The 72,089-nt window shown below is 41.3% G+C and overlaps 1 protein-coding gene across 10 annotated transcripts; it reads right to left on the reverse strand.

Annotated features, from left to right (window-relative positions):
• Nucleotides 1-2,829: 2,829 nt before the first annotated feature.
• AHNAK (AHNAK nucleoprotein) lies at nt 2,830-45,700 on the reverse strand. Of its 10 annotated transcripts, none has more exons than XM_072118464.1 (8): nt 45,557-45,700; nt 24,920-24,997; nt 22,251-22,401; nt 21,204-21,391; nt 16,212-20,462; nt 9,383-16,049; nt 8,316-8,848; nt 2,830-7,781 (listed from the first exon to the last, which is right to left on the reverse strand). In XM_072118464.1, the coding sequence occupies exons 3-8, from the start codon at nt 22,399-22,401 to the stop codon at nt 3,651-3,653; spliced, it is 15,921 nt and encodes a 5,306-aa protein (XP_071974565.1). In that variant the 5' UTR covers nt 24,920-24,997; nt 45,557-45,700; the 3' UTR covers nt 2,830-3,650. The 10 variants fall into 10 exon arrangements, with proteins under 10 accessions (XP_071974565.1, XP_071974566.1, XP_071974563.1 ...); XM_072118465.1 differs by having other exon boundaries at nt 9,383-16,009; nt 16,172-20,462; XM_072118462.1 differs by having other exon boundaries at nt 9,383-15,757; nt 15,920-20,462.
• Between the last annotated feature and the right edge of the window lie 26,389 nt (nt 45,701-72,089).

A 72,089-nucleotide genomic window follows, 5' to 3' on the forward strand; every position in this document is an offset into this window, starting at 1 on the left:
GTACAGGCGGTCCCCTACTTAAGGACACCCGACTTACAGACAACCCATAGTTACAGACGGACCCCTCTGCCCCCTGTGACCTTTGGTGAAGTCTCTGGATACATTACTATAGTCCCAGGCTGCAATGATCAGCTGTAAAGTGTCTGTAATGAAGCTTTATTGATAATCCTTGGTCCCATTACAGCAAAAAATGTTTAAACTCCAATTGTCACTGGGGCCAAAACATTTTTTGTCTGGATCTACAATTATAAAATATACAGTTTCGCCTTACAAACAATTTTAACTTAAGAACAAACCTACGGAACCTATCGTGTACGTAACCCGGGGACTACCTGTATTTGGAACTATACTAAGATGGAAATTTCCTTATAGGAATTGTCATTCTTTTGGGGATCCTTAGCAGATAGATCTTATATTTCTGATCTTATATTTCTGCTTCCCCAGGCACCAGACTTATAACGTCACATAATGTAGTAGGTTCTGTTTTTTTAATCTTTTTTATTTTATCAAAATGTTTATATTTGCATTGTATATATACCGGCAGTCCCCGGGTTACGTACAAGATAGGTTCTGTAGGTTTGTTCTTAAGTTGAATTTGTATTTAAGTCGAAACTGTATATATTATAATTGTAACCCCAGACAAGTTTTTTTTGGTCTTTGTGACAATTGGATTTTAAAAATGTTGGATTGTCATAAGAACCAGGATTAACAATAAATCTGAATTGTAGACACATTACATAACTGTTATAACTGATTATTGTAGCCTAGGGCTAAAGTACAGTAAATTACCAACATCCAGAGATCCGTTTGTAACTAGGGGTCGTTTGTAAGTTGAGTGTTCTTAAGAAGAGGACCACCTGTATATCTGTTTATTTCAGGTTACCCTCTTGTATGATAACCCCATTGTTTATAAGCACTGTCTTTTTTTTTATACTAAAACTTCACTTTAATGAGAGCTTTCTTGTGTTCTAACAATTCCATAAACTCAGAAGAGACGTTACTTAAACTGATTGCTTAATTTGTGACTTTAATATTGTAATGGGGGACATGTATCTTTATTTTGATTTATTTTCTTTTTAAAGTTTTTTTTAATTTTTGGGGACTTTTTAGGGGCATTTTTGCGACTAATTTAAAGTCTTAACAAGTGGTTGTTCCTGTTGCAGTATTCCTAATTCTTTTTTGAGGTGCAAAACGAAGTACAACTGACTTTAAAAAGTCGCAAAGGAAAACAGATGATACATGTGGCCTCAGTGGGAAATGTTTAAAAATGATTGCATTGTAGTATCATAGAATATTTCTATGGAAAAGTTATATACAAATTTTGAAAGCTAAGATTCTCTTTGTAAGATTAGACCAGAAGCATGGTTCTAGGTGATATTCTGGCCAATATAGGTACAACTTAATTGATACTCCTTCTCCAGTCTCTAAGGAAGACTCATCTCAGGTAAAAAGTGACTCTTCTCAGCCTACACCCATGTAATATACACAGTAATACTGTTCTGTACAGTCAGAGAGGTCAAGAGTTAATTATACGGAGAACATATTGTGCCGGTTTCTTTAACAAGGTGTGGAAAAAAAAAAAACAAGTGTCTGCAAGATGAGAATGGAATTTGGATAATAAAACCCTGTACAGAATGATGTATTCTGACAAGCAGTGACTATGCAAGTCCTGTCCCTGGTTTAAACTGGTTACTGATCTATCTGGCCAAGGTGAGCAATGACTCACATGCTTCGGGGTGGGATTAGTCATGCAGTCTTTTGAGCCAAGCACTGGGTGGATAGTCGAGAGACGAAGTACCAGTTTTTTTCTTCAACTTTTACTTCCTTTTGAATCCACCCCCGGCTTCTGTGAATCCACAGAATTAGCTGACTTAGCTTTCAATAATAAAGCTTCTCATTTTAAGTGGATTTTATAGAGAAACTTTTACACCTCACACATGTGGTGAATGAAATTCCATCAGAGAGGAGGTGTGTGTTATGTGAATCTTCTCTGATGCTGTCCAATCAGAAGACAGTGTCATAGAAGCTCCTTTGACACTGTCTTCTGGTTCTGACACCGATACTGACACTGTCTTCTGCTGTCCAATCAGAAGACAGTGTCAGAAAAACTGTAAAGTACACAGTGTGATCCCTCTATTCTCATCTAGTGTTCACAAGTTTTGTTTAAATGCCATTAACAAAGTGTATGTAAACTTTAAGTAAATACAATGCTAACAAAATGTTAACACAAAATAAACACAGTGTTAATGCAATGTAAGCCCAATGTGTGAACAAAGGCAGAGAGATCATACTACTTGCTGTACACTTTCCTCTATTTTTTTCTGGCTGTGCTCACGTGTTGCATTTATAATATATCAACATTGTGTTTACTTTGCTTTGACATTGATTTTGTGTAAACGCTCTGTAAATGTTAATGGAATGTAAATGCAACGTGTGACCAAAGCTTCTAGATGACCATAGAGAGATCACACTGTGCCCTTGGCTCTGACACTGTCTCCTGAATGGACAGATGATCACCTTAACAGTTGCCCCCTCCTCTGCTCCAGCACCTACTCTATGTCAGTGAAGAGGATTATAATACACAGATACTGGGACTGATATCTCAGCAACCATGGTGGCTAGAAAGAAGATTCTAAGTGCCATTAGCAGCCCCTACAGAATGATATGTTAATTACGTGTGAGGTGGTAAATGATCCTCTTTAGGCCCTTCCCCTTTCTGCTAAGCCACACCCCTCATATGATATGAAAATGATATAATACATGTATACCTCCTCCAATGTGTAGATGTGTGTAGATCAAAAAAATGACACAACAAAGCGAGGAAGCAGATTATTTTTATAAAGGTTAGAAGCTTTATTTTGACTTGAACAATCCACCGTAACACATTTCTTAATGAAGTGCTTACAGATTTCTGAAGTTAAACTGTTTACTTGAAATCATATATTTGCTAGAAATAAAAGCAAATCTTTGTTTATGTCCAACAAAATACAAGCGGCAGTTTAGGTATGACAATAAAAGAAAAAATTCTTATAGTACAGATGGAGAAAAAAAAAAAAAAGCATTGAACCATTGGCTACTAAAGACAGGGATGACCCGACGCAGAAGATCAATGTCATCTTTAAATAATGTTTCTAAAAAATTGCTTATTTATGAATATTTATTCGTTTTGTGTCATTTTTAATACTACAAAATCTCTGTGAAATCCATCATTTTGAAAATAAAAAAAATTCTTATGGGCTACTTTATTGTCAAGATATCCCCGAATTTTAGTCGTCCATCTGGTTCAATGCAAATTTACAGTGTTTTTTTTTTTTTTCCTTTCTTAATAAATCTGTTTGCATCTATCTGTAAAGCCCCACAAAAGAAAACATAGACTGTAAAAGCAAGTTAAAAAAATAATATGGAAAAAATATATTTCCATGTACAAATTCTTATACTCCAAAAAAATCCATTAAACCATTCACTGCCGGGTCATGTTTCCATGTAAAATTAGTTAGGAAGGGAAAGGCTTAATGTCTGTATGGAATTTATTAGACAAAATCTACTGAATCTACTGATCACTTAAAGAATTATCATTATATAAAGGCTGCAAAATGTATGTACAAACACACAGATATATATATTTATGTACATGCTAGGTTGAGAGAGTTTCATTCTTTCTTTTTAGCAACAGTAAGTTCCACTTTGGGAAGGCGGACACCTGCTTTTGTGGCACTATCGTTGCTCGAAGATGAAGACACTCTGGACTTACGGGAAGAGAGAGAAGCTCCACTTCCTTGGACGTTTTCATCATCACTTAATGTCACCTCATAAGAACCTTTTGATTTGGATCCTAAGCCACCAAATGTGCCAAATTTGATCTTAGAATGTTTTCCCTTCTTTTTACCCCCCTCTGCAGACAATGAAGCGCCTGCATCTAATGTGCCGCTCGGTGAAGAGTGAGTCGATTCATCCTTCTCTTCACTTAAAGAGGAAGACCTGTGTCTTGTCTTTTTGCTAGTAAACAAGGAAAACTCATACTTGGCAGGCTTATCTACCTCAAGAGTGGCAGATCCTACTCCTCCCTCAACGGACCCTAAACTGGCTTTCGAACTCTGAAGTTCACCCTTTGCCCCAGACACTGAGACATCCGGGAGATTAGCATCAACTTTTCCTTTGGATTTAAAATTCAATTTGGGCATTTTTATTTTAGACTTTTTAATTTTGATGTCGCTTTCTAGATCCACATCTGCTTGTCCAGGCTTTGCAAGCTGCACATTTGCTGAAGGAAAGTCTACATCAACTCCTACCTCTCTTCCTGAGGGTTCAGGCTCAGAAGTTGTAAATTTTGGCATCAAAAGTCTGGGAAAGGTAATTTTACCAGAAGAACCTTCTAGATTCAGATCTATGGGCTTCACATTCCACCCTCCTTCAACTTTAGGACCAGTCAAATCCCCTTCTACTTTTGTTCCTTGTATTCTTAGACCACTTGGGCCTTGTAAGTATCCTGCTCCACCTGACAAGTCTCCCTTCAAATTAATATCTTGCCCACTAACATTCAACAAAGGTCCTTTTAGATTTAAGCCTGAGACTCCAGTTGAACCAGAAATCTCAGCTTCTGGTCTAGATAGAGAAAATTCCCCTTTGGGTAACTTCACTTGTGGACCAGACAGTTCTACCCGAGAGCTAGCACCCTTCACATTGATACCCGGCAAGTCAATTCCAGAGGAACTTCCAAAATCTCCTTCAATCTTTGGTCCTTTAAAACTTGTGTCAATTTCTGGCCCAGTCACTTTAGGCAAAGTGATGTCAACTGCAGGTGTTTTAATAGAAGGCCCTTCAATACTGCCATCCAGATTTGGTGTTTTTAATTTTGTGTCAAAATTTATTTCAGATCTACCAGTAGAGGAACCAGTAATACCAACTTCTGGCAAACTAATTTTGCCAGTTGACCCAGAAATGCCTAAGTTGGGAGAATTGAGATCAACATTTATCGAGCCTACTTTTTCAGCCTTAAATTTTGGTCCTTGCAAATTCACATCAATATCTGGAACAGAAATTTGGGGTGCAGATGTGTCAATGGAAAGATTGGGCAAGTCATTTTTAATACTCATTGTACCAGAGGTGCCTATATCAATTTTTGGCCCAGACAAGTCAATATTACCTTTAGAAAGAGACAGATCTGCCTCTGGCACTTCTACCTTGGGGCCTGACATACTAAAACCTGGAAGTTTAAATTTCGTCTTTTTCATCTTTATATCAGGACCTTCAATGCTACCTGCTGATGTTGTCAAGTCAACATCTGGAACCTTTACTCCACCACCAATTTCTAAGTCTGGAGTCTTGATGTCAGCTTTAGGGCTTTGAAGAGAAGCATCTCCTTTTAATTTTGGGGACTTTATATCAAACTCCACATCAGGAAAATGAATTTTCCCAAACAATGGTTTCCGCGTTTTAGGTGCTTTTAAGCCAATATCTGTTTTTATTCCTGCATCTCCACCTGAAACATTTAAATCAACGTCAGGCGCATTAAGATTTATGTCATTATCCATGTCAGGTGCATTTACATCGAAACCAGCCTTTTTACCTTTTACTTTTGGACCACTCATGTGAATTTTTGGCATTTTAAATTTCCCCTTTTTCCCCTTACCGCTGACACTTACTTCAGGTATTTCTGCATCAAAATCTACCTCAGGAACATTAACATCTACTGAAGAAGCTTTGACTTCTGCTTTAGGTGACTTTATGCCAAAACCAAACTTTGGTTTCTTAACTTTTGGCAATTTCAAACTACCCTCAGGGATGTCAACATCTACATCAACTGCTGGGATTTTTAGATCACCTTCTAGTTTTGGTCCAGTGACATCAAGATCTCCCTTCAGATTTGGAGATTTCACATTTATATCTCCTTCTAGTGTTGGACCAGAAAGATCCATATCACCTTTAAATTTGGGTCCTTTCAAACTTACTTCTGGTAAAGATACATCTGGTAGGTTCAGCGATGGCATCTTAAATTTGGAACCTTTAACTTTTCCATCAACATCTAATTCTGGAGTTTTAATGCCAACATTCGCGCCTCCATCTACTTTAGGACCCTTGAGATTTAAGTCTAAATCTGGCATGGAAACTTTTGGTAAATGGATGTCCATTGAAGGCAGCTTAAAATTTGGACCTTTTAGCTTTCCTTCTGGGCCCTCAATATCCACCTCAGGTGCCTTAATATCAACATTAGGACATGATATATCAATTTCTCCTTTAGGTAAGCTGGCATCGATATCCAGTCCATCACCTTTCCCTGACATTCCAAATGTGGGCATTTTAAATTTGGGCATTTTGAATTTTCCCTCAGGGCCTTTTAGATTGACATCTGGTGCCTCTAGTTCAAAATCTGGACCCTGTACATCACACTCAGGACCTTTTATGTCAACATTGGGACCTTTCAAGCCACCTTCAACGTTAGGACCTTTCAGATTGAGGTCAACATCAGGCATAGAGATCTTTGGCACATGCATTGTAGGCAGCTTGAACTTGGGACCTTTGACTTTTCCATCAACATCAAGATCAAGATCAGCTTCTGGGCCTTTGATATCAACTTTGGGACCTTTCACACCTCCCTCTACTTTTGGACCTTTGAAATTGAAATCAATATCTGGCATAGATACTTTAGGTAAATGCATATCCATTGATGGCAACTTAAAGTTGGGACCTTTCAACTTTCCTTCTGGGCCTTCAATATCAACCTCAGGTGCCTTCATATCGACATTAGGACATGATATATCAATTTTTCCTTTAGGTAAGCTGGCATCGATATCTAGTCCATCACCTTTCCCTGACATTCCAAATTTGGGCATTTTAAATTTGGGCATTTTGAATTTTCCCTCAGGGCCTTTAAGATTGAGGTCTGGTGCCTCTAATTCAAAATCTGGACCCTGAACGTCACACTCAGGACCTTTTATGTCAACATTGGGACCTTTCAAGCCACCTTCAACGTTAGGACCTTTCAGATTGAGGTCAACATCAGGCATAGAGATCTTTGGCACATGCATTGTAGGCAACTTGAACTTGGGGCCTTTGACTTTTCCATCAACATCAAGATCAAGATCAGCTTCTGGGCCTTTGATATCAACTTTGGGACCTTTCACACCTCCCTCTAATTTTGGACCTTTCAAATTGAAATCAATATCTGGCATAGATACTTTAGGTAAATGCATATCCATTGATGGCAACTTAAAGTTAGGGCCTTTTAACTTTCCTTCTGGGCCTTCAATATCAACCTCAGGTGCCTTAATATCAACATTAGGACATGATATATCAATTTCTCCTTTAGGTAAGCTGGCATCGATATCTAGTCCATCACCTTTCCCTGACATACCAAATTTGGGCATTTTAAATTTGGGCATTTTGAATTTTCCCTCAGGGCCTTTTAGATTGACATCTGGTGCCTCTAGTTCAAAATCTGGACCCTGTACATCACACTCAGGACCTTCTATATCAACATTGGGACCTTTCAAGCCACCTTCAACGTTAGGACCTTTCAGATTGAGGTCAACATCAGGCATAGAGATCTTTGGCACATGCATTGTAGGCAACTTGAACTTGGGGCCTTTGACTTTTCCATCAAGATCAAGATCAGCTTCTGGGCCTTTGATATCAACTTTGGGACCTTTCACACCTCCCTCTACTTTTGGACCTTTGAAATTGAAATCAATATCTGGCATAGATACTTTAGGTAAATGCATATCCATTGATGGCAACTTAAAGTTGGGACCTTTCAACTTTCCTTCTGGGCCTTCAATATCAACCTCAGGTGCCTTCATATCGACATTAGGACATGATATATCAATTTCTCCTTTAGGTAAGCTGGCATCGATATCTAGTCCATCACCTTTCCCTGACATTCCAAATTTGGGCATTTTAAATTTGGGCATTTTGAATTTTCCCTCAGGGCCTTTTAGATTGACATCTGGTGCCTCTAGTTCAAAATCTGGACCCTGTACATCACACTCAGGACCTTTTATGTCAACATTGGGACCTTTCAAGCCACCTTCAACGTTAGGACCTTTCAGATTGAGGTCAACATCAGGCATTGAGATTTTTGGCACATGCATTGTAGGCAACTTGAACTTGGGGCCTTTGACTTTTCCATCAACATCAAGATCAAGATCAGCTTCTGGGCCTTTGATATCAACTTTGGGACTTTTCACACCTCCCTCTAATTTTGGACCTTTCAAATTGAAATCAATATCTGGCATAGATACTTTAGGTAAATGCATATCCATTGATGGCAACTTAAAGTTAGGGCCTTTTAACTTTCCTTCTGGGCCTTTAATATCAACCTCAGGTGCCTTAATATCAACATTAGGACATGATATATCAATTTCTCCTTTAGGTAAGCTGGCATCGATATCTAGTCCATCACCTTTCCCTGACATACCAAATTTGGGCATTTTAAATTTGGGCATTTTGAATTTTCCCTCAGGGCCTTTTAGATTGACATCTGGTGCCTCTAGTTCAAAATCTGGACCCTGTACATCACACTCAGGACCTTTTATATCAACATTGGGACCTTTCAAGCCACCTTCAACGTTAGGACCTTTCAGATTGAGGTCAACATCAGGCATAGAGATTTTTGGCACATGCATTGTAGGCAACTTGAACTTGGGGCCTTTGACTTTTCCATCAACATCAAGATCAGCTTCTGGGCCTTTGATATCAACTTTGGGACCTTTCACACCTCCCTCTACTTTTGGACTTTTCAAATTGAAATCAATATCTGGCATAGATACTTTAGGTAAATGCATATCCATTGATGGCAACTTAAAGTTGGGACCTTTCAACTTTCCTTCTGGGCCTTCAATATCAACCTCAGGTGCCTTCATATCGACATTAGGACATGATATATCAATTTCTCCTTTAGGTAAGCTGGCATCGATATCTAGTCCATCACCTTTCCCTGACATACCAAATTTGGGCATTTTAAATTTGGGCATTTTGAATTTTCCCTCAGGGCCTTTAAGATTGACGTCTGGTGCCTCTAATTCAAAATCTGGACCCTGAACGTCACACTCAGGACCTTTTATGTCAACATTGGGACCTTTCAAGCCACCTTCAACGTTAGGACCTTTCAGATTGAGGTCAACATCAGGCATTGAGATTTTTGGCACATGCATTGTAGGCAACTTGAACTTGGGGCCTTTGACTTTTCCATCAACATCAAGATCAAGATCAGCTTCTGGGCCTTTGATATCAACTTTGGGACCTTTCACACCTCCCTCTAATTTTGGACCTTTCAAATTGAAATCAATATCTGGCATGGATACTTTAGGTAAATGCATATCCATTGATGGCAACTTAAAGTTAGGGCCTTTTAACTTTCCTTCTGGGCCTTCAATAGCAACATCAGGTGCCTTAATATCAACATTAGGACATGATATATCAATTTCTCCTTTAGGTAAGCTGGCATCGATATCTAGTCCATCACCTTTCCCTGACATACCAAATTTGGGCATTTTAAATTTGGGCATTTTGAATTTTCCCTCAGGGCCTTTTAGATTGACATCTGGTGCCTCTAGTTCAAAATCTGGACCCTGTACATCACACTCAGGACCTTTTATATCAACATTGGGACCTTTCAAGCCACCTTCAACGTTAGGACCTTTCAGATTGAGGTCAACATCAGGCATAGAGATCTTTGGCACATGCATTGTAGGCAACTTGAACTTGGGGCCTTTGACTTTTCCATCAAGATCAAGATCAGCTTCTGGGCCTTTGATATCAACTTTGGGACCTTTCACACCTCCCTCTAATTTTGGACCTTTCAAATTGAAATCAATATCTGGCATAGATACTTTAGGTAAATGCATATCCATTGATGGCAACTTAAAGTTGGGACCTTTCAACTTTCCTTCTGGGCCTTCAATATCAACCTCAGGTGCCTTCATATCGACATTAGGACATGATATATCAATTTCTCCTTTAGGTAAGCTGGCATCGATATCTAGTCCATCACCTTTCCCTGACATTCCAAATTTGGGCATTTTAAATTTGGGCATTTTGAATTTTCCCTCAGGGCCTTTTAGATTGACGTCTGGTGCCTCTAATTCAAAATCTGGACCCTGAACGTCACACTCAGGACCTTTTATGTCAACATTGGGACCTTTCAAGCCACCTTCAACGTTAGGACCTTTCAGATTGAGGTCAACATCAGGCATAGAGATCTTTGGCACATGCATTGTAGGCAACTTGAACTTGGGGCCTTTGACTTTTCCATCAAGATCAAGATCAAGATCAGCTTCTGGGCCTTTGATATCAACTTTGGGACCTTTCACACCTCCCTCTAATTTTGGACCTTTCAAATTGAAATCAATATCTGGCATAGATACTTTAGGTAAATGCATATCCATTGATGGCAACTTAAAGTTGGGACCTTTCAACTTTCCTTCTGGGCCTTCAATATCAACCTCAGGTGCCTTCATATCGACATTAGGACATGATATATCAATTTCTCCTTTAGGTAAGCTGGCATCGATATCTAGTCCATCACCTTTCCCTGACATTCCAAATTTGGGCATTTTAAATTTGGGCATTTTGAATTTTCCCTCAGGGCCTTTAAGATTGACGTCTGGTGCCTCTAATTCAAAATCTGGACCCTGAACGTCACACTCAGGACCTTTTATGTCAACATTGGGACCTTTCAAGCCACCTTCAACGCTAGGACCTTTCAGATTAAGGTCAACATCAGGCATTGAGATTTTTGGCACATGCATTGTAGGCAACTTGAACTTGGGGCCTTTGACTTTTCCATCAACATCAAGATCAAGATCAGCTTCTGGGCCTTTGATATCAACTTTGGGACCTTTCACACCTCCCTCTAATTTTGGACCTTTCAAATTGAAATCAATATCTGGCATAGATACTTTAGGTAAATGCATATCCATTGATGGCAACTTAAAGTTAGGGCCTTTTAACTTTCCTTCTGGGCCTTCAATATCAACCTCAGGTGCCTTAATATCAACATTAGGACATGATATATCAATTTCTCCTTTAGGTAAGCTGGCATCGATATCTAGTCCATCACCTTTCCCTGACATACCAAATTTGGGCATTTTAAATTTGGGCATTTTGAATTTTCCCTCAGGGCCTTTAAGATTGACGTCTGGTGCCTCTAATTCAAAATCTGGACCCTGAACGTCACACTCAGGACCTTTTATGTCAACATTGGGACCTTTCAAGCCACCATCAACGTTAGGACCTTTCAGATTGAGGTCAACATCAGGCATAGAGATATTTGGCATATGCATTGTAGGCAACTTGAACTTGGGGCCTTTGACTTTTCCATCAACATCAAGATCAAGATCAGCTTCTGGGCCTTTGATATCAACTTTGGGACCTTTCACACCTCCCTCTAATTTTGGACCTTTCAAATTGAAATCAATATCTGGCATGGATACTTTAGGTAAATGCATATCCATTGATGGCAACTTAAAGTTGGGACCTTTCAACTTTCCTTCTGGGCCTTCAATATCAACCTCAGGTGCCTTAATATCAACATTAGGACATGATATATCAATTTCTCCTTTAGGTAAGCTGGCATCGATATCTAGTCCATCACCTTTCCCTGACATTCCAAATTTGGGCATTTTAAATTTGGGCATTTTGAATTTTCCCTCAGGGCCTTTAAGATTGACGTCTGGTGCCTCTAATTCAAAATCTGGACCCTGTACATCACACTCAGGACCTTTTATGTCAACATTGGGACCTTTCAAGCCACCTTCAAAGTTAGGAGCTTTCAGACTGAGGTCAACATCAGGCATAGAGATATTGGGAGCGTGCATGGAAGGCAACTTGAACTTAGGACCCTTGACTTTCCCGTCAATTTCTACTTCTGGTGCCTCTATTTTAGGGCTATTGATGTCAACTTTGGGCCCTTTAAAATCTCCTTCTAATTGAGGTCCTTTCACATTAAGTTCTACATCTGGTACAGACACTTTAGGGCTTGTTATGTTTAATGATGGCATTTTAAATTTTGGTGATTTACCTTTTGCTGTTAAGTTAGGAACTTCCATATCAGGTCCACTAATATCAATGTCAGTTTTTGGAACCTTGATGTCAACACTGGCTGACTTACTACCTGAAAAATTAAATTTTGGGAGCCTGAATTTAGATTTCTTTACTTTAGCCTCTGGTAAATCAATGTCTATATCAGGCACACCAACTCCTAATTCTGGTCCTTTGAGACTTCCTCCCTTTGCTGTTACATCTAGGTCACCTTTAACCTTTGGCCCTTTCAGACTTAGGTCTACATCAGGCATGGATACACTTGGTTTTGAAAATCCCCAAGACGGTAACTTAAATTTAGATCCTTTAACTTTACCCTCTGGTAGTTCAACAGATAATGATGGGCTTGGCATGTTCAGCTCTGGTCCTTTAATATCAATATTTGGATTTTTAATATCTGCTTGAAGCTTAGCATCTACCCCTCCTTTTAAGTTAGGTCCTTTCACACTGAGATCCACATCAGGAATTTTAATTTTGGGACTTTTAACTTTTCCTTCTGGAATTTCAACCCCTAACTCTGGTGTTTTTATATCAAGTTTAGGTCCAGACATACCAACATCTACACCAGACATCTCTGCAGAGGGACCTGAAAATCCAAACTTTGGCATTTTGAATTTTGGCATTTTCAATTTACCATCAGATGTTTCTAGATTACCACTGGGTACTTCAAGGTCCAAACCGGCACCTTCCAAATCTCCCTCCAGTTTAGGGAGTTTAATATCAGCAGTCCCACCTTCAATATCAGCTCCTGCTTTCAATTTGGGTCCTTTCAAATTAAGATCAATATCTGGCATAGAAATCTTTGGCATATTCATATCCAATGAAGGCACCTTCATTTTAGGACCTTTAAGATCTATGTCTGGTACATTAATATTCATTGACGGCATCTTAAATTTTGGGCCTTTAACTTTACCATCAGCATCCATCTCTATATCTGGTCCAGATACTTCAATGTCAGCTTTTGGAAGATTAGCATCCCCTTCAATATTTCCCCCGGAGATGCCAAACTTAGGCATTTTAAATTTAGGCATTTTTAGTTTTCCTTCAGGCGATTCAATATCAACATCTGCCATTCCTAAATTAATTTCTGGACTTTTTAGCTCTCCTTCTACTTTGGGTAATTCATATTCAGCTTTTCCTTTCCAGTTTGGACCTTTTAAGTCAACATCAGGAAGCGATACTTTTGGAAGATTTACTGAAGGCATCTTGAATTTTGGACTTTTACCTTTTACATTAAGGTCTACATCAGGGCCTTCTAGGTCAACCTTTGGCCCCTCAATATCAACATCAGGGCATTTAACATCTCCTTCTAACTTGGGACCTTTCAAATGCAAATCTGGCATTTTTGGAAGATTTATGGATGGCATCTTGAATTTTGGACCTTTTACTTTTCCATCAAGGTCTACATCCGGTCCTTCTAGGTCTACCTCTGGCCCCTTTATGTCAACTTTAGGTCCTTTTACATCTCCTTCTAACTTGGGTCCTTTCAAATGAAAATCTGGCATGCTTGGAAGATTTACAGATGGCATCTTGAATTTTGGACCTTTTACTTTTCCATCAAGGTCTACATCAGGGCCTTCTAGGTCTACCTCTGGCCCCTTTATGTCAACTTTAGGTCCTTTTACATCTCCTTCTAACTTGGGTCCTTTCAAATGAAAATCTGGCATGCTTGGAAGATTTACAGATGGCATCTTGAATTTTGGACCTTTTACTTTTCCATCAAGGTCTACATCAGGGCCTTCTAGGTCTACCTCTGGCCCCTTTATGTCAACTTTAGGTCCTTTTACATCTCCTTCTAACTTGGGTCCTTTCAAATGAAAATCTGGCATGCTTGGAAGATTTACAGATGGCATCTTGAATTTTGGACCTTTTACTTTTCCATCAAGGTCTACATCAGGGCCTTCTAGGTCTACCTCTGGCCCCTTTATGTCAACTTTAGGTCCTTTTACATCTCCTTCTAACTTGGGACCTTTCAAATGAAAATCTGGCATGCTTGGAAGATTTACAGAGGGCATCTTGAATTTTGGACCTTTTACTTTTCCATCAAGGTCTACATCAGGGCATTCTAGGTCTACCTCTGGCCCCTTTATGTCAACTTTAGGTCCTTTTACATCTCCTTCTAACTTGGGACCTTTCAAATGCAAATCTGGCATTTTTGGAAGATTTACAGATGGCATCTTGAATTTTGGACCTTTTACTTTTCCATCAAGGTCTACATCAGGGCCTTCTAGGTCTACCTCTGGCCCCTTTATGTCAACTTTAGGTCCTCTTACATCTCCTTCTAACTTGGGGCCTTTCAAATGAAAATCTGGCATGCTTGGAAGATTTACAGATGGCATCTTGAATTTTGGACCTTTTATTTTTCCATCAAGGTCTACATCAGGGCCTTCTAGGTCTACCTCTGGACCTTTTATGTCAACTTTAGGTCCTTTTACATCTCCTTCTAACTTGGGACCTTTCAAATGAAAATCTGGCATGCTTGGAAGATTTACAGAGGGCATCTTGAATTTTGGACCTTTTACTTTTCCATCAAGGTCTACATCAGGGCATTCTAGGTCTACCTCTGGCCCCTTTATGTCAACTTTAGGTCCTTTTACATCTCCTTCTAACTTGGGACCTTTCAAATGAAAATCTGGCATGCTTGGAAGATTTACAGATGGCATCTTCAATTTTGGACCTTTTACTTTTCCATCAAGGTCTACATCAGGGCCTTCTAGGTCTACCTCTGGCCCCTTTATGTCAATTTTAGGTCCTTTTACATCTCCTTCTAACTTGGGACCTTTCAAATGAAAATCTGGCATGCTTGGAAGATTTACAGATGGCATCTTGAATTTTGGACCTTTTACTTTTCCATCAAGGTCTACATCAGGGCCTTCTAGGTCTACCTCTGGCCCCTTTATGTCAACTTTAGGTCCTTTTACATCTCCTTCTAACTTGGGTCCTTTCAAATGAAAATCTGGCATGCTTGGAAGATTTACAGAGGGCATCTTGAATTTTGGACCTTTTACTTTTCCATCAAGGTCTACATCAGGGCATTCTAGGTCTACCTCTGGCCCCTTTATGTCAACTTTAGGTCCTTTTACATCTCCTTCTAACTTGGGACCTTTCAAATGAAAATCTGGCATGCTTGGAAGATTTACAGATGGCATCTTCAATTTTGGACCTTTTACTTTTCCATCAAGGTCTACATCAGGGCCTTCTAGGTCTACCTCTGGCCCCTTTATGTCAATTTTAGGTCCTTTTACATCTCCTTCTAACTTGGGACCTTTCAAATGAAAATCTGGCATGCTTGGAAGATTTACAGAGGGCATCTTGAATTTTGGACCTTTTACTTTTCCATCAAGGTCTACATCAGGGCATTCTAGGTCTACCTCTGGCCCCTTTATGTCAACTTTAGGTCCTTTTACATCTCCTTCTAACTTGGGACCTTTCAAATGAAAATCTGGCATGCTTGGAAGATTTATGGATGGCATCTTGAATTTTGGACCTTTTACTTTTCCATCAAGGTCTACATCAGGGCCTTCTAGGTCTACCTCTGGCCCCTTTATGTCAATATTAGGTCCTTTTACATCTCCTTCTAACTTGGGACCTTTTAAATGAAAATCTGGCATGCTTGGAAGATTTACAGATGGCATCTTGAATTTTGGACCTTTTACTTTTCCATCAAGGTCTACATCAGGGCATTCTAGGTCTACCTCTGGCCCCTTTATGTCAACTTTAGGTCCTTTTACATCTCCTTCTAACTTGGGACCTTTTAAATGAAAATCTGGCATGCTTGGAAGATTTATGGATGGCATCTTGAATTTTGGACCTTTTACTTTTCCATCAAGGTCTACATCAGGGCCTTCTAGATCTACCGCTGGCCCCTTTATGTCAATTTTAGGTCCTTTTACATCTCCTTCTAACTTGGGACCTTTCAAATGAAAATCTGGCATGCTTGGAAGATTTACAGATGGCATCTTGAATTTTGGACCTTTTACTTTTCCATCAAGGTCTACATCAGGGCCTTCTAGGTCTACGTCTGGCCCCTTTATGTCAATTTTAGGTCCTTTTACATCTCCTTCTAACTTGGGACCTTTCAAATTAAAATCTGGCATGCTTGGAAGATTTACTGATGGCATCTTCAATTTTGGACCTTTTACTTTTCCATCAAGGTCTACATCAGGGCATTCTAGGTCTACCTCTGGCCCCTTTATGTCAACTTTAGGTCCTTTTACATCTCCTTCTAACTTGGGACCTTTCAAATGAAAATCTGGCATGCTTGGAAGATTTACGGATGGCATCTTGAATTTTGGACCTTTTACTTTTCCATCAAGGTCTACATCAGGGCCTTCTAGATCTACCGCTGGCCCCTTTATGTCAATTTTAGGTCCTTTAACATCTCCTTCTAACTTGGGACCTTTCAAATGAAAATCTGGCATGCTTGGAAGATTTACGGATGGCATCTTGAATTTTGAACCTTTTACTTTTCCATCAAGGTCTACATCAGGGCCTTCTAGGTCTATCTTTGGCCCCTCTATGTCGACATCAGGGCATTTAACATCTCCTTCTAACTTGGGACCCTTCAAATGCAAATCTGGCATTTTGGGAATATTTACTGAAGGCATCTTAAATTTTGGACCTTTTACTTTTCCATCAAAGTCAGGTGCTTCAATATCTACTTCTGGTGCCTTAATGTCTACATCCCCTTCAATCTTGGGACCTTTGATACCAAGATCAGGTTTAGATATCTTAGGAAGATTAAAATTCATTGAAGGCATTTTAAATTTGGAACCTTTGACTTTAGCATCAGGGGCTGCAATGTCAAATTCAGGCCCCGACACCTCCATATCAGCTTTAGGAATATTAACATCCATTTCAGTAGATTTAACACCATGTCCTGATATACCAAATTTTGGCATTTTAAATTTGGGAATTTTTATTTTTCCCTCTGGACCTTCTATATCAACGCCTGTAATTTCTGCATCAAGTTCGGGGCCCTTTAAATCAACACCAAGACCCTTTATATCACCTTCTGCTTTGGGTAAAGAAACCTCTGCCCCTCCTTTCCAATTTGGGCCTTTCAAGTTCAAATCAACTTCAGGCATAGAAACTTTTTGAAAATTAACTGAAGGCATCTTAAATTTTGGACCTTTTACTTTACCCTCAAGGTCAAAATCTAGGGCTTCTGGCTCAACCACAGGTGCCTTTACCTCCACCTTAGGGACTTTTAAATCTCCTTCAATGCTAGGACCTTTAATATTCAGATCAACATCATGTTTGGATTTTTTTGGCAGATTAAAATTCATTGAGGGCATTTTAAACTTAGAACCCTTCACCTTAATTTCTGGTGCTTCGATATCTACATCTGGCACAGACAGATCAAGTTCAGCCTTTGGAAGACTGATATCACCTTCAGGGCCTTCAACATTTTGTCCTGAAAAACCAAAGCTTGGCATTTTAAATTTAGGCATTTTGATCTTTCCTTCTGGACCTTCAATCTTTAAACCAGTATCAATGTCTGGTATGTTTATGTCAGCATTTGGACCCTCTACTTCTCCTTCAACCTTAGGAAGAGAACCTTTAGCTCCTCCTTTCCAATTTGGGCCTTTCAAATCCATGGACACATCTGGAAAATTCATTGAAGGAATCTTGAATTTTGAATCTCTAACTTTCCCTTCAGTATCTATATCAGGCAAGTCTATGTCTAACTCAGGTGCTTTAACTTGTACTTTTGGGCCTTTTATATCTCCTTTAACCTTAGGACTTTTCAGGTTTAAGTCAACATCTACATTTGGAGAGCCTAGTTCAACTTCTGGTGCTTTGATGTCAAATTCCGGACCTTTTAAATTCACTTCAGCTTTGGAACCAAACTTGGGCATTTTAAACTTTGGCATCTTAATCTTTCCTTCTGGATCTTTTATGTTAATATCAGGGGCTTCTAAATTAACTTCTGGAGCCTTAATTTCTACATCTGGACACTTAATTTCACCTTTCAAATCACTTTCTAGTTTTGGACCCTGCAAGTGTAGGTCAACATTCGGCATAGGCATTTTTGGACCTTTTATTTCAACATTGGGACCTTTAACCCCTCCTCCTAGTTTAGACCCTGTCAAATTCAGATCAACACTAGGCACTGATATCTTAGGACCTTTTAGACTAAGATCACTATCAGGCATATTTAGTGAAGGCAGTTGGAAGTTTGGACCTTTCATTTTCCCCTCAAGGCCTACCTCTGGTACCTTAATGTCAACTTTAGGGGCTTTCAGATCTTTTTCAAAGGTAGGACCTTTTACGTTCAAGTCTAAATCAGACATGGACACTTTTGGCAGACTTACACCTTGCATTTGTAATATTGGACCTTTCACTTTACCACCAAGGTTTAAATCTGGAGCCTGAAGATCAGCCTCAGTACTTTTGATGCCAAATGTAGGAGATTTTAACTTTCCATCCAATTTAGGGCCTTTAAAGCCAAGATCAACCTCAGGCACTTTTGGTAAGCTGACATTTACAGAGTGGGTAGAACCATCAACATCCATCTTGGCATCAATGGTATTCACATCTACTTTGGGTAGATTTACATCAACTTGTGGTCTTTCAAAGTTTGAATCAGAAATTCCAAACTTTGGCATTTTAAATTTGGGCATACTAATTTTACCTTCTGATGCCCCTAAATCAACCTTTGGAACTGCAATGTCAACATTTGGTACTTTAATACTGCCGGTAAGAGCTTCCAAATTTCCTTCTATTGTAGGCCCTTTCAGATCAACTTTAGCTTTTGGAAGTTGAACTGGTGGCACTTCAAACTTTACATTTTCAACCCTCCCACCAATGCTTATATCTTTAACCTCGGTCTCAACTGTGGGACCCGTAATGTTCACTTTAGGCTTTGATATATCTATTCCTTTAGGGCCTTTCAGAGTAACGTCCATATCAGGCTTAGGTATTTTTGGTAAAGACACACTTACAGATGGCTTAGTTAGATGACCTCCATCAACACTCCCCACCTGACTTGTTATATCTAGAGATGGAGTTTTCACATCAACACTTGGACCTTTCAGGTCGATGGCTCCTCCACTCACAAGATCAGCTTGTGGGCCAGATAAATTTATCCCACCTTCTAGTTTTGATTCTGGCACACCAAATCTAGGCAGATTAAATTTTGGCATTTTGATATTTCCTTCTACAGCTCCCACTTCTGTAGTTTCTACATGTCCCTGTCCAACTTCAGTAGCAATTTTAATCTGTGGACCTTTGACACCAAAATTTAAATCACGTTGAAGTCCAATGTCTGAAACTTCAGTCTCCATTCTCCCGCTAGAACCTTTAGTGTCTATACTTACTTTAGGCATGTCAATTTTCGGTACTTTAACCGCCCATTTCTCACTTTTACCATCAAGGCTTAAGTCAGGTTGTGAGAACTCTTTGCTTGTTTCTGAGAAACCAAACTTTGGCACTTTGAAGGAGGGTATATTTATTTTACCCCCAGAGTTTTCAAGCTCGATATCAGTTCCTTTGAAATCCACAGTCGGTCCTGCTAAGTTGACATTTGAAGTAATCGCCTTTCCTTCAAATCCTGGAGTGATGTCCATGTGAGCACCAGTAGCTGCTAATCCATCTCGACTAGAGTGACTGAGCTTGAATTGTTCATCTAATTTTGGTCCCACAGACTGTGTAGAAGAAATGTTTATATCGGTTTCAGGTATTCTAACCTCAGGCGACTTTATATCAAACTTGGCACCTTTAATCGTTGTACTGGAAGTCTGGAAGCCAATTCTAGATGTAACTGAGCCAGTGCCCTGACTTTCTTTGATATTCCCAGCTGCTGTTGAGGCATTATAATCTGGCGTTTTTACCTCAAGTCCAATGTCTTCTGATGCACCCCTAAAATTAGGGTCTCTTAAACCGAAATCATGTTCTGCTCCAAATCTTGACATTTTCACATCAATTTTCTTTTCGTAACTCTGGAACTTTGGTCCAGAAACACTTATATCCGGCAAATGGATGCCTGCAGAGGTTTGCCTACTAAGTTCACCTTCAGGATATTCAAATTGCGCCCCACTCTGTCCTTGATATCGCACAGTGGTGGTGTGAACATTCATAGTATCTCCTGGTAGGGAAACGCTGTACTCCCCACTTGTCTGTCTGCTTTTCCCTGACACATCAATACCAGGAATTCTGATCATGGTTTTACCTTCTTCTGTCTCCACACTAGTTTTTGAAATCTCAGTTATTTCATGACGAGGGATCTTGATTTTGTATTCAGGGCTACTTATATCAATCTCCTTTGTGTCTTTTGATCCTGTCACATCCACAGTATATGCAGTAACTTTTCTAGTAACGGTGATGGTCCTTGTCTGGGTCTCTGGTTCTAGACCATCCTCAGACTTCAGTCGTGGCTTAATCTTTTTGGTGTAAATCCGTCTGTATTCTTCGTCATCTCCACTCTAAAAGACAAATACACAGGGGTATTTTGTTGAATGCACATATAGCTACGTCCTCATCTGTAACTGTAGTTCATAGCAAGTAAAATTGGACACATCAAGTTCATCCATAGTAAATGGATAGAAACTCAGGGTGATACGGCTGCAAAAGTATGTCTTTCAGGAAGATAAGGGACTGGTGCTTAAAAAGGTTGTTGAATTGGCTTAAAAGGGTTGTCCAGTCACAACAAGTTAGACCCTATCCACAGGATAGGGCTAACCTGCTCATCCGTGGGGATGTACTTTGTTGTACCCTTTTTGTACTCCAAAAGGATAAGCAGCAGGGTTGGGTTATCTCCTTCAGCACCATAGAGATGAATAGAACAGCATAGTGCATGTGCGACCAGCTGCTCTGTTCATTGGGGTACAACTGACCCCCGTTCTCGTGATCCATAGGGGTCCCACCACTTAGATCTCCACCAAACAGCCTACATGGGTAAGGGCTAACTTCATGTGACTGTACAGCCCCTTTAAACTTCTTCAACAGGGTTTGGAAACTCACAGCTTAATACACTAGATAGTAGCTACAAATAGTTCTGCACCTATTCAACCTCATTGAGCAAGAAAGAAGAATCAGACTCTCATCCCGTTCTCTCTACTTTTTTCATATGCCCTATTCTTCATTATATGCATACAAAATAATTTCAAATAGTAAAATGAATAAAATTTTATATGTAAGACAATTTTCTCTTTGGGATCACTCACCAGAACAACATCTGGACTTTTCAGGCTGAAGACGTCATGTGAATAGGTGACACCAGGCTGAGGGGATCGATCCCCTTTTCTGTGTAGTTTGAGGCCCACGGTGTGTTGCCCTACGTTTGCCAGTAGCTTTTCAATATCCTCTGATGACATGTTGTCAAAGTAGACTGTGGCGCCAACAACCTGGTCACCTAAACATAGGTATAGCAAATCAGTTATAAAGAAGGTTTTTGGTAACCAGGTAATCTTCACTTAAGACACAAATTCACAACCTTACTGATCAGTAATCAGTTGGCTTAGTAAACAATGCAGGATTAGAGATGTGCTCAAGACTTAAAGGGGGCCATGGAATACTTACCTCATACTTACCATGTTACAGTTCCGTGTCTCTCTCCCGTAATTCCTGCTTTCAGTACTGTGCCCAGCTGAAAGTTCTGAGGGGATGGCTGGAACCGCTTCAGCCAATGAGTGGACTTATCTGACTTCGGATGTCACTTCCAGTGACCATGAGAAGTCACTTACTTTGTATACCCCAGGAATGAGGATGCTACTCATTGGCTGAATTGGATCCCATGAACTTCTAGCCAGGTGCCGTAATGAAAACTGGAATTTGAGTTGGAGTATAATTTCTTTCTTTTTCACCCCTTACCCAACCCCCTATATATTATCCACTTATCATCAGTGGGGTCCAACAGCTGGACATCCTATGAAGGTGGGTCCAAATTAATAAAACAGCAAGTCCAACTTGCCTGTCTATGGGACTTGTGGAGATGGCTTCAATTCTAAAGAGAATAATTGGAGCAGTTAAGCACATGATCGATCGGCTGCACCACTTCTTTAGGGGAATGAGACCCATTTTTGTGTGATCATCTGTCAAAACCCACTAATGGGGAGGACTTCAGTGCATAGTTTTCTGTTTTATTCTGTATAAAACATGGGTTATCTATAAGTTCCAATATTAGATTATGCATTTCATCAGAATTTGGTTGTATAGTCACCTTCCTACCCTAATGGAATAGGGGAGGCTGTTCTTTAGAATGAAGCACTTACCTTCACGAACAACTCCTGTCTTGGCAGCTGGCGAGTTCTGTACGAGCTGCTTAACGTAAACTCCTTCTGCATTTTGGTCAAGGGTGAGACCCATTGTCCCGCTCCCTTTCCAGTTGGGAAGCAAAAGCTCCCTGGTATCTTCCTCCTCCATCTGTAAAAAAAAAAATATTCATATACATTAGGGTCACCAACAAGCCATGTGTTCTGGTAAGTCGAAAAACTAAGATTTCCATAAATGCAAAATCAACCAAATTTTTAAATCTGCAACAAAGTCAGATGCTGCGTTCCCATTGCTCCCTATGATTCAACACTGCTCTAGCCAAGGGTCATCCTCAGTGATGGCAAAGATTTGGCTGCTGTTGGGTTGCTGTATTCCCATAGCATTGGGGGACATTACGTCAATAATACAAAAGTCCCGAAAACCCAATTTTGACTATAATTATTATTGGCACACACGTAAATGTAATTAATGTAAACTAGAGGCAAATTAGAATAATTCCATCAGTTTCAGCTCAGCAGTTTCCATGTGCAAGAGACGACAAAAATAGGTGTACTGTACCTTTAAATAAACCAATACCCAAATCTACCAGCAGAGGGGGTGCTAGGAGCAGATTAATAGTATGCTGAAGATGAACACATTTCATGACTTGTATTCAAACTATTGCAGATCTAAAATGGAGGTTAGGAGTCCGAGTCATACACAGTAACTTTATCTAGAACTAGCGATATATGCTTCTCAAATACTGCAATTAGTACATCCGAATTTTTCTTTTTCCTGAAGATGCTATAAGGTTGGTGAAGAGGCATTGTACATACAGAAGTGTGGTAGAGAAAGATGGTGTATGAACATCACTTTACAGAACAGGGTATGCACAGGGTACGCCACAGTGATTTCAATGCTAGAGGAAATTAGGGGCATGAGGGATTCACCTTCCTCTGATTAACCTCTCACATGCAACAGCTGCTATTGACCACAGCACGTGAGAGGTTAAGGGGTTGTCCACTTAATTGATCAGTGATAGTTTGTGTAAGGAAAAGTTATACACTTTTCCAATACACTTTCTGTATCAATTCCTCACGGTTTTCTAAATCTCTGCTTGCTGTCATTCGACATGTTTACTTCCAACGTATAGTAATCTGTCCATGGGTATGTGATGGACACGCAGTTGCATGAGCCCTTTGTATCAACACTCTCTGTGATAATAATGGCTTGTGCACTTGCTTGTCCATCACATAACCCTGGACAGGTTACTATACGCTGGAAGTGAACATAGACGCTTTCCATAGAATGACAGCAAAGAGAGATCCAAAAACCATGAGGAATTGTACAGAAAGTATTTAGGAAAATTATATAACTTTTCATTACACAAACAATATTAATTATTTGGCAAATGTGGACGACCCCTTTAGTGTATGTGATTGGACACTAACATTTATTAAGGCTGGCGGCACACGTGGCTGTTTGAACCCGTTTCTGGGCCGTTTTTAAGCAGTACATAAAAAAACGCATGCATATGTTTTTGACCAGTTTTACCAATCATCTTAATTAAAACGGGTTAAAAGCTGATTCGTTTTTTAAGTGACTTCTTAAAAACGGTCCAAAAACTGGTTCAAAACGCCACGTGTGCCGCTGGCCTAAAAGTGTCTGAGACCAAAACTGTTCTAGTTGCTGATGGGAACCAATTAGAGCTCAGCTTTCATTTTATAAACTGCTGTGGAAATATGAAAGCCGAGGTCTGATAGGTTGCCACAAGCTACTAGAACAGTCTTGCTCTCAGTAACAGAATAAATATCTCTCTCTCTACTATTTATCAGAAGTCTCTTTGAGCAGAACTGTTCTAGTTGTCCCTGGCAACCAATCAGAGTTCAGCTTTCATGTTCCCACAGCTGTTTATAAAATAAAAGCTCAGACCTGATTGGTTTCCATGGGCAACTAAAACAATTTTACCTCAGAGACGTATGATTTATGTTACACACACACACACACACACATATATATATATGTGTATATATATATATATATATATATATATATATATACACAGGCAGTCCCCGGGTTACATACAAGATAGGGTCTGTAGGTTTGTTCTTAAGTTGAATTTGTATGTAAGTCGGAACTGTATATTTTATCATTGTAATCCCAGCCAGAACCTTTTTGGTCTCTGTGACAATTGGAATTTAAAAATGTTGGGTTGTCATAAGAATCAGGATTAACACTAAAGCTTAATTACAGACACCTGTGATAGCTGATTATTGTAGCCTAGGACTAAAGTACAATAAATTACCAATATCCAGTGGTTCGTTTGTAACTAGGGGTCGTATGTAAGTCGAGTGTTCTTAAGTAGGGGACCACCTGTATATATATATATATATATATATATACAAATGTGATATTGCTTAAAATGCATCCCACCTTTAATTTCAAGTTCTTAAAGTGACCACCCACCTCGAAAACTAAATTTGATCATACATACGGCTTGAACAGTCAATATAGCTGGTCCCCTAAAGACAGGTGGCCATTTTAGGAGAGACGCATTGTGGAGGTGAATAAAGCAATCGATGCACCTGGAGCAGACCCAGTGGCATCCGGTATGTTGCCTGTTCACGCCCAATGTATAGTAAATAATATTTTTTTTTCGGATGAAGGGCTAACTGAATGCACTTTTTACCTTGATATCGTGAGTCGGTTACCTTCTACAAGACCTTGCTGGCTCTGTCTGCACGGTTGTTTGCATGAGGACTTCAGGCTGTTGAGACAGAAAGAAAAAAAAAGATGAGAGGCGCCGTCAGATATTCATCCCCCCCCCCCAACAACGATAAAAACGAGATTCTGTGTGTACATGTATATAGACAGACGGAGCAGGGTGTGGGCCTTTATAAAAACGTGGATATCCATAAAAGCCATGTGACATTAAACAAACCTCCCTGTGTAAATATTATACAAAGAATTGAAGATAGTTCCCGCTCCCATGACTCTGGCCGCACATCAACAGACCATACGCCCCAAATTATCCAGACACTGGATCTCTGTATGGAGCGAGGCTGGGTCTACCCCTTATCATCCCCCCAGTACTAATGGATTAAAATGCCTGATGCGCACAAGCTTGTCGCCAAGCCAAAGCCTAAGCAAACGAATATTTAACAATTATTAAAGGAGCACTGGATCATTGAAGGCCCAATGTAGCCCACACAGAGAGAATTTTTGCTGGATCCCTGGCATTAGGAAACTACAGGTGTAGCTTATCTCCCTTATATTGCTTGGCCAATTTACTTTTTGCAGGATATTAGGTAATTTACCAATATACGTCTATTAAAAGTTCTACACCGCTCTCATGATATGCAAAGCCAAGCCCCCTAGTTTCGAAATTACTTTTACCTCAGTGACATGTCATTCCTGTCTATGAAATGGCCATAAATGGACGATCATGTGACTAATTGTCCAAAATTTACCTTCCAGGACCATAAATTGGTATTCATGAACACAAGATTAAGATCCTGAAAGGTAGAATGGTTGTGGGCAGTCCTATATACTTTAGATGGTTGGCCAATTTCACAGAAAGCAGCAGGTCCAGTTAACATCTAATCTGTATGGACATTTTAGGCACCTCTGGTTGCAGCTTATTTCTAGCGGGAATAAAGCTAGACCTACGTACACACGAACGTATGGGGGATGTTTATACGGCCAATATACGTCCCCCATTCAGCGCTATGGACTCACGGTGCCCAATGGGTGCAGTACACGAGCGGCACCGCACGGTTCCGTACCCCGTAGAAATATAGGACATGTCCTATCTTTCTATGGAATACGGCGCATGCGCCATATATTCCTATGGAGAGGGGCGGGGTGGGCGGTGCTATCCCCCTCCGCCTCTCACCCATCACTGCCATGTGCCCACCGTGCTACGATACGGCGGGCAACGGTAGTGTGAATGTAGTCTTAGAGTAGAATATATTTATACAAGGATAGATACAGTTTGCAAAGATAGTTTTCTTTTATATAGAATAAAGACAATAAGGGCTTCAATAGAGCTCAATTTAGTTATCTGACAGTCCGATACTGTCCATTTATAGCAGTAAGTGTCGCATCAAATTTGGACCCTGCTGAATGTGGAAACACTAAGTTGACAATTTGTTCAAACATTTCCAAGAATGTTCTAAGAATTCCTTGGTGCCACTAATACTTAAACTGATAAATTGGTATATATAGAGAAACGGGGAGACGTGCCATTTCAGATAAATGACCCAACCATTACCGAAGCATGTTCCGTAACACAAGGTCCCAATAACTATCCACAATTAATTTTTAACCAAAAAGTGATCATCTTGAAGAAAAATAATAAAAAGATTATTGATGGGGCATTACTAAAGAGGGACTGTCGGGTTCCGGTACATGCAAGGACAGCAGATGTGAGAGGGGCCAAGGGAAACTACACAGCAACTTAAAAAAAATATAGGGGGTTATTTAAAAAAAGGAAGAAGACTTGGGTTTAGAAACAAAGCAAGATTGTTGTTTTCGGAGAACAGAGAGGCTTTGAGGTAGAGGAATGCAGGGAGGCCATGCAGAGACATGCAGGGGAGGTTGTGTGATCTAGCAGAGCTGGTTTATCCATGTCTAATACCACATATACCTCTCCGATTACAGAGAGGGAGAGGAGGGAATCTGCCCCCGAGTACATGTCTACAACATCTGCAGCTGATAAATCCCCCCACCTCAAAAAGAAGGAAAATATTTCTCAGATTAGAAATCCCCTCTATATCCCAGATTCTTGGAATTATTAATTGCCAACCGTCTTACAAACCACAGTTCCATCCATGGTAGTTACCATGACATTATTTATGGATTTTTTCCTTTCTAAAGTGAGATTGAGCAATATTGAGATTATGTTTATAGCCTAAGCTGCAGGGTAGATTATCTTTCAGGTTTATTCAGACAAGTATATTTTAGGTCTATTTCATATCAAAGAACCGTTGCTAGGAGATCCTGGAGAAGAGGAGAACAATTAATCAAGGAATCACGCCGTTTTTACGGACCTGAGAAGTATACATACGTTATGTAGACCATTACAAGGCTGAAAAGTTTCCTGAATAAGGCCTTACCAATATAACAATTCTTCATTTTAACCAAACTCTCCTAACCCAAATTCCAGCCTGAAATCTTTGTAGACATTCTAGTTGGTCCCTACTGGGTGGTTTCACAAAACTAATTTACAGCGGAGACAAGTGTTCATAAAACTTTGTCTTGCTATTAAAGTGCTGCACTTATGACTTTGCAATTTTTTTCCGGTCCGGGTGGTTTATTCAACAATTGCGAGCCAATAGGACAACCATAAAGAACCAGCTAAAGAACAAACCGTTCCAAAACAAGCAGAATCCTAATGACACGGATAGTGTAAATACATCCCATCACGCCAAATGCCCCAAGGCTGGCACATTAAGGATTTTTTTTTTTATTATAATACTTTTTATTTAGTTTTTTCCTTAAAATTTTACAATCTTACAAAACGGGAGAGAGAGAAATTCATCATAGTCTGTACAAATCAATTTCATATAGGTACATATCATCACCTGTATATACATCAATAAATAAGATTAAAGTTAATCATCCCCTACCCTCCTACCCTCCCCTACCCTCCCGCCTACTGACAGGAACACAAAAAAAAAAAAAAAAACACATTAAGGATTTTAGTAATGGTTGTGTAGTGGTCATACACATGGACAAACGTCAATAGGCAAGTACAAAAAGGAAAATTATGACACTCAGAGCCCTCTCTATGGGCACCTGCACCATCACCCCAACGCAGAGTTCGCCTCTTGCAGTCCCAGGCAGCCCAGGACACTAGAAGGAAGCTACAATGATAATCCAAACTTCTTCTCCTTCTTTCTACTGTATTGGTCTCCTCAGGTGCCTATACAATTTAAACATGTGACACAGCACGGAGTAATAAGTTACTGCTTAAATTGTCGCATCGGCACTTTGCGAAAAATATGTGGGTTTTGGTTGTAGTTTGGGCACTTGGCGTCTAAAAGGTTTGCCATCACTGCTCTAGACCTAATCATAGTTCCAGCTAGCGCTCTACTACACTCCATGCCAAAGAGGAGTCCATGTTTCAGGTATTTAGTATTTGGTTTACGGCTCCCACCTACAAGTTTTTCTCAGACATGGACACTTGTATATCATGTTTCAATAGTAAAAGATAAAAAAGACACATGCTATATTTAGCCCATCAAGCCCATCAGAGTTTGAAATATGATTGTCTAACCTGTCACATATGAGTGAAAGTCTTATGATAAAGTGTCACCTCAAAGTTGAATGGACTAAGATGCACAACACTATACAGAAAGGTCAAGAGTAGAATCTTTTGAGAACAAAAATCTAAGAGTATCCAAGTACAGACAATTGACACAACCATATAACAGCACTGGGCATAATACTTTAGAATCTAGAAGCCATAATGACCATATCAGGATCACGAAAAAGAAGTTCAAAATGGTACAGTTCAACCAAATGTTTGGTGAAATGTAATAACGCATTGTGATGGCCACTTGTCTGCATGCAAAGATGTCGGAACCATTTACAGTTTTACTAGTCTGGTTAAGAACGTTCCCAGAGAAATGGTTTATCCTTTGCCCCACGTTATAAAACATGTACGACTAGTCTGTAATCATCGATAAAACATTGGTAATGGCCAATATGGCCTAAAACATATGAGAGGAATGATAGCTTACTAGATGATTGTTTCTTCAATCATCAACCTAACTCTGTCTAATGTCCATGGTGACCTTTAATCTACACTCTACAAATATGGCAGCCAGATTACCATCTAAATTGCAATTAGGAATGTATTGTGACCATGGGGTTTATTTATATTGGGCAGGGGGGGATGAAAGGGTTGTTTAAGTGGAGTGGATTGTGTAAGAGCCTCACTCTGTCAATGCTGGATTCCAGGTAATGTGAGAGGCGGAATGCTCCATGGAATGTTTTGACGCTATTTTCATCTTAGTCACATGTTTTAGGGCACAGGGGGCAACAGGATTGTATGTCCACGAGACATTCAAGGGACATTAAGTGTCACACACAAGATGCCTCCTTCGGTCAGTCAGCATTGCAGTTACTAGAAAGGGGCTTCAGGACAGTATTTCCCAGAAATTTGCCAGAAACCAATCTGTTCCTAATTCCCGCTAATAACCTGAACGCTCTTCCTGATCTATCTTGGAATATACCATTATAAATGATCACAGCTTGCTGTATGTAAGTCACCTGCATAAGTGCACAAATAAAGCCTTCTGACTATGTGCTACTCATTTCCGCTTTGCTACCTCATTATCTTGAAACTTCCTGAGCTGTATGTCCAAAACCACCTGGGAGAAAATAGAACAATCTGCTACCTGACTAGGAAGTTACATCTAGTGATTATATCTTATTATCTGATAATCATTTTAGTTGCTGGGTATTAGTGTAGCAAAACGACTAGAAAAACCTGCTTTCTTATGGTCATACCAGAAGGTAAACTAAACCCAAACTACTTTGGGTTGTAGATGGAATCTAAGCAAAGGGTCCTGTAATAAAAAAAAAGCTCTCTTACACTAGGTATCCATCCACCCCTCCACACACTTGACCATTTTGCCAATTTCCCCCCTGCTAACAAAGAATAAGATTTACCATAATAATTGACACCATCGTTTTGCACATCAATATTAAGTCTCAGACAATTGTACCTAGAGATTACTCCACAACGCAATTTTTACAACTTTTTTTTAATAGATCCCGACCGATAAATCTAACATAACTCCGATCCCTACTTTGTACCAACTTTTAAAAAGTTGAGTTGGTGGTGCAAAAAAGTCTCAAATCTTTCTGCAAGCCTGACCGAAAAGTTGCACTGTATTTTTTACTTATCCCTTTTCCCTCTATCCCTTATTTAAGAACACCCAAGTTACAGACGACCCCTAGTTACAAACGGACCCCTGGATGTTGGTCATTTACTGTACTTTAGCCTCAGGCTACAATAAACAGCTATAACAGTTATCACAGGTGTCTGCAATTAAAGAGAACCTACCACCACGAATCTACCTATAAAGGTAGATCGGGTGGTAGGTGGTTGTAAGGGACGTGAGGATAGCTCTTTTTAGAGCTAATCCTCACATCCCCGCTAACTTTAGGTACACTTTATTAACCTAATATGTAAATTTCGTTATGCGGCTAATGGGGCGTGAAGTAGCCGGCACGAGGCTACACAGCGCGGCTACTCCACGCCCCAGTAGCCACATTACTCCTCCTACCCTGTTGCCTGCGGCCCTCGTCCGACAAGCCGGCTACTGCGCATGCGCAGTAGCTCCGGCCTCGGAGCTGGGACTACTCAGCCGTCGGCCTGCATTCTGCGCATGCGCAGAACGCCATCATGACGGACGAGGGCGCGCAGCTACGTCTCTGCTCCCCTTTTTTCTCTGTAGGAGCCTCCCTTAGGGTGCATCCACATGTTTAGTTTTTCAGATGCAGTTTTTGGGTGAGAACATATCACGGAGAGAAGATTCTCCTAATCTTTTTTTCATTCCAATCCTGATTTGGACATCAAAATCTGCATCTGAAAAACTGAACGTGTGGACGCACCCATAGCTTTTCCTTGGTGTGAATCATAGTGTTATATTTCTCTTGCAGCTGCTTTTTAACTACTAGGTAGTATGTACACATGTGTGTGTCTGCTACCAAACCCGCCTGCCTAAATGACTATCCTAAACCCGTAGTAGCCATAAAAATAATCCACTAGAGATGACCTACAAAGGTCATAAGCAGAAACAGGATGAGTTTCTCCCTACAATATACTTTTCACATTCGTGGCTAATAGTATCGTTGTCAAAAATATCTCCAGTACAAAAGTTCTGCTAAAATCTAACTTCTGCGACAGAAAAATTCTGTGGTTGCAGGTAATATTACTTGGCCTGAAGGAAACTCTCCCTCCAGACCCGGTAAAATCACATTCCTAAACTTGTGCAAATGGAGGACCAGCTCTAGGGCAGAAAAGGACATCATCTTCTGACACCACCCCTTTAACCATGGCATACTAAGGGCAAGCCGGGGCCTGTAGCTAACTCAAACAAAGCGCTTCATGCAGTGAACCAGCTAAATAAACATGAATATACAGAAGCCTAAATGATACCAGTAATTAACACTTAATATTACATAACGAACAACAGTGCCAATGTAATGATAGTATCTAGGGAGCGTCTATTCCAATTTCAGAAAACCAGTTACAGGAGTAAAGAAGCAAATCTAAAAAGTCTATTTCTAACTCATATGAACTAGGTAGCTAGGGAGGGGGAGCGAAGAGATAAAATTTGTCGGATACATCAAGAGCTCTAAGCCTGTGTGGGGCATTTACCAAATGTCGGACAGGGTCCGTGTTTATGGCGCACGTCTATAATTTTCACTGGTATGTTAGATTGTGGCGCATGGGGTTAATGAGGTGACGCACGAACAAAAATGGTGTAACCTAATTCCACATTCTTGAAGGTGAAATAGAACTTTTTGTAGCTATAAGTGTGCACCCAAAAAAACTTGTCGGAAAACTAGAAGCACAGGAAAAGTTTCCCAAGAGACACAAAAAAAATAAAATTGATGGGTGTCAGAAAAGCACCAATATTGTGGCGCCTTCAATACTGTGACACTTCATAAGTAAGATGGGACTGGCACAGCAACGCAATAATAGATAAATGGGCTTGGATTTCAGTAGCTAAATTACACCATACCCTGAACTAGTGATCTACGTTTTCTTCATTAGGAACATAGAAGGTAAATTTTGTCCAATTTGGCCAATTTTAGCAGAATCAACAACTATGTAATGTGTATGGAAGCATGTGCAGGCGTGATCTAGTTAAAGGAAATCTACCTAGAGAATGCTGTAGCTACATTGATGCAGATACATATCTTGTTTAATCCCCGATCCGAGTGGTTTTGTTTTAAAAAAAACAATTATAAAATTCAGGACCTTGGTTTGCATGCTGGCTGCCATTGATAAACACATTACACTGAGCTTCCTGAACTGTCCAGAAAGGACTAATCAACCTGAGCTTGATAACTCATATACAGCACCTGGGGGGGGGGGGGGGGGGGGGTGATGGCCGCGATTGATTACTTCTGCCTGTCAGGGTCAACTAAGTTAGTACAGCGTTCTCAGGAGCAGTGCCTGCTCGATCTGAATGAATAACTGGAAGCACATGCATACTCGATCTGAATGAATAACTGGAAGCACATGCATACTCGATCTGAATGTATAAGTGTAAGCACATGCATACTCGATCTGAATGTATTACTGGAAGCACATGCATACTCGATCTGAATGTATAACTGGAAGCACAGGCATACTCGATCTGAATGTATTACTGGAAGCACATGCATACTCGATCTGAATGTATTACTGGAAGCACATGCATACTCGATCTGAATGTATTACTGGAAGCACATGCATACTCGATCTGAATGTATTACTGGAAGCACATGCATACTCGATCTGAATGTATTACTGGAAGCACATGCATACTCGATCTGAATGTATCACTGGAAGCAGATGCATACTCGATCTGAACGTATTACTGGAAGCACATGCATACTCGATCTGAATGTATCACAGGAAGCACATGCATACTCGATCTGAAAGTATTACTGGAAGCACATGCATACTCAGTCTGAATGTATTACTGGAAGCACATGCACACTTGATTAAGATTAAGGTGATTGTATGGGGAACGTGGATGTATAACTGATGCTTGGTGCAGCTCGCCTGTATGGACGGCTTGTTACAATGTATACTTTCTCATTCTCTGGCTCCTTTACTGCACACAATTTGTTTACAATAGATTTGGTGTCACTTCCGCCCTCTACAAGGTCACACATGGTGGCAACAAAAGGTGTACTGCCTAAGGGGGACACGCCTAGAGACACACACACCAAGATAGATGCTCTAATACATAGATACACAACTCTGCACAATATAATATACACATACAATTCTACAAATACACAACCAGATACACCCATATATTTCCAAAGAGCGACACACCCAAAGACAAAAGCACATAGCCAAGCATATTGGTGCACACAGCTTAGACCTGATCTCAGATACTAACATAAAACTTCTGGTAGTGTATACATGGCCACAAGTATCATAGCAGCTCTCAGCAAGGGAGGGTTTCCTGGCCCCTGCTGTGTAAGACTTGGAAGGGGGGGGGGGGGGTTGCTTGTGACCTGGGCCCGAATTATTTCCAGATGTTATTGGAAGAAGCACAATATCCTGATAACACTGTGCATATAAAGAGCACACAATACAAGGAGTATATAGAACGTAATCTTGCACTGCATAGTACTAGCAAAAAAAGACAATAAAAAATACTCTGCATCTGTGTTGAGGGAGAAGGAATGAAGACTCAAGACTGTGAAAACAGAAAGAAACACATAAGTCTGTTTCTTTTAGAGACCGCACCCATGCACAAGGCTTGTCTGCAGAGCATCGCAGCTGAGGGACACATGTTGTGCAGCCTCTGCCAGATCTTTATACAAGTCCACAGATAAACCATTATTGATTCCATTTCAGGGCACCCCAGAGACTCCCCACAGCTCCTACAACACGTCTACATTCAAGTCAACTCTGTTCTGCTGACTTTCTCCGTCTGTCTTTTCCACTGACTTCATCGATTTAAGAGATTTACTGTAGAACTCAGTGTTAAAGGCCAGACTGTATTGTGCGGCATTCTTGTAAGATTACAGGCAGATCGAAGATTATAATACTATCTACTACATATACAGGGATCATATGATAGATGGAAAAAAATGATACAAGTAATGATTCCACTATGGAGGGAATAGAAGCGGCGGAGTACAAAATATTTGGGATATTGGGGCCTATTTACTAACGTTTCCGGTGGACTTTCCGTATTTAGAAGGGGATTGTGTAACATGCGATCGGATTTTGGCGCAGCTGCACTGGCTATCATGGGACAGAAATCGGGGGGTGGGCCATCGGGGGATCCGACTGATTCGGACTGAACGCAGGATTTAACATTCAAATTGTGTCGCAAGACATGCACTTACATGCACCGGGAAGAAGAAGGTGAACTCCGGCGGACCTGAGCAGGGAAGCAACACATGCAGAAAATCGGGCGCACAATCTTAGTGAATCGCGGCACAGTGCATTCCAGTCGGACAATGCACTTCGGGTGAACTCCTTCGGCTGGATAAGTAAATGTGCCCCATTATTTTTACCAATAAACTATATGACCGAAACTTTAAAACTTGAATAATACAAAAAAGTAAAAGTAAAATAGCTGAATAGCCAAAAAGTAAAGATGACATGGATAGTATATACAGGGTTAGGCACAACCAGAATTCCTAAACCCCCAAAATCAGCTGGGTAAAGAAAAAAGGAAAAAAAAGAGGAAAAACAATGACGTTCCTTCCCCTCCCTGCCTTACCCCATACAGCTCACCTTCCTGAGCGAAGGCTATACACATTGTTGGAATTGCAATGGAGGGTGTGTACCATAAAAGCGAGAGCAGCATGCAAGGGTCAGGCCTGTTTACCTAAGACTATGGACAGTGAAATGTTGCACTATGAATGGTTTTTCGGGCAGAATTGTTTACATTACAATGTTTTTAATGACTTATTATGAGAGATAATAGAACTCTGATGATACTATCCAAAAAAAATAATTTTGTGGGTCCAGCAAGAGGCTCAGGGGCTTTCAAGTGGTTGTTTAAGATTATTAGTTTCTAGTTTCTTAGATAAAAGTACAAATATTGTTTTAATTTTTTAATTTATTAGTAGGGTTTGGGCCTGAAATAACAAAATAATAATCTTATGCCTCTCACCTTTGTTCCAGTGCAGCGCCTCCTGTTACCTCCAGTAACAGTTTGACTACAGTAAAAAGTCAAAACCACTGCAGCCACTCACTGGCCTCATTGTTGCTCTGCTCAGGTCACTATTACGTTGGGTTCACACTTTGTTTCCTTCCATTTTCAAGGGCTTGTGCGGTGATAGCCAGTTAGGGATTATTGACAGGATAGGGTCTTACTAGCTGATCTTGGGGGTCTCAGTGATGGGACCCCAATGGATCACGAAAACGAGGGGTCTGCTGTACCCATGTTGCACCTGAGATGACCAGAGAAGTCAGTCGCGCATGTGTCGGCTGCTCCGTTCAGCTCAATGTAGCTGATGCAGATAGACGAGCGCCATCACTGAGACCCCCCAACTTGTTATCACTGGACAACCCCTTTAAAGTATTCCTGACCTATTTTCTTGCCCATGACTGAGACTCCCACCAATCAGCAAGTTAATCCCTATACTTTGGAAAGGGCCTAACTTGCTATCTCCGGACAACCCCTTTAAGTATATGAAGGGAGAATTCTTGACCTATACTTTTGTGATATACAATCACAAAGCTGAAAAGTATCAGTATATATATATATATCAATATATTGAATCAACTGTAGTGATGGTAGTAGGAAGTACTGCACTGGTCCGGAGGGGAGGAGGAAGGTAAGTAAACGTTTGTTTGTTATATTATACCAACCAATACTAATAGATTAAAATATTCATTAATTCCAGGCATCCCATTTAATGCTCATCCAAGGAGGAGGTTGTGATCCTAATTGGATGCAGCGCATACACTCCACAGCCAAGGCTCTGCGCATGCAGTAATCAGCGGTTTGTCTAAATACCCCCATATTGAAAAGATTTGGCAGGTTTGGGGACTGCCACTAACAATTTCCATAGTTTACAACCCCAAACAGGCTCCTATGAATTCATACACCGACAAGCTAACACTAGAGGGGAAACAAAGGCCACAAAAGGTAACGTAATACTTGGCAGGTATGTAAATGTGTTCTGTACTATTGTTGCTTTACCATCTCTAGTAAAATTTGGTGTTACACAAACTTCTCCAGTAATTGGCGGAATGACGAAAAGTCATAAAAATGGAGACGGCTGTCAATATAGGTTTATCAAAAAAACCTAAAAATATCTGCCCTGAAAAATCAAAGAAACAAGTGCTTCCAGTATAAACAAACACGAGAGAGCAGTTCCTGCGTCCCCACGTTACAGCCTACACGTCTGTGTTTATTTTCCTCCTACAAGCAGCACACGCTGCTCCTCATACCACATACTACTAAATACTGGTATCCCGGAAAGGGACAATGACAAACACAATACTGGAGTTTTATCATTAGTGTCTGAGGTAAAACTGTTCTAGTTGCCTATGGAAACCAATCAGAGATCAGCTTTCATTTTATAAACAGCTGTGGAAAAATGTAAGCTGAGACCTGATTGGTTGCCATGGGAAACTAGAACAGTCCTGCTCTAAGACACTTCTGATAAATCTCCCCCAATATGTTGGTAGAGTCGTAGTAATGGGGTCCTAGAGAGTGGGAAAACATATACACAAAGCTGTGTATATAATGGGGAGGTTAGATGATACTATGCAAATCTATTGTATTCAAAAAGACCATTGTGTTAGGGCAACATAAGCCAATAAAGTGTTCTGTGAAACGATCTGACCTCATATATTAGAGATACAGGGATAGGTGTACAGAGCACACACACTGAAGGGTGCGTATAAACCGGGTGCCAGAAGGGTGTGCTATTATTTGCATAAGACTGTAATGCACACAATCGCAGAGATAGGTTATCAAACACATTTATCAGCACTCCTGCTGTATACACAACTCTCACCCAAGATCTTTCACACTTCTAATAACTTCACTCTCAGCCAAACATCTAAATAGCACTTTATCTACTTCATCCAATATACAATATACCTGTCGTATCAGTGGACAATAGGATTTATATTACATTTATATTCCATCAGAGGATCCTGCCTATAATAAGGACGGACACACACAATAGGATAACTGAGGGTCTAATGCTCATTCAATCTGACAGCTATCACTCTGGACTCCCCCATATACACGCACGCTCGGATGAGTGTGACTATCTATCTACCTTGACATCTATTGGGACACCCACTACAAAGTAAATGGCATATTCCACAAAGTCATAAATAAAACAAATCAGCCATGGAAAACCAATAACTATAATAACTTTAGAACACTTTTGGCCACTTTCATGAATACATTATGTAATAATAATCTACTTAATTATTAGGTCACATGTCTGATAGCAAGAAGTAGTCAAGTAATTGTTAATTTTAAAAAAACCATAACAATCAAATTAAAGTAAGTCTCAGAACTCAAAATCGAGAAGATATACACAGATCTTCAACAGCTTTGATTTATGGAGGAATAGACTCATGGAGGTCTTGGAAGACTTTAGCAGCAAATCCTCATGGTTGTAAAGTGAGGCCTTATTTCTTATCACCATATTACAAAGAGTATGAACCCGATTGAGAGATTTGGGGAATTTGAAAACCAAGTCACCAATCCATGGTTCTGAAAAGAGTTCAGAAATTTGTAGTAGAAAATTTGTCTGTAGGATCAGACTAGACAAGCTTAATCTTCAAAATCCCTCTACATCTCTGTAGGACCTGGCCACTGGTTACCTGGCTGTCCTTCCACAGATCATGTCTGGTATCAATGTCTAAGTGTACTTCAAGATAGCACTTCTAGATAACTAGACACAAAGAGATCCTAAAAATGGTTCCTGGAATTGCCACCAAGGGCATTGTCTGTTTTCAATGTTCTTTACACGACCTTAGGGACAATCTCCCCTCTGTTTTCTAAAAATACAGTTGTTCTGGAGAGGGTAGTTTTGCAAGGGTTCTCCACACCCATAGAGGATGGACCATCATTCCCAAGAGCTTTATGGACAATATCTTTGCCTACATCCAATCCTATATAATGGAGTCAGTTCTCTTCATGATCCATCTACTTAACTCCTGACACTTTGTAACCTTCCCAACTCCAGTGACTTCAATGGCTATAGACAGACATTTTGGTATTTGCCCTAATTAGGGTTTTTAGCTGGTGAGAAACATCACCACTATAGGACTAGGAAGATATTAGTGATTGATGGCCCTAAACAAATGGCACAGTCTCTGTTTTTAGAAGCTACCCCATAGTAATAGATAGATGTGAAGTAACTCAGTAGGCTTTATAGTTAAACATCTTAAACCCTTGAGGGGCCTCAGGGTATCGCTGAGCTGCACCCAGTCGGTGGAATTCACTGCTCCATAGTGACTTTCTAACATTCCCTATAAACTTTTCTATTCCAAGAAATAGATCCTACGCCAAGACCCAGCCCCATCTCAATGTGACAAAGACAGATTTGCGTAAAAGTTTTTTAACCACTCGCTTGCAGATCCTTAATGCAAAGCTAGAAGTTCTGGGATTGAATTTCTGAAATCTTACATTGCAAGGTGTCCACCAATTCATGAAATGATCCAATAGAGAACTTAACTGCGTCTTCACACAAAGCAGTTCTCAATGACGGTTGTTTTTCATGTGAATTTCTGCAGCCTTCCAATAGAGTTGGTATTAAGTTGCAGAAACAAAACAAAACCTGCTGCACGTGAAGGCAACCTAAGGAGGCCATCACAAATCTGGACATGTCTGAATTAGTAAATACTTGCAACTTCCATTAAATAACTATCCTTATGCACTGTTCATTGCTTTATGCATTGTGGTCAGACTTAAAGTAGTTTTTTAGTGGATTTAGAATTAACATGAGATTTAATTTGGTGTGCCTACCGATCCTGGCACATCGAGAATAGAAGAGGAAGCAGAACTCTCGGCCATGATCATCTGATCAACAGAAAGCCCTTTGGGACCTTTTATCTCATATTGATCATCAATATTACCACCCAACAAAATCCCTTTATGGGGTTAAACCCTTAAAAGGCAAGTCACTTTCTTTGTATGTACTGTGGTGAACCACTCTCCAGCCTTTGTAACATGATAACAAACATAAAAAGCAACAAACAATTACTAATAGATCAGAGGGAAAAGGAGAGTAAAACATGGGGACATTGTAAAGCCAAAAGAATGGCCTGAAACCAGAAGCTACAGAAGTTTCTCCTGAACTACCATTAGTCAATTATTCTGCATCACTGCATAAGTAATTCCCATAAACATCAATAGAAAGTGTTGCTGGAATTCTTGTAGAATGGTATGAGATGTACAACACATACAGATTGTACCGCCATCGGCAAAAAATTCACTTTTACATTGAAATGTTTTTGAGACACAAAATGCAAAAATAAAAGAATGGAAATTGGAAAGATCAGGAATAAGATGTAAAGATATATTCGTAGAATCACAAGCATTCCTTGCCAAAGAGAATCCTATAGGCCCCGAAAGAAAACTAGACATAGAGGAGAGACACCATTCATAAATCTTAAGTCCTCTGGTCTTTCATCCCATTTAGAAACCTGCAGCCTCCCTCCAGCCTAAAATGATGCCTTGGTCACATATTTCTGATAACTATCTAGTGTGTATTGGGGTGAGGGGGGTTGTTGGCTTCCTAAATCTCCTCCAAAAGGGATCAAGGTATATAACATAATGAACAACCTCAGCTGCCCGATCCTTTTGGTCCTGGAGAGATAAGAAGCTTTCTTACCTGTCCTTAAGTTGGCCGAGAGCCATCTGGTTAAAAGGGGGTGTCCACTTTCCAAAAACAAATCAATAACCATGTAATGGTGCCATCTTAGAAACTGATGGAGCACTGAAGAAATTGACATGTTCCTATGCCATTTGTGACATTTTTTGGAAAAGCAAACAGCTTCCTTAGTTAGGTTAAGGACGATCCTCAGCAAGGTTTAGGGTGATCCTCACCAAGGTTTAGGGTGATCCTGGTCAAGGTTTAGGGTGATCCTGGTCAAGGTTTAGGGTGATCCTCAGCAAGGTTTAGAGTGATCCTTTACCGAGATTTAGGGTGATCCTCACCGAGGTTTAGGATGTTCATCACTAAGATTTAGGATGATCCTCACCAAGATTCAGGGTGATCCTCACCGAGGTTCAGGGTGATCCTTACCAAGTTTTATGGTGGTCCTCACCAAGGTTTAGGATGATCCTCATCAAGGTTTAGGGTGATCCTTATCAAGATGATCCTCACCAAGGTGTAGGGTGATCCTCACCTAGTTTTAGGGTCATCCTCACCAAGGTTTAGGGTCATCCTCACCTAGTTTTAGGGTCATCCTCACCTAGTTTTAGGGTCATCCTCACCTAGTTTTAGGGTCATCCTCACAAAGGTAGTGGCTCTTTTAAGGCATGAGTATTATTTATTGAATATTGAAAAATCTATGGCAAGAACACAACACCTTTCTTTACATTCATATTTTCGTATTCTCTGCCTAAGAAAAATTAAGTAGCTTAAGGCTGAAGTAAAAGGAGGCGTTTGATTCCAGAATTGTGCAATTATTTTTTTTCATCTCCAAGTCAGGACATCTTATTTTGCAACAAGCATTCAGCATTGACTCACTTTATCATCATGTGACAGAATGTGCCCTATGTGTCCTTTGCCAGTCGTTCTTACAGACTTTACTAGGAGTCTTATGATGTGTCTTGTGTATTCTTGGGTGTGGCCATAATAATACATCAACATTATGTCCCAGAAGCTGCACCACAGTATTAGGTGAATGAAATGCTTCTGCCTACATGATTTTGGTTCAGGAGTAGAGGATATGAAGGGATTAACCAGTTGTAGTACGGTTTACCATGTCAGTTGCAGACCGGAGTAATTGGAAAGCAAAAAGTCAACCTTGGTTAAATAAGCCACGAATGTCAGATGACAATATGGTAGTCATATATATTGGGGCACATTTACTTACCCATCCCATCGCGATCCCCGCTGTGCGTGACGAGGATTCGGATCTTCCACGATTTACATAGCTTGTGCGCCCGATTTCCTGCATCCGTCACTTCCCCGCTGAGGTCTGCCGGAGTTCACCTTCTTCTTCCCGGTGCATGTGAGTGCTGATCTTGCGACACAATTTTGTTTTTAAATTTCGTGGTTTGTCCGGCGTCCATGCCCCCCGATGTGTGTCGCATGCAAGCCGGTGCCAATGTGCCACAATCCGATCGCGTGCACCAAAAACCCAGGGCAAAACTGTAAAAAGTCGTGAAACCCGACCAAAATGCGGTGTTTGGACCCTTAGTAAATGTGCCCCATTACTGTTGGTGGGTCAGCCATTAGTTGAATCAGAGTAATGAAACTATGATGTGCAGAAGTTGAAGTTGGCAGTGAATTTCCGTAAAAATTAGCAAGGATTTCTTGAGTCACGGAAAACCGTCCAAATACTCTAGTGCTTCCATCTACACATTTTGGAAAGAAAACTAGCCACATATTTTCCATTGAATGTTCGGACATTGACCACACCTACACTGATAGTGGAGCTCAGATCATCAGGATTGATGTTCTGTCCATGAATTTGGTCGGAAAATGTATGTGGTTACCAATCTCTACCAAAATAAAAAAGTTACGACCATCTTTAGACCTAAAAGTCTACTTAAGGTCACCAAGTCTGATCCCCACAACCAAGTCTGTGAGAACCGTAGTGTTACAATTTATCAGATAGGAATAGCCTTCTGCATGAATGATCCTGTAAACAGGTACGGAATGAATGAAGAAAAAGATATGGATTAAAGAAACATGAGTTATCGTGTTTACCAAGGGCGAGGTAGAACAATGCTCAAATTAATACTCAATTCACCGTCAGACCATGAGTCATTGCTATGGAGACTCATTCATTACAGCGAATGTCTGCAGTCTTGTACAGAACTAATATGGTTTTATATCTTTGTACATTTCGGGAACCTCAATGTCTCAGATGTCAATGCAAATTGAGGAAGAAGAATACTCATAAAATGCATTGTACTGAGCTTCTCTGTGGTACTAAATCCCATGTTTGATCTAAGGACCCTGAAGCCATGAAAATGCTATCCAATCTAAAAGCAGCATATAATAGAGCAAGAAGAGCTGAACAACTTGATATAAACCTACACTAGGTTCAGAAGTCCAGAAGGAGGTACTAATCAATAACCTGGCCTTCCCTCTACGAACATGCAAATCGAAGTCAATGACAGATAGGAACGCCTACTGGACTCCTATACATACTAAGAATAAGAAGTAAATGAATATATGATATGTTATACTTCTTATAATTCTTTTCTTATAAAACTATAAATCATATTAATCTACTCAGCTCCTCCTGCTTTATACATTATGCCTGAAGATAGGACACTATGTACAATCTACTTATCTCCTCCTCCTGCTCTATAACATGCTGCCTGCAGATAGGACACTATGTACAATATGCTCAGCTCCTCCTGCTCTATACCATGCAGCCTGCAGATATTACAGTGTGTTTAATTTACTCTGCTACTCCTGCTCTATACCATGCTACCTGCAGCTAGGACACTACTTTATGTATAATTTACTCCGTTCCTCCTGGTCTATAACATGCTGCCTGCAGATATTATACTATGTACAATCTACTGTGCTACTCCTGCTCTATACCATGCTACCTGCAGCTAGGACACTACTTTATGTATAATTTACTCCGCTCCTCCTGCTCTATAACATGCTGCCTGCAAATAGGACTCAATGTAAATCTACTCATTTCATTCTGCTCTATAACACGCTGCATGCCTATAGGACACCATGTACAACCTGCTCAGCTCCTCTTGCTAGTAGTGTAGATTTGTACCGTGTTAGCCATGGAGAGCAGAAAAAGAGTGAAGGCTAACTGAGCATATTTCAGTTAGTTAAATATACTCAGTTAGTGTCAAAAAGGTATCGCCTTTTTTCTTTACGCTTCTACAGCTCCTCCTGCTCTATAACATTCTGACTGCAAATAGGACACTATGTACAATGCCACAGGTTCGCTTTCACGTCACAAGCTTTTATAAAAGTTTTATGATACCTACTCTATATTTATCATTGATTTTACTACAGACTGGATGTATTTGGAGCCTGAGTAATGTCCAGCAGGAAGACTTTATGACTCCATTCACTAGAGCAATCCGAGTCTTTCCGTCCATCAGCCATTTAGCCATGTACTTGTAATGTGAGATTTTAATTCACAATGTTACTCATTCCCAGTTTAGCTATTGCAAGAACCACACCCTGAATCTTGCTCTCTCTCCTCTGCAGGATTATCAGATTAGGAGGACAGAGAAGAAGTTACACGTCACTGGATGCGCCCAGGACACACTCTTCCAAAAGTTTTATCATTGCCAGTCCCTTCGATCTGGCGTGCACTTGCATTGGCGAACAAACATGGTATGTATGAGAACAGCTCAAGATGTATAGACCATGAGCGGAAACGTAACTTGAAGCTGCTGGGCCCCAATGCAAAATCTGTTCCAGGCGCCTAACTATATTCATAGTTCTGGTCTAAAAACGGGAAGGGACACTTTATTACATGGTCGTTGCAGCCCGAAGGGACACTTTATTACACCCTTGTTGCAACCAGACCCTTTGAGTTCCTCCCCCTGATCATGAGGTTTCATAGAAACTGAATCAAAGAATAACTTTTGCAATCACTTTGGAATGTGCATCCATAGATGCTACAATGTATATTCCTATAATTCCAAAGTTACTTAGAAGTTCTCCACTCCTCTCTCCTAACTGAAGAGCACTCTAAATTCTTCTACATAGAAGGAAAGATAAGGCAAGATAACTAAGCTTCTCCAAATTCTTCTCCTTGAAGATGGTCACATTGGCAAGACAGATGCAACTATATATTTACACCTATAGTGACACACACGTGTGCAGCCCCAGAGTGGGTTCCCCATGCGAATTCCTTCCCTACCGCCCCTCCTCCTCCTCCTCTCCCTCATACACCCCCTCCTCTTCTCAGACTACAGAACTGCTGTGAGTCACTCAGCTCCCAAACCAACATTCCTGAAGGATTCTGGACAGGGGCCAGTACTTCCAGACACACCCAGAGCACAGCAATATACAGAAGAGAGCCATAATATACAGAGCAGCGAGAAAAGCCAATACACAAGCTCGGCTTTTAGTCACATTATGAATACAGAAATATACAGACAAAATTTTTAAGTCTCCCCCACCCCACCCGTACTTCGGCACACCCCTATTTCCATAGTGCATGAGTTGCCAAGAACTTTTATGAGGGTGAAGGAATTTGAGCAGCGCAAATCTGTCCATTCTAGTTTTAGAGGCCAGAAAAAGTTCAAAATATTTTCAGTAAAAAAAGTTCTTAAAACTTTTTTCAACTCCTTTAAAGTTATGGCATCAACTTTTGGAAACTTTTTTAGATTAACTTTTTGAAACTTCGAATCCCCCCCCCTTCTACCAGAATCCTGAATCACAACTTCTCGTACCCTACCCAGGTGGAAGAAAAACTTCCTTAGGCACTTTCTGAGTAGGCACCGCACCTTTTTTTCTCTCTCTCTCTGATTACAGCTCTCATGGCATTCACACCCAAAAATTTTGAGGGAGATGTTTCTGCCAATGAGAATCAACCAAGAGAACCCCTCCCTTCCAAGAGAACATACTGGGCTCTTAGGTGCACCACAGGACTCCACGTTATTATTATAGCTGCTGTTTAATACATTATTAATTATGCTTCTGTAAATCTATGACAAGCTTTTAAGTAATGCACAAGGGGAAAGTATAAAAAGAAAGGTGATCTAGAGTCATTATTTGAAGGCTCATGGAAACAAGTCAAATTAAATTATCCACCTGGTATAATAATAAAATTCAACAAAATAATAAATATAATAATAAATAACAGTAATAATAATACAAATTAAACAACACAACTAGAATAGTCACACAATAAAAAGTTACAAAGACACAATATAATACTGTAAATAATACCAGAATATTATATATATCCTATATATATAAGAACCCAACATATTCCAGCAACTCCCTCCCCTCCATTCCAAAATCTCCACCAGGGGAGGGTGTGGTGCCTCAAACTTCTGTGTTGTAATAGCCACAGAATCCAGTCCAAAGCAAACATGGCCAAATAATGCAAAGGCAGAGACTGGTTTTATCATGTATACAATAGGATAGGTGGGGGTAGTATAAGTACACATATACAAAGCTGTAGGTAGGTGCATGTCCATAAGAAGCTGCATACGTGTATTACACTCCAGGGCATGCATGTGGCTTTCAGGGCACAAAAAGGGCAAAGGTGGCATTTTTGCAGAGAAATAAAACAACAGTTCTGACTTACTATAGACAGTGGCATCATATATATATTATCTTCACAAGTAAAGGTCCTGCATCTTGCAGCAAAAAAAACTTCGGAAGAAGGAAAATTTAGGAAGCAGCAAGTTTTGTAAGATGCGGAGAGGCTGTGTACATGGCATGGAGCATGCAGGCTGCTTACCTGTGTGGTCCTTGGCTGGCACAATACGTGCAGGGAGCCAGCGGCTCTGGTCTGCCTTGGGTAAGCAGAGCTAAGTGATGAGAGCAGGCAGGGCAGGGCTGCTATACTGCACAGTATGGGTGTGTCTGTGTCCAATCCTGGAGAGTAGGCTGAGCCTGCCCTGCCCAGGGCTATGAGCCTGCTGCCTGCCTGTACTCATACTGAGCTGCACTCACACCTAGGCACCAGGGGCTGCACATCTGGGGGGGAGAGTGCACTGAAGATCGATTACAGAACAGGATTTCCTAAACTTTAAGAAACTTTTTTTTTCTGTAGCATAGCTCAACTCACGGGCAAACACATCACGGGCAGGAAACCTTTGTCCAAACTATGGAGAGATTAGAATATATAGCAATACACAGAAAGATAAGAAATAAAGTTTGTGCCGTGTTAGCCAAAAGCAACTGAAAGATAATAAATAGGTGGCAAAATTTAGGCAACAAGTATATAGTAAAATGATGCACAGCTATTTACCCAGTGCAACATCTGGACCAGACTTCTCAACTATGATAATATGTATATACAGGGTCGACTCCTGGGTTCAGTAGGGCCCTGGGCGACAGAGCCTCAGTGGGCCCCTTTGCAGTGAACTTATGTGGTGACACAAAAAATTCCAAAACTAGAACAGTTTCCTGCTCCCTAATATATTCCCTAGTTTATCCTACCAAACAACCCCCTTATGGTTATTTTATTTAAAGCCCCCCTCACCCGCTAAGGCAGTAGTGGCGAACCTATGGCACGGGTGCCAGAGGTGGCACTCGGAGCCCTCTCTGTGGGCACCCAGGCCATCACCCTGCACAAAGGTCACCATTCAGGACTCCTCCTCCTGCAGCCACAGGTAGCCCAGAACGTGCCATGTTCAGCACTATTTTAAAGTGACTTGAAGAGTAAGGGAGGAGCAAGGAGGAGTGGGCAGAGCTGGACTATCATTGAAGCCCCATCACAGGGCCTGCAATTCATCCTGTTAAGGGGACCTTAGAGGGAAACTACAATAATAATCTAAATTTCTCCATCTTTCTACTGTATTGGTGTCTTCAGGACACCAATACATTCAAATCTGTTACACAGCAGGCAGCAATAATTTACTTTAAATTGGCATTTGGCACTTTGTGAAAAATATGTAGCTTTCGGTTGCAGTTTGGGCACACAGTCTCTAAAAGGTTCGCCATCACTGCCCTAAGGATTCATTACATACAACCCCCTCACCCCAGATTCCTTATGTGGGCCCCCCAGCAGCTCTGGGCCCTGGCACTTGCCCAGGTATGCCCAGTGCTGGCACCGGCACTGTATATATATACAGTAGCAGCCGTCTGGGGCCCATGACCTCATAAACCACCCACCCAGATGGTAGATCTAATAAAGAGAGGGACATCCAGCCATGAAATCCAAATACTGCCAGCTCTCAATACATATGTATACAAGAGTCCTTCTCGGAACTTTGAAGGTCCTCAAACTACAGAGTTGAAAGTGGACATTCCCTCTTTTATGTGAAATCTTACCTTTTTACGTAAAAATATTCTCCATTCTCAACTGTGAATCATATTCAGAAAGAGTCATATTTTGCCTGAAATGAGTAAAGCTAAGAACATGCAGGGGGAGTGTCACTTTAGATGCCCAAATCTTTCACTTTTTTGAGTACCAAGAAGCATGTTGCTGGTGTAATGTTAATATGACTCCAGTATGTTCTAGGTAGCATAGATGTAAAATAGGGGCGTCTAAAGTAACCCTATTACACTATGTATAATCGACTGTGCTACTCCTGCTCTATAACATGCTGCCTGCAGATACTACACTATGAATAATCTACGGTGCTACTCCTGCTCTATAACATGCTGCCTGCAGATATTACACTATGTATAATCTATGGTGCTACTCCTGCTCTATAAAATGACCCTCCCTGTGCAGTCTCTAAACTTTACCCATTTCAGGCAAAATATGATTCTGCTCTGCTCATTGTCAAATGCTCTTTGGAAGAGATTTGAAAATGACATGAGCCATCCCCAGATCTGTACAGCATGTTAAGTGTAAGAGCAACTTATATAAATACGTCATGTCCTGAGGGCTAGTGTAGAGGGGAGGGGTAAAAAGAGATGATATGAAACTATGAGTGTAAAGAGAGTAAATGTGACATGAGGTGAGGGCATGTAACATGTCTAAAGAGTTGAGTTTTTAGGGCACATTTGAAACTGTTGAAGTTTGTTATTACTCCGATTGTAAGGGGTAGAGCATTCCAGAGAATTGGTGCAGCTCAGGAGAAGAATAAAGGGAAAAAATGGATTTTTAGAAGATGTTAGTCATAGAACATAGTGTATGGGTCGGGTATTAGACTGGAATAAGGGAGGAGAGGTAAGTTTGTCTTACTAGTCTCTTTGTGTATGGGAAAGATACACTTTATTGGCTCCTTAAGACTCCTTGGGCACATGTCTGAAGGCGGCCTTTTAAGTTATACTCCTGGCCATGCACCAAATATGTTTCCTAACAAAGTGATCCAGATTTTGGTCAAAATAGGGGTGTGTGTACTTTTATGGAACCACGAGGTGGGGTAATAATGACAATATACTTTCAGTTCCTGTTGGCCAAGAGCTTATCAAGCCATCTGTATTGTGCCATGTCTCATTTTAATACATTTTGGCCACTTTCTGCTGCTTGTACACATTTGATAAAGGAGCTTAGAGGTCCAAAATGTGTACTAAGACCGCAACTAAAATTTATTATATTACTGGCCTTCTCATAAGAGACCCCTTGTGGGACCCTAAGATCGTCAGCTGCCTGTGGATATTTTGTTTGCAGCTGCAGATACCTACCTAAATTACTAAGACAACGGGGCTTATTCACTAAGGGCCCGCGGACCGCATTTTCGTGGGGTTTCCTGACTTTTTCTGTTTTGCGGCACATTTAACTGAGGATTTTGGCGCATGCGATGGGGTTTTGGCGCAATCGCGACGACTTTCACGTAACACAAATCGGGGGCGTGGCCATCAGACAACCCGACTGATTCGGACTAAGTGCGGGATTTAACATTCAAAATTGTGCCGCAAGCCATGCACTTACATGCACCGGGAAGAAGATGAACTCCGGCAGACCTCAGCGGGGAAGCGACACATTGGAAATTGGACGCACAATCTTAGTGAATCACAGCAGCTCCGAATCCTCGCCGGACAACGCACCTCGGGGATTGCGACGGGACGGGTAAGTAAATGTGCCCCAATGAGACCATTTCATCCAGACTATCCTCTCAATGTTGACTTATGGATGGTCCAGTTTTGTTGTCCTTGAGATGACCACAACTGAACACATCTGTCATTCACTATAGAACTATCTGTATATAATATTCTTGATGTTAGCAAGTAATGGAAATTAAGTGGAACAGAAATAACAGAACAAAGTAATCACATCCTAACTATGTCATTGTTCCTTTTTCCAAGATTTGGAGATGCCCCACATGAACCACACTCCAAGAAATAGCATGTAAGTCATCAGGACAAGGGACAAGCAAACTCATTGACATCTGAATAGTCAGTTTGCCATATTATGCTGCTACTTAACCTGGATGTCCCAAAACATGTAGTCAGATAGGCTACTGGGGAGATGGGCATCAAGGACTGCATGTATCTCATGACTAAATGAGTAGTAATGAAAATCTAGAGCCCCCAATACTGTCTGAGTGATCAGAGCACCCTTATCTTATCTACATGGTCAGATTTATGACAGTAGCTGGACCATATAAGTAGAACCAGACCCTGTATGAGCCACACCATGTTATCATCCTATAGTGTGAGTAAATGTAAAGTGCTGTGGATAGAGGATAAGCGCCTGGATGCTGGGTGTGATCATGGGAAAGTGCTTGAACATGCTCCTTATAAATGCATAGATGATTCTCATGTTCAACGACTGGTGCTCCATTCACGTGTCTGGGACTACTGGAGATAGAGGCGCCTGAAGTCCCACAGAAGTGATGACTAAGGGTCAGACACCCAGCAATCACACACTTAAGAGAACATAGGTAAAAAAAAAAACCCAATCTGACTGTTCTTGTGGAATAGCTTTATGGAGATCAAAAACACAAAAATAGTCATACCTAGTAAATAGAATTTCTGTTCAGGGTAAGGTAAGACATACTGGTGTGAGTCCCCTCTAGCAGGATCCACTCTACTTTAAGTTACATATGCCCTTGTCTTAAAGAATAAAAAGTTTTTAAAATTATGCAAATGAGCCTGACTAATGTGCATAATTTTAACATCCCTTTAAAAAAAAACCTAGGAATTAAAAATCTAAAAGAAGAGCGGATCCTGCCAGAGCGGCCACACACAAGTATGTCAGTGTGCTTGGTTTACAATCCTTCATCCTGGTGGTCGTTTAAACTCCATGACTAAAGAAAGAAAGAGGGACAAAGTTACATGCATCACTGCAACCATAACGCAACCGTCTAGTGTCCACCTTCCCCTCCTTCAAACCATACAACCCCATCTGAAGAGCAAACACAGTATAGTAACCCCCATTGTGGCCTCCACCATTTATAATGCCACTCCAGTGAACATCACATAGTGTAACGCATATACGTAATACAGTAGCCATACAATACCCCCTTTGCTTTCTGTCCCTATTTGATAATACCCCCACCTATAACTACCCCTCTTCCTGCACTCACACACTTTTGTCATGTCCTTTCCTGTGCCCCCCACATAACTGCCCATCTTACTGTTCCTCCTCTACACTGATCATCTTCTACACTACTTGTAATTGCCCTGGTTCTGTGGTCTTGACCTTTAGAAGTGCTCCTCTTCCTGTGGTCCCCCATTTTGACTGCTCCCATCCTGTTGCCCCTACTTATAGCTGCACACCTTCTCGTGGTCCCCATACTTATAACTGACCATCTTCTCAAACCTACTCTACTACTTGTAATTACCCCTGTCCTGTCGTGTCAGCATAACTGACCCTACACTCAATTGTGGCCACTAAACCCACCCTCCTATTGACTTTTTATTTTTGTGAAATTAACAAAAAGCCTTATACTTACCTCTCCTCATTTGCAATGATTTCGTGTAGCAGAATAGTGGAGCAGGGAGTTCATCACCTTCCATCGTTGCTGATATCCAGGATTGTGTCACCAAATCTGGAACGTTTGGTAGATATACTGTTAATGCCCGGGGGACCCGAATCTCTCACTTTACCCTGGATTTATATAAAACGTGGACCATACTCTGATAATATGCCATGCTAATCACATGTTGCCACCATCACACAACACAATAAAACAACAAGTGTGAACTAGTCCTGACAATATCTTTACCATTTTAGATTGAACATTCGATGGTCACTTGGTTCGGTTTGTCTCTAATACAGAGTTGTTTCACCACTTTCTGTTTGTGCTGTTTTACAAGCTCCCTCTCAGAAACTTGGCTATAGTCCCAGAATGGGATATCTGACAGTACGTATACAGTTACAATTGAGCGTTTTGATGTCTGACTGTTGTCCTCTGGGCAAACGTTTGCTTCATACCTTTCTTATACTTTACTATCTTCTTAAAATTGGTTGGGGGAAGGGATTCAACAAGCGAAACAAAGAACCGTCGTTCCATAAGAAATATCTGTCTGCTTTTAATAGATTTGTGGCCCATCAAAGGTCTAGTGGATTCTGTGATGGGCCCAGTAATTAGTGACACAGGCCACATACATCTAGCAGAAGAAAACACTGTGGGGCATTTATCAGTTTTGGCGCACAAATTGTGCTTTACTTTAAACTGGGATGTTAGATAGTGGTGCAAGGGTTAATGGAATTTGCGCACAACCGGAAAAGGGTTCGAACTGTCTCTAAACTCATGATAGAACTCCTAGGTGTGCTCCAAAACCAGTGTCGGCAAACTAGAAGCTCAGGAAAAGTGTCTGGATTTCAAATTTGGGCCCAAATTGTGGGCCCAAAAAACTAAAAGGCTGACTGTGTGAAAAGGACAAATATTGTGACACCAACACTTCATAAATAAGGCGCAATAGGTGCAGAAAGGAAAAGAAAGAATTCCCCAAAAAATGCCCCTACTATGTCTAGTTGGTTTGAAACGCAACACCTGCCGACATACATTCGGCATAGCCATTGACCAAGCACTTGTTCAGCCAATGACCCGACATCATATGGACAATCATTGAATCATTTCATGAGTACCCGGAATACAAGAACTTACAGAACAGCTTTGTGAGAACCCAGAAGCATACCAGCAGAAGCTCACACAGCTCTGATAATGCTAGAATAATCTGTTATTATAAAGGTGTCTTCCGATTCATTAATTTAATTAACTTACTTATTTATCACCTGTCAAATTTAGTTTGGCAGGTGTTTATTTGAGGGTGTGATCACATGTTCAGTTTTTCAGATGCAGTTTTTGAAGCCAAAAGGGGGTACGAATGATAATGGGTTGAGACATATAATTGAAAGTTGCTGCTCCTCCTACTTTTACTCCATTTAGGGTGGCATGGTGGCTAAGTGGTTAGCATTGCAGCCTTGCAGCGCTGGGTTCCTGGGTTCAAGTCCCATACAGGTCAACATCTGTTCTCTCCGTATTTCTCCGGTTTCCTCCCACACTCCAAAACATACTGGTAGGTTGATTACATTGTGAGCCCCATGGGGGCAGGGACTGATGTGGCAAACTATGTACAGTGCTGCGTAATCTGTGTGCGCTACAAAAACAAAGAATTATTATTATTATTGCTGGTTTGGACATCAAAAACTGCTTCTGAAAAACTGAACGTTTGGTCGCAACCTTTTCTCTCCAGTCCTCACTGTCACGGGTGTTCCCGCAATCCCAGTCTCCAGCGGTCCTGTGTTCCTGTCCCGTGTGCCAGCTCCAGGTTCCAGACCTGAGTACTACTGTCTCCTGCTTCGTTACCTTAGCTACCACCGCGGGCTAGTCGCACCTGTGGAACGACCTGCTGGTACTTCGCCACAGCAAGACCATCCCGGTTTGCGGTGGGCTCTGGTGAAGACCAGGTGCCACTTAGACTCTGGTCCCAGGTTTCAGCAAGTTCCATCTCCAGCGGTGGTCCAGAGGGACCACATACTCACAACCCTGACCCTCACCCTTCCTAAGTAATTAATGTCCCTAGCCCAGGACCACCCATCTGACCATAGGGAACCTAATTATCATACTGTGTATACTAAAACTATGCTAATGGACTGGGTACTGTCAGATGGTTGGGCCTAGGCTGGAGAAGATTTAGAGTACAGAGCCTAAACTATTGAAAAATTTAAAGAAATGCTTCCGGCTCTGCCAGATCAGTCATTAAAACAATGAGGTTGCTGAAGGTGTGGAAAGGACCCGAGATAGGGTTCGGCCACACATGCTGCCGGACAAATTGCCAAATTGACGGCTTGAAACCCGTAGCAACTAGCCATGGAACGCCTGGCCAGTCATGGCTAGCTGTTACGGTGTGTCCACACGTTCAGTTTTTCAGATGAAGTTTTTGGAGCCAAAAGCAGGTGTGGATCATAATAAGTGAGACAAATAATTGAAAGGTGCCGCTCCTCGTCCTACTCTTACTCCACTTTTGGTGTGGGCATCAAAAACTGCATCTGAAAAACGGAACATGTGGTCGCACGCTTTGGGGTGTCAATTTCCCAGATTGGATGTCCTGCCAAACCCGAACCCTGAGGTCGAACATCTCTAGTCACATGCCTTTGAAGTTGTAGCAGCAAAAGAGCCGGATTCACAAGCGGCGCCACCAAGTCATAAGTGTCGGAAAACCACCAATATTGCGGCGCCGACTCTTCATAAATAGGACATAAAAGACGCAGCAAGAAAAATACATTCTGCCAGTTTTCTGTTTGAAATTATAAACTATAATAAATGCCCCCCCACCCCTGATGACTCCCTACAGAGCCTTGAGGTGGTATCATGCATAAGCCCTAAAAAGATGTTTTACACATTGGTGTTTCATACTTTCCGCACGTACCATAATAACAGATAGATAGAGGACACTGCATAATTATCTCCCTCTCACTTCAGTCTTTATTAACTCCTGCTCAGTTAGAGCCGTTCCGGGTTCCAATGTTTGCTTTTGGAATACCATGGTAGAAAAGTCCTATGTAAACCTACCTGACAACAGGATCTTTTTAGCACAGCTTGAATGGGTATGACCCACAAAGGAAGGAGTGCTGATGTCAACAACATATATTTGGACAGATCAGGACATTATATTTACAGATGTCTGGACTGATCTGGCGTGGCCATGAAGGTGTTAACTACTAAAGTACTAAAATTGACCATACAGGTAATTGTTAGACTGGTATTCCTGTTTACCACCCCATTGACTTTCACAGCTTTTGGAGCATGCATGTGTTTATGATGGAAGGAGGAGAGTAAGTTTGTATATAAATGGGCAAATTAATCATTTAACCAATTAATCAATTAGCAAATCGGAGGGACATTACCCACAAAAATCTCCTACAAAGTCATATGCAAATGAGGTGAAAAGAGTCACTTATAGAGGCTAGAAGAGAAGCACCAGTTGTATTGGTCTACAGTACACCATGGTTTTGGAGTAATTGTAAAGTTAGGAATCTCATCTTTCAAATCGTATATTCTTTCAGTTCTGAGAGCTACAGGACTGGGGATACAAGCAGTTAAAGCGGTTGTCCACCCTCTGCTGCTGCTGTGCCCCGGTTTGTTTACAGAGGCACAGCACCTCCGCGCCGACAACTTCCAACAGCCTGACATGCCCACCCGATCCCCTAGTTTGGGGAAATTCATTGATTTATTTTTTCGGGGTTTTTTGCCATTTTTTTTTTTTTTCTGGAAATTCTAGGGCTTTTAATTTTGTGCCTGTTCCAATAGATATAAAACTATTTAGAAGAAAAGCAAGTCTAACAACTTCTAAACCCTTCATGAATGTGGTTTATCATTTCTGACACTCATATGTTCATCTTACAGTGTCCCAAACGTATTTAGGCAGTGCACCACAATATAAAATCACTGTGCAAATAACCGCTAAAATCTGGTGCCAAAAAACAACACCGAGGGCCAAAAATAATAATTCCGCCTATGTAATTTCTCTGGTTCTCTAGCACAAAGAATCAAACTCGTTGTCAGGCTTCAGGGGTAGTGGACCCACTGGACCACTGCGGACGATGACATAAGCCGACACCTGGGACCGGAGTCTAAGTAGCACCCGGTTTTCACCAGAGCCGCTGCAAAGTGGGTTGGACTTGCTGGGGCTTGGTACCACCAGGTTGTTCCATTAGGTGCGACTTTGTCTGCGTGGCAGCCAAGGCGAGGTACAGAAACAGAAGGCAGGTTCGTGGTCGGGGACAGGCAGGAGGTCAAGACAGGCAGCAAAGGTTCAGGGTCAGAGATGGAGCAGAAGGTCAGGGCTGGCAGTGGAGGAGCGGAAACGGGAACAGGTCCGGGGTCACAACGGGAGATCAATACACAGATACACGGCAAAGGAACAAGCTTTCTCGATGGCATAAAGCACAAAGATCCAGCAGGGGATGCTGGGAGAAGCCGGGTTTTAAGCATTTCCTAAAAAGAGCCAGCACCAATCAGGGGTGCGCTGGCCCTCTAAATTTTCTGAAGGTGGCACGCGCACACCCTAGGAGAGGGAGACACGCCCACGGTCACCGGATTGGAGGCAGTAACGGGGACAGGTAAGTTACTGTAGTGGGGCGCTGGGGCACATAGAGAATCACGGGTGAGCCGTGAGCACCCATGTTTTCTTTAAAATGACACCTAAATCATGATTCTATGTGCTACAGAGCCCAAGATAAGGACACCTGAAACTACTATTTTTTTTTCCTCCAGCTGCTAAAAGTGACTCATCTCATGCAAAAAAAAAAAAAATCTCTATTTTCAGGTGATTTGCATATGACTTTTTGCATATGCAATTGTTTTCTAGGTAAACAGATGAGATTTCACATACAAGAGGGAATTCTAGGAAGGACATTTTTTACTCTACCTGAAGGGGATAATAGTTTAATGGGGTAAAATCTTGTGACAGAGTATACTGATTAAATCTATGGTAGTCTTCCTGCTCTGCCACTTAGACATTAGTGGGGTCTCAGAAATAATTCCACCCCAGCCTAGGATGCCCAATGATCATGATTACCCCATGTAATGAGCTATAACGTGCATGCTCAGCCTTTCCCCCTACTTCCATCAAGGGGATTGTGGAAGAAAGTGGTTCGATAGAAGTAAATGTTCATAGGATCCCCAGTGATCAAACATTGATCCTCTATCCTATGGATACATTTAGTGGATGAAGTAGGAAAACCCATTTGACACTATTAATGATAATTTATGTTACAAACTTGCGCATGCAAATTCCTTTTATTCCTCCGTGTGTTGTTTTTATGGACAACTATCATGTTAAATGAACCTTATGTATAAATTGAGCGTAAAAATGACTGGTTCATTATTCAGCGTGGAACATATAACTTGCTCCTTACTAGTCTATACAAAGGATCTTCATTCTATATCCGGACAAGTTCGTTCTTGCAGCCCCCGGTGTCAAGCTGGAAAGTGAAGTCCCCTTTACCGAAATCCAAGAATATGCCCCAGCAGCTGAAGAATACAATCACAATAACCTAAAAGACATAATACTGTATAGTAATATAATATAACGATATGCATAGTAGATGGGAAACTGACTGCACTCACATTGTCATGGAGAGGAATGTATAACCTGATGAACACTACATAAGGGATTGGGTGGGTCCCAGATTTTCATGTTGCTTTGGTTTCGCATGTCGGTCAGGGTTATGCACTTTCCTAAGTCATAAACTAAATCTGTTGTGGTGTTTCCATGTTCTGTGAAATTGCCTCCTCCTGACTCGCTCCACCTCTACTCACAAGGCTCTCGCCACACTCTATCCAGCAACAATTGCTCTATTATTCCACTATCCTTGCTGTAGGAAACATTCAGGGGGGAAAGTACCAATCCAAATGCTGTATAATGTGCCCCTAGAACAGCATGTGCCATGGCTGGAATGTATGTAAGCAGATTCCATCTCTCTATGACAGCCGGGTACAGATAAGGGCAACGCTAAGTAGCTGCAGCGGGTTTGGAAGATCTAAACTGGACGTACTACATAGCAGATTATAACATCCGAATCTACTTGTTTTTGAGAATAAATCAATGAGAGAGTGATTGAGCTGTTAGATTTCAACATGTCTGATCCTCTTGTGTTTGGAGAGATAAGGTCCTGGTAGTGGTCTATTCCCCTCTGCTGATAAGGAACACATGCATACATACATGCACACTCCAAAAACATACTGGTGGGTTGATAAGATTGTGAGCCCCATTGGTCACAGGGACTGATCTGGAAAGCTCTGTGCAGCACTGCTGAATCTGTGTGCACTATATAAATAAAGGAATTATTATTTATTATTTTTATGCATATGTTTGAGCATGTATTCATTTAGTTAGGACACATGAATCAATGTACTTAACTCCTCCTCTATAACATGCTGCCTACATATAGTCTATGTACAATCTGATCAGTTCCTGCTCTATAAAATGCTGCCTGCAGATAGGACATTGTGGGGCACATTTACTTACCCGGTCCGCGGAGTTTACCGAAAGTGCATTGTCCGGCAATAACGCACTGTGCCGCGTTATTGTGCGCCTGATATCCTGCATGTGTCGCTTCCCTGCTGGGGTCTCCTGGAGTCCACCTTCTTCTTCCTGGTGCATGTAAGTGCATTGTCTTGCAAAACAATTTGAATGTTAAATCCTGCGCTCAGTCTGAATCAGTCAGATTGTCTGACGGCACACCCTCGATTTCTGTTGCATGAAAGCAGCGCAGCTGCACCAAAAACCAATCGTGTGCGACACAAAGCCAGCGCAGACACCAGTTAAATACCTGTGAAAACTGTGCAATCCCTGAAAACGGTGCAAAGTCCAACAAAATCCACGACCCTTAGTAAATAAGCCCTATGTATAATCTGCCCAGCTCCTCCTGCAGATAGGACATTATGTACAATCTGCTCAGCCCCTCCATCTCTATAACATGCTGCCTGCAGATAGGACGATGTGTACAATCTGCTCAGCTCCTCCTGCTCTATAACATGCTGCCTGCAGATAGGACATTATGTACAATCTGCTCAGCCCCTCCATCTCTATAACATGCTGCCTGCAGATAGGAAACTATGTACAATCTGCTCAGCCCCTCCATCTCTATAACCTGCTGCCTGCAGATAGGACAATATATACAATCTGCTCAGCTCCTCCTCCTCTATAACATGCTGCCTGCAGATAGGACACTATGTACAATCTGCTCAGCTCCTCCTGCTCTATAACATTCTGCATGCAGATAAGACACTATGTACAATCTGCTCAGCCCCTCCAGCTCTATAACATGCTCCCTACAGATAATACACTATGTGCAATGTACAGCTCCTCCAGCTGTATAACAAGCTGCCTGCAGATAGGACACTATATACACAAACTGCTCTGCTCCTACCACTCTATAACATAATGTCTGCCGATAGGACCCTACGTACAATCTGCTCAGCAAACAGTAATCACGCTGCCTGCAGGTTAGACCTCATTATTATATTATAATGCATTATTTATAATGCATGCTCTGTCCAGCCTAAATGTATTTACCGTTATTCTCTTGTACTAAGAACATGAATATGTGGCGACATAACTTGAAGAAGCAGGGATTCCCACGTGGTCTGTAACATGCTCGGCAGGCACAGATGTGGAATGACAACATTTTTAGTACACATTGTCAAAATATTGTAACGTGGCATGACGATGTATGACATTGTTTGGTTTGCAATTTTTGACATGAATCTCATGGAATATTTTTATCTTTAAGTAAGAGATTCCTTATCATACATGTCCAGGAGTCCTTGCATCATGACACTTCTGTACATGTTATAGACCAGCGCCTTGAAAACTCTGAGGTTGCTGTTTTAAGTTTCTTCCCATTTTTAAATGCATGGGCAAAGTTGTGCCAAATTTATTTTAAAAGTGTTCATTGTATTTCAATAACAATATTATTTTGTTTTAGTTTTGTATTATTTTAGTTTTCCACAACTTTGTTTTTCAGCCATAATGGAAAATATACCCCATATACCCCCCAATTTGTTATAGAGCAGGGTGACCTCTAGTATGGACATATCTATGCATACAATAGGCACATGGGAAACCCTTGATCAGCACCTTGGTAGTCATGTCTTTACACTTCAGTATTGTAAAACCCTCTTTATCATCCACAAAAGCCGCATTGTCAGATCCCGAGCAGTGAGCTCATGTTTTTACTCTTTACACAATGACAATTACAGGTTTCTAAAAGCCCCTCGGGCTCATCACAAGCAGATCCATATGGATGTGCAAGTCAAACCTGCCCCAGTCAAGCCGCTCCTAGCGTTGCAAGGAATTATGGGAAATGCAAGAGGAAAATAGGTGTGAAGAGACTGACACCGCGGACGACCGTTTTTAATTTACATATTGAAAGCGTAAAATAATAAAGGCAGAACATGTAGCAGCACAGGCCAATGAAGCATATGCACTGCACTGATTCTGGATACAACATACACACCCAGTTACTAATTGACATTAGCATAATTGTGAAATATTATTGACTACCTCTGTCATTTTTTTGCTTAGGCATGAATTTTGGTCTACTAATACGTGTGAAACTTGAAAGATTTAAGATCAACTTGCCTGGTCATATCTTTTGTCACATATACAAGAAGGGAAGCAGAGAAGCTTAGCTCTGTGGTATATAGGTTAATTAATAATGGAGGACAGCAAATACCTACACAGTGATTGACAGTGAGAGTTCTGATTACTCTGCCCACACACAGTGATTGACAGTGAGAGTTCTGATTACTCTGCCCACACACAGTGATTGACAGTGAGAGTTCTGATTACTCCGCCCACACACAGTGATTGACAGTGAGAGTCCTGATTACCCAGCCCACACACAGTAATTGGCAGTGAGAGTCCTGATTACTCCGCCCAGACACAGTGATTGACAGTGAGAGTCCTAAGTATCCCCCCACACACAGTGATTGACAGTGAGAGTCCTAAGTACCCCGCTCACACACAGTGATTGACAGTGAGAGTCCTGATTTCCCTGCCCACACACAGTGATTGACAGTGAGAGTCCTAAGTACCCCGCCCACACACAGAGGTTGACAGTGAGAGTCCTGATTACTCCGCCCACACACAGTGATTGACAGTGAGAGTCCTGATTACCCCGACCACACACAGTGATTGACAGTGAGAGTCCTGATTACCCCGACCACACACAGTGATTGACAGTGAGAGTCCTGATTACCCCGACCACACACAGTGATTGACAGTGAGAGTCCTAAGTACCCCGCCCACACACAGTGATTGACAGTGAGAGTCCTGAGTATTCAGCCCACACTGTGTGTGGGCGGGGTAATCAGGACTCTCACTGTCAATCACTGTGTGTGGGCGGGGTATTAAGGACTCACTGCCAATCACTGTGTGCGGGCGGGGTAATCAAAACTCTCAGTGGCTCATTTACTAAGGGTCCGAACGCCGCACTTTCGTCGGGTTTCCTGAATATTTCCATTTTGCGCCAAATTGCCCCGGGATTTTGGAGCATGCGATTGGATTGTGGCGCATCGACGCCGGCTTTCACGCGACATAAATCGGGGGCCGTGGCCATCGGACAACCCAATGGATTCGGAAAAAGTGCGGAATTTAAAAAATCATTTAAGATCAGCACTTACATACACCAGGAAAAAGAAGGTGAACTCAGGCGGACCTCGGCGCAGCAGCGACACCTGCTGGATATCGGGCGCATGACCTTAGTGAATCCCGGCAGACCCAAATCCTCATCGGACAACGCGCCGCGGGATCGCAACTGGACCGGGTAAGTAAATGTGCCCCTCAGTGTCAATCACTGTGTGTGGGCAGAGTAACCTGGACTTTCATTGTCAATCACTGTGTGTGGGCGGAGTAACCAGGACTTTCACTGTCAATCACTGTGTGCGGGCAGAGTAACCAGGACTTTCATTGTCAATCACTGTGTGTGGGCAGAGTAACCAGGACTTTCACTGTCAATCACTGTGTGTGGGCGGGGTACTTAGGACTCTCACTGTCAATCACTGTGTGTGGGTAGGGAAATCAGGACTCACTGCCAATCACTGTGTGCGGGCAGAGTAACCAGGACTTTCATTGTCAATCACTGGGTGTGGGCAGAGTAACCAGGACTTTCATTGTCAATCACTGTGTGTGGGCGGAGTAACCAGGACTTTCACTGTCAATCACTGTGTGCGGGCAGAGTAACCAGGACTTTCATTGTCAATCACTGTGTGTGGGCAGAGTAACCAGGACTTTCACTGTCAATCACTGTGTGTGGGCGGGGTACTTAGGACTCTCACTGTCAATCACTGTGTGTGGGCTGAGTAATCAGGACTCACTGCCAATCACTGTGTGCGGGCAGAGTAACCAGGACTTTCATTGTCAATCACTGTGTGTGGGCAGAGTAACCAGGACTTTCATTGTCAATCACTGTGTGTGGGCGGAGTAAACAGGACTTTCACTGTCAATCACTGTGTGCGGGCAGAGTAACCAGGACTTTCACTGTCAATCACTGTGTGTGGGCGGTGTACTTAGGACTCTCACTGTCAATCACTGTGTGTGGGCGGAGTAATCAGGACTCACTGCCAATCACTGTGTGCGGGCAGAGTAACCGGGACTTTCATTGTCAATCACTGTGTGTGGGCAGAGTAACCTGGACTTTCATTGTCAATCACTGTGTGTGGGCGGAGTAACCAGGACTTTCACTGTCAATCACTGTGTGCGGGCAGAGTAACCAGGACTTTCATTGTCAATCACTGTGTGTGGGCAGAGTAACCTGGACTTTCATTGTCAATCACTGTGTGTGGGCGGGGTACTTAGGACTCTCACTGTCAATCACTGTGTGTGGGCGGAGTAATCAGGACTCTCTGCCAATCACTGTGTGCGGGCAGAGTAACCAGGACTTTCATTGTCAATCACTGTGTGTGGGCAGAGTAACCAGTACTTTCATTGTCAATCACTGTGTGTGGGCGGAGTAACCAGGACTTTCACTGTCAATCACTGTGTGTGAGCGGAGTAATCAGGACTCACTGCCAATCACTGTGTGTGGGCAGAGTAACCAGGACTTTCATTGTCAATCACTGTGTGCGGGCAGAGTAACCAGGACTTTCACTGTCAATCACTGTGTGTGGGCAGAGTAACCAGGACTTTCACTGTCAATCACTGTGTGTGGGCGGAGTAACCAGGACTTTCACTGTCAATCACTGTGTGTGGGCGGAGTAACCAGGACTTTCACTGTTAATCACTGTGTGTGGGCGGAGTAACCAGGACTTTCACTGTTAATCACTGTGTGTGGGAGGAGTAATCAGGACTCTCACTGTTAATCACAGTATGTGCTGGGTAATCCAGACTCTCAGGGTGCAGTGACATGTTGACAAGTACTAAATGGGTGAATTTGATTTTGTAGGGGAAACCTGTCCCACAAATGTCATTCACCTGTTCAACAAATGTCTTTCATCTGTTAAATTAACATAACTGCACCTAACACCATCTCAAAACTGATTGCTATAGTGTTTTTAATGCAATGTTTGACCGTACCCTTACTATTAATCACTGTGTGTGGGTGGCGTAATCAGGACTAATAACCTCTAATTTGGGATGTCTTTAGCAGGACCCCTACAGAATCTTAGTGGTTGGCTGATCTCACCAAAAACACTGAGCTCAGCAATACAAGGCATCAGCCACATAATAAACCCTCCCTCATGTGATCCAGAAAATCGGTTATGAACATTTGCTAACAGTATTGACTCTCATGGGACTGTCCCATGATCCATATCAGAAGAAGGGCAGGGTTTACTATCATTTGGTTTAGTATGGGCGCTCACTGCTAACTTCTGGGGGCTGACCCAACAGAGACAGAAGGTGACACTGTTGTGTTACTATTGGGCGTAACAATGCACATGTATCTTGGCTGCAAGTAATTTTTGTTGTCACATCAGAAATCTAAATATGGCACAAAACAGGACACACACTTAAAGGGTTACATATCTCCTTTACCAGATCTAATCGCTAAGAACTGAAACCAAAGAGGAACATCAATCAGACTTCTGTATCTGCTCGTAACATCTACTGGTTGTTCTGGTTGTTCCACACTTTGGGTATACGCTATCTAATCCTCGTCATAAAGGACTGTAATGACTGCAGCCGCCCTAAGCATTTAGTGGTGATTTATCTGTACGTCGTGTGTGTATAAACACCACAAGTGGCCATATTTCCTATGTATACATAAAACCACGTGCGGTGGCTTTTACTTTTAAACTGCCTCGAAACTGCACCCAGCGGTTATGAAGGGGAAATGGCTTCTGTTTGTTCCATACTCTCATGGTTTCTTCATTGTGATGGTTTGGTTACCGACATGTCATTTTTAGACTTATCATGTTTATGCTTCTTAGTGTATAGATCCCTATGATGCTGTTAGTTGAGATCATCACACCTATAGCTGACCTGGGATAGATATAAATTAAAGGACATCTACCACTATGATGAAAAGCCGTATGCAAATGAGCCTCAGGGGCTCCATACTCTGAGACTTGAGTGCCTCAGCCTCATTTGCATACAGTCTTTCATTATGGTGGTAGATGCACTTTAAGCCTTAAAGGGAACCTGTCACCAGGTTTTACCCCACTAAACTGTCAGCCCCCTCAGGTAGGGTATGAAATGTCCTTTCTAAAATTCCCTCTTTGATGTGAAATCTCACACTTTTACCTATAAAAAAAAATCTCCAAGCAAATATGACTCTGCTCATCCATTTTCACACGAGTCAAATTTAGTAGTTTCAGTTCTGAAGACCATATCTTTAGATCTGTATTACTTAGACACAAAATTTTTGTGTCTTATTAAAGATGGGAGTCTCATTTTTCAGATTGCATTGAGGAGATGGTGCTGAGAGCTACAGAGCTGGACAGTTAAAAGGAGGTGATGTCTTTGTCTGCCTGTATCTCTGGTTCTGTAGCTCACAGAACCATATGCCTAATGTGAAGAACTAATCTTTAATATGAGACAAAAATCATGTTTCTAGGTGCTATAGAACAGAAAGTAGAGGCTTGTGAAATTATGTTACCTCTGCAACCATTAAATTTGATTCATCTCATTTGAAATTACGGTGAGAAGAGTCATATTTGTCTGACTTTGGTGGAAATTCTAGAAAGGACATTTTCTACCCTACGTAGGGGGTAGTAGTTTAATGGGGTAAAATCTGGTGACAGGTCCACTTTAAAAGGGTTTTCCAGGTCACCTACCCTTCCACTCCTGTGACCTTTGAGACCAATGGGGATGGTCCCTCATACTGATGCCGGGGATAACATTATGAGTAATTGCATGAAGATAGTGGGCTCAGAGTGTAAACTGATCTAATCCATTAATCTGAAAACAGAGGCCAGACTGCAAATCTGAGATATAGACAGGTCTGAATGAAAATGTAAGTATGGCTGAGCATGCATGTCCTGTGTATTGTGTCTTTGAGCTATGTTCACATTTGTGTTATTTATGTGCATAATAGAAACCATAGTGCACACCTGGATCCATCACACAGTATGTGGAAATCTAATAGCGCACATCTAATATGTATAGTACATAGGATTTATATTAAATTATTATGACAAAAAAATCCACACCCAGACTACCATTATAAAACATCTAAATGGTGTTTGTCTGCCTGTCTGTATGGCGTTGTACTGGTATTGTCCCTGTACTTTCTTTATTATACTCTACAGTACAAGGTGTAAACATAGCATATAAATAAACTAGATGTGACCATGGCCTTACTCATGTGCAATTACAGTATAAGCTTCTGCTGAGACAGTAAACCATTATATGACACACATTCACATCACCAAATTACAGTCTGCACCATTACATGCTGTATGATTATATGACATAACTGGTATATGATCCCATTATACTCAGGTAGGTAAGTACAATTGCACAGCAACCAGTGACATAACCACCTGGGGTTTATACACCTATATAGATCAATTATAGTCCAGCTTCCAACAAGAATAAATTAATATTTTCACACCTTTAAGTAATAGTATGATACTTGACCCATTGGCTGAGATTGTGAATGTATTTCTTACCACCGCCAGTCTGTAGGTAGGTTACGTAGGTTAGCCAGTCTGTTGGTAGGTTATGTAGGTTAGCCAGTCTGTAGGTAGGTTGCGTAGGTTAGCCAGTCTGTAGGTAGGTTATGTAGGTTAGCCAGTCTGTTGGTAGGTTATGTAGGTTAGCCAGTCTGTAGGTAGGTTGCATAGGTTAGCCAGTCTGTAGGTAGGTTGCGTAGGTTAGCCATTCTGCAGGTAGGTTACATAGGTTAGCCAGTCTGTAGGTAGGTTATGTAGGTTAGCCAGTCTGTAGGTAGGTTGCATAGATTAGCCAGTCTGTAGGTAGGTTGCGTAGGTTAGCCAGTCTGCAGGTAGGTTACATAGGTTAGCCAGTCTGTAGATAGGTTATGTAGGTTAGCCAGTCTGTAGGTAGGTTATGTAGGTTAGCCAGTCTGTAGGTAGGTTACGTAGGTTAGCCAGTCTGTAGGTAGATTGCGTAGGTTAGCCAGTCTGTAGGTAGGTTACGTAGGTTAGCCAGTCTGTCGGTAGGTTATGTAGGTTAGTCAGTATGTTGGTAGGTTACGTAGATTAGCCAGCCTGTAGGTAGGTTACGTAGGTTAGCCAGTCTGTAGGTAGGTTATGTAGGTTAGTCAGTATGTAGGTAGGTTACGTAGGTTAGCCAGTCTGTAGGTAGGTTATGTAGGTTAGTCAGTATGTAGGTAGGTTACGTAGGTTAGCCAGCCTGTAGGTAGGTTACGTAGGTTAGCAAGTCTGTAGGTAGGTTACGTAGGTTAGCAAGTCTGTAGGTAGGTTACGTAGATTAGCCAGTCTGTAGGTAGGTTAGCCAGTCTGTAGGTAGGTTAGCCAGTCTGTAGGTAGGTTACATAGATTAGCCAGTCTGTGCGTAACTTTAGGTGGCTGCTATTCCTTCCATATTTTTTGAGACATTGGTGAAACTAGTGAGAAGACTTCAAGCGTTGGCTGCAACTCTGATAACCTGGTATAACTGAACGTCACTGAAAATAACAGAACTCTAAATCTGGACATGGACAAGAAAACTGGGGACTCCCCCTCTAACCCATTAATACCTGCCGTATCGAGTTTGTATGGTGGCGGTTGAAGGTACTTGATGATGCGCCAGTGCCTCAAAAGAAGATGGCAGGACATCAAGTCCTGCTGCAACCAGTGCTCGGCTGTGTTATTAAGACACGAACCGGCGCTAATTACCAGGATCGGGAAAGCTCTGGACCTAAGTGTTCAACCCCTTAGACACTGAAGCCATCCAAGAATGACCTCTGTTCCTCTGTCACCCATCGCAGGGGGGGGGGGGGGGACTGCATTGCATGACAGGGGGGTTCATTGAGGGACCCCAGGTCTGCTCCTACCACATGTCAATAGAAAGTCTGCCAGTTTCTGCCAGTATAATACACTGTACAATTACGTAAGTAGTACAGTGGTCTTTATAATTGATCATCTGATCGCATGTCAGTTTAAGTATGTAAAGTATGTAAAAATAAGAAAAAAATGCCAGTAACCAAGTAAAAAATACTCATTCCTCTAAAAAAAAAGAGTACATTTTGGTACATCCACACCCATACCAACTCAGGATAGATAACAAGGATAGTATTAATCCTGACATGGGATTCATGCACCACAAACTCCTACCATTAACTTGTAGGTGTAAGAATATACTTATCTGATCCTTATGAAATCAGTTTTTATATTTATGCTAATTAGATATAAGTGCTTCAAGTGCTTTTTAATCCAAGCCCCCTTCCACTCTACCCACTACCTCATCTGATGCCTCCCCATTCACTGATGTCATCTGACGCTCCTCTAATCCCTCTAGTCCTTCTCTAGATTACCTTTAAAAAAAATCAAACAATTAACACTCTTTTAAAATCATCACACAAAATATTATATTAAAAGTGATTAATACGTTTTCTAAACCCAAAGGATGTAAAAATGGAAACTATAGTTCAGTACACAAAAAACAAGCCATCACACAGCTAAAGAATATTTGGCAATCCTTTGTAATGCAAAATGTAGATTTTATTTAGTTTAAAATGTAGCAATCCAAATAATATGTACTGTACAACGTTTCTGTCTAAATTCAGACCTTTATCAGGCACATATTCATGAAGGCATAAAGTGTATTAAGTATGTGTTAGAAGACCGCAAAGGGCTGGGAGACAAGAGCAGAACATTGCACATATGATTTGGATTGTAATTTTCTAAACTCAATTTAAAGTATCTACAGTACCTTCACATTACTGAGGAGTGCAAGTCTTTGATGTAATCTATTGAAACGAATTGGTATCCTACTTGTTCACCCATCATGTGGAGTGACGTATATTGGGGCACATTTACTAAGAACAGTGCAGTCTGCACTATGTACAGTCACCTGTGTATACTACAGCGTGCACCAGATGCAAGATTTCTGGCGCACGTTTTTCATGAATCTGGCGCTGCCTGCACTACACTGCACTAACTTGTTTTTGGTGCACCTTTAACATAGGGCCTGCAACACAATTCTGTTGGACTTTGCATGTTAAATCTGGCGCACGGCCCGACTGTGCACCTGATTGCCCCCTAATTTGTGTTGCATGGTGCCCAGTGCAGCTCTGTCAAAAAACGGTCACATGTGACCCTATAGTAGGGGAGACACTTCTTAAATACTTGCGCAAGCAGTTTGTACCTAAAAGAACATACAAAGTCTGACAACTGCGGTGGGCATACATCGGCGCTGCGGAGAGGAGCAGGGGATGAACGCAGCTCTCCCCTGACCCCTCTCCATAGGAAGATCCAGCGCACGGTGCCATATCACGGGAAAAGATAGGACATGTCCTATCTTTTCCCGGGCTACGGAGGGGTACGTGTGCTGCACCGTACCGATCCCGTACAGGGCCGTGAGCCCATAGAAGTGTATGGGGGACGTATATCGGCCGTATAGACGTCCCCCATACATGTGTGTGAATGTAGCCTAAGCCATATTGTTTGTTATTGTAAAAAAAAAAATTTCTTTTAACCCCAAAGGGAAAACATTAAAGAAATACACGGACATAAATGTGGTTTCACTATTTTGGTATCAACCCAAAGAAATAGGTTTTGATGTTATTTATATTATACAGCAAAATTTGTGTCAGCTAACAATGGCAGATTTGCATTCTTTTCATTAATATACTGTACACAAAGTGATAATAAAGGGATAATCGGTAGGATATGGGAAGCCCAAAATAGCGCTATTAAAAACTACAGTTTGTCCTACAAAATCAAGACTATAGTAACAGAAAAGTACTAATGTTCTTTTAATGTTGTGGATGGCACTGACAAAAAAAAACAAAAAACAAATAGCTTGGGGTGCAAAACCGTTGTGGTAGTAAAGGGTTAATATGTACAAGACAGCCACAGGGACATCTTTCTTGTTTTATCGGCTAACCAATCACAGAATATGGATATCATGTGGATAGAAGCAGAAATGGTTGCAGAGAATGTACATGCGAGGGAGGAAACAGAAGATACTCTTAGCTTCCTGCGTGCTGAACACGATAAAGAACTTTCTAGAGTTCCTGAGAGGGGCGAGAAGTCTGCAGACGCTTATTTAGATTGACTATGAAGTAAACAGAGGAACCTCTTTGATCTCGTGAATTGGTTGCTATGTTACTAGGTATCAGTAGTTGTTGGTATCATCTCTTTTTTGTATTATTCTGTGTCCCTGTTTGGCCAGGAAGTATTTTGCCATATTTTGAGCCATCTCTATGGTTACCATCTGTACAGAGGGCGTGTGGTGTGTGAATGTATGTGTGCGCTCAGGAATCCCCAGTCATCTATGATACATCATTGTAGGGAACCTCTTGTCACACAGCCGGGGGGAGTGTGTTTTTTTTGGGTTACTCAGTAACACACTGTATGTATGAGTCAGGCGTCAGTGTGTGATCACCACATGAAACCTCCAGGCTTCGGGCCTAGCTCCGTCCAGAACATTTCTTCATAATTAGACCCCTGTCATAGACTGCGGGCCTACATTTTGACAACACATCCCGGATCGCCTGTTACTAGGGCATCCCCAGTAATTGTATGGCACCAGACAGATCCGACTTCTTCATCCAAAACATCTGCTGACACTTAAGAGGCACGGAGCAACCCCGGGTCACAGTGACCTAATGATTCATTCCAGGTGTCTCCAAAGTGGACCTAAACCTTATACTAACTTTCCTGTAGTTCTGTGGGTGAATATGCAAAATAACACTATTTTTGGTTATTGTGTGACCAGCACCAGCACGTTGCATTTCGTTGTTTGTGTGGCTGCCTGTAGATCTTTTATTTTATATAAAAGTAAAAAAACATAACAATATAGAACACAAACCAAACATAATATGCAATATATACATTAACTTACCTAGCAAAAACAATAACTTAGAATACACCAAAATGAATAAACACTAATTACCACAACCCCCACCCAACCGATTATCACATCCTAAACCAAACCAATAAACAAAGACAGGCCACACCCACAAAGAAACTAAATGACCATAAATATACGTAAACCCACCCCACACTTTTTATTTTTTTTATGTATAATAACAAACACAGAATACACATAACACTACACTGCACTAGATCCTTCGCCCGCACCCTCCCCTACCCCTCAGGTTGCCTGTACTTACCACCCTGGTTGAGGGGGGGGGGTGTTGGCGGTTAATCATTGTTATAATATAACTATAATAATTGTGACTACACACAGTCCCCGAGTAATGTACAAGATAGGTTCTGTAGGTTTGTTCTTAAGTTGAATTTGTATGTAAGTTAGAACTGTATATTTTAATAATTGTAACTCCAGACAATTTTTTTTTGGTCTCTGTGACAATTGGAATTTATAAATGTTGGATTGTTATAAGAACCAGGATTAACAATAAAGTTTAATAGCAGAAACCTTTTATAACTGTTATAGCTGATTATTGTAGCCCAGGACTAAAGTACAGTTAATTACCAATTACCAGAGGTCCGTTTGTAACTAGGGGTCGTCTGTAAGTCGAGTTTTCTTAAGTAGGGGACCGCCTGTACTTGGATTAAGAAGCAAAATTGGCCAGATCTGTCAATCTGTTTGCAAAAGAATTCTGTAATGAAAGGCCTCTCAGCACCTTTATTAAAGGGGTTTTAGACACTTTTACAGAAGAGGTGCGGCCTATAAAAAGAGGGCGAGGCTTCATAGGCAAAGGCAGCACATTGGCTAGAAATTTTGTGGTGTAAACTAAACCGGCAGGATAAAACTCTCCATGTTACTTTTAGAAACTTTTGATAAATCTGCCCTATTGTTGGGTAATAAGGATACTGGCTGATGAATTGGTGGTATGTATGTGAAATGAATACATAGCTCCTTTAAAAGAGATGTTTGCAGGGGACACATGACGGATGCACAACAGTGGTTGGTTGGTCAATGGTTGGTTGACACGTAGTAGCTGTTTCAGGGCTACTGAAAGAGGTTATGGTGGAGAGCCTGTTTGAGGTGTGTTCCCCTCCCATCATGGTTAAAGCATCTGGAGAGAGTTGACCTGCTAGTAGTTCAGAGAAGCCTCAGCCGTGAGGGATAGTGTTGGACCTGGTTATACTTAGAGCCTGGTACTAAGAATTGCAGTTGAGGCACTTGTCAGCGTGTTCAGAAGTATGGCAATAAGCCAAGGGGTAGACGGTGAGACCCAGGCCAATGGTTGGCCCGGGACCCACAGTCAGCAAGGACAGCTGTCAAGAAAGCATATGAACCACCCATAGGAAATATAGAAACCTTGAAATAATCACAATTACTAGTGAAACGCCAGTAATTGCGATTATTTTCTCCTTCACACCATCTCCTCGCCAAGTGGGTGTGGAGGGGGCATGAAGGGGGTGTGCCCAGCAGCAGAGTGGGCTGTAGTGGGACATTGGTGCAACCTAATCCAAACAAATGTTCACCTTTGCCGCCGGTACAGCCACCTGCCGGATACATCGAGGCAAGATGGGTGGGGCTTCTATTCTACAGTGGCGCATACCCCTTTATCTCTAGTTTGATGTCCTCACCCCATCCCCAATGTATAGAACTTTATATAATCTGACAACTCAGTGAGATTCATGTTAGCAAGATGGAACTCAGCAAAGATTTCATATTTTAAAGGAGATTAGGAGGGAAAGAGGGAGGATGATAAGTAAGTAAGTGGAGAAAGAAGCACTTTTCTCACAGTCTCTTGTTTCCTAGTTAAAGATACTGAACATTTAATGCATTGCTGAGGTACATCTAAGTAGTTTCCTTTTATAGCTATTGTGTCGTAAATGAGTCAGATGACCATTTCCCAACTTGCTATATCTTGGTCAACATTGAGTCATGTCATGTGGTTGGTCATAGTGCTCTTTATAGTCAGTGATCGACATTTAATAGGCATTTAAGGAGGGATGGACAGTTTTTTGATAAGAACCACCATAATGATGGTCATGAAATTATAATTTACAGGGGTTAGCACATTTTTATCCCAGATGAAATGATGTGTTATAGTTTATGCTATGTACCTAGGATACAAATTTCTTTTGAATCTTGTTTAATTGTGTGTCCACATTCGCACTGATGGAGGTAGGCTATGGGCAGAATCAGCCTCCTTCCCCTCTGGCAGCATACAATCAGCCTCCTTCCCCTCTGGCAGCATACAATCAGCCTCCTTCCCCTCTGGCAGCATACATTATAGTCTCCTCTTACTTACCCTGCAGAAACAGTGATAATTAATGTCAGGCTATGCTCCTTTCCTGACTAGCAGTTCAGAAAGCTGTTTCTATTGGTTATAGATAGGGGGGGACTCAAAATCACCTCAAATTATAATTACTGAAATGCTGAGCATTAAACTCCTTTTGTCTCTGACCTCTGACTAATAACGTAGATTCTAGGTAGGTGACCCCCTTCTGGACATTCATATAACCTAAAAAGATATACATACAGTCCCTGGGTTTACGTGCAAGATTGGTTGTGCAGGTTTGTTCTTAAGTCAAATTTGTTTGTAAGTCGGAAGTGTATATTTTATAATTGTAACCCCAGCCAAAAAGTTTTGGTCTCTGTGACAATTGGATTTGAAAACTTTTGGCTTTTAAGAACCAGGATGAACAATAAATCATAATTACAGACACCTTTGATAACTGTTACAGCTGATCATTGTATCCTGGGACTAAAATACAGTAAATTACCAACATCCAGAGGTCCGTTTGTAACTAGGGGTCGTCTGTAAGTCGGGTGTTCTTAAGTAGGGGATCGCCTGCATAGTCATGTGTTCTAAGTAAAAAACTGCATTAAGCTGATGATTTTAAATCATTAACTGATGGAAAATATTAGTTGTAAAAATTTTTGTTCTTGTTTTTTTTATTTTTTTAAATGTGAAATAG

The sequence above is a fragment of the Engystomops pustulosus genome, chromosome 7, assembly GCF_040894005.1.
Source record: "Engystomops pustulosus chromosome 7, aEngPut4.maternal, whole genome shotgun sequence".
Taxonomy (NCBI): Eukaryota; Metazoa; Chordata; class Amphibia; order Anura; family Leptodactylidae; genus Engystomops; species Engystomops pustulosus.

Bases quoted from the DNA above. Each gene is read 5' to 3' on its own strand.
- AHNAK (XM_072118461.1), bottom strand. From the start codon at position 22,401: ATGGAGGAGGAAGATACCAGGGAGCTTTTGCTTCCCAACTGGAAAGGG. The intron at 20,463-21,203 runs GTGAGTGATCCC...TTTGTCTTTTAG, and splicing joins AAAGTCCAGATGTTGTTCTG to AGTGGAGATGACGAAGAATA. The intron at 7,782-8,315 runs GTTGATATTAAA...AAGGCACCTGAG, and splicing joins TTGATATTAAGGCACCTGAG to GTTGATATTGAAGGCCCAGA.